Below are 60,948 nucleotides of genomic sequence, written 5' to 3'. Positions count from 1 at the left end.
TAGTGTCCCCTGACAGGAGAGGTCAAGAAGGGGACCCTTTCCACTGCACAAGGAATGCAGAAAGTGTAGGCAGCCCTACAGGGAGGCCCCAAGGGTCCTTGTGCCCATCACCTGTTACCGGGAACCACTGAAAAGAGTCTGTCTCCATCCTCTTTAAACCCACCCTTTAGATACTTGGCAACATTAATAAGGTCTCCCCTCGGCCTTCTCTTCTCCAGGCTAAAGAGTCCCAGCTCTCTCAGCCTTTCCTCATAAGGGAGATGCTCCAATGCCTCCATCGTCTTTGTTGCCCTACGCTGGACTCTCTCCAGCCGTTCCCTGTCTCTCTTGAACTGGGGAGCCCAGAACTGGACACAGTATTCCAGTTGTGGCCTCACCAGTGCAGAGTAGAGGGGGAGAATGACCTCCCTGGACCTGCTGGCCACACTCTTCCCTATGCAGCCCAGAATTCCGTTGGCCGCCTTGGCGACAAGGGCACATTGCTTGCTCATGGATAATTTACTGGTCTTCTTCCCTGTCTGCTCGTTTTCTGGGACTTGGGGATGGCCTTCTCCTGAGCTTTTAGGAGTTCCTCCTTGAAGTGAGACCAGCCTTCCTGGGCACCTTTGCCCTTCAGGACTGTCCCCCAAGGGACACTCTCAACCATGCTCCTAAGCAGGCCAAAGTTTGCCCTTCGGAAGTCTTCGGGAACCGCTCTCGGGAAACGTCTAAATTATCCCTGGCACCCTCAGAGACACCCCACTCCCACAAGGAGTCAGACAGCCGAAGGTGGGGGGGTTGAGGTAGGAGGCAGCTTTCAACCCGTTTTAAGCTGTGTTCCTGAAGCGGTGTTTGTGAAGATGGTTATGGGCTTGGAGGGGCTTGGTTTGTGGATTGTCCTGGTTCCGGTGGGGATAGGGTTAACTTTTCCTGGTATTCCATGCCATGTGAGCCACGCCCACCCTGAGCTGCCGGGGGAGGGGGCAGGAAGTTGCTGTTTAAAAGCGGGCTGGGGCGTCCTGGGTCCCGCTGGTCGGCGAGCGGCGGGGAGCGGCGGTTCCGTAATCGCGTTTGTATATTCCCCTGTCCGTGGTGGTGTTGTTGTTGTTTGCCTGTTCCCTTTGCTGTTCTGTTAAACTGCCTTTGTCCCAACCCAAGAGTCTTGCCTTTTCTTACGATCCTTCCTGTATTAGGAAGGCACGTGCGAGCGGCACGTGGTTCTTTGTTGCCATCTGAGGCTAAACCACGACATGGATACAGTTGGTTTGAAGGAAACAGTCCTTCTTGTACACCAAACCCAACCCCGTATTTGGAAGGGGCATTTCGGCTGCTGCAACGTGCGTTTTCTTCCCTGGGTGACACTCGGCCCCAAGCATACACAGCCTTTCACTTTGGCACATTCTTGTCCCCCTGGCTGAAAGATTCTGTATTTTCACGGGTTGAATGCGTCCTCAGCCCACCACAGGCCATAATGACTGTGCCTTTACAGACCACTTCCCTTGCTCACTGCTTTCAGATTTGAGCATCGAAGCCATGGAGGGAGCAGGAGAGCAGCAGCTGGGTGTAGAGCACAACCTGTTTAAGCAGCGGTGGGATAAAGGTGGCAATCGCGTGACTCCAGGGGCCGAGAGACACGGTAAGGCGCTCTTCTGCCTGTCTTGGGCGGATGCTCTGGTCGTCCTGCCATCACTGTGTGCCTGGTTTGGCTTTCACGGGAACAAGGGACAGCTGACGAGCATTTAAACCCCTTTAAGGTGTTTAAAACTGAAACACCTTAAGGTTGAACCTTAAACACGTTTAAGGCACGCAAGTCTATGAAACGTGCAGATCAGTCCGACTGCTTTGATACTGGCTACTTTTGCGGGGCAAATCTTTGCCTAGTCCCTCTGACATTATGACAAGGGCTCATGGATGCATTCAGGAATAAAGCTCCCAAGTTAATGGTCTTTGACGACTAGAAAGGAAGCAGCTGTTCTGGCCAAGCTTGGCTTTGGTTGTATCTTTAAATCACAGTGGGCTGACAAATGGGATGACCTGGTTAGAGGAAAGAGCCTCTCCCCAGGGAAGGTTCTGGCGACTCAAGCCTTTAAGCCTAAACTTGGCCCCTTACTGCAGGCACTTTGTGTGTGTTCATGCAGACCTGAGAAATATATTGTAGTTGACTTATCGGTTACAAGTTGTAGGAAGTGGCCCTTGGCTAACGTGACCCTCTCCTCTACCCTTTCTACCTGTTCTGACTCACCCTCGTTCTTCGATACAAACCAGAGAGGATTCTGGCAAAGTGTTGCAGTCTAACAGGAATACTGTCCTGACTTCTCCTTTCCAAAACGTGATCTCCTGACTACCTTTTCTGGGAGACAGTGTCATTCTGTGTGTCAGCATAAAGGGAATTTGTTGGTTTGCATCACTTGGATGTAACTTTCTGGTGTTGAAGCTGAAAGGCTAAACTAAGGCAAGAGCTGAATGATGGGGAGGTACGAGGATTTCTCCCGTTGTCGCGGGAGTGTGGTGATAGTGCTCTCGCTGCGGTGTCCCTTGGCAGCCTTTCTCTATTCCCAGGTTGTGGCATTGCAAACTTAATGCCTGGGGACAAGAAGTATTTAAAATGTTGCGTAACGGGTCCTGTATCAGTCACAACGTACTGACTGGGTCTACTTTAGACCCAGGATGCAGCAGCAGCCGGCCCACTCAGGCTTTTGTGCTTCCCGGGGTGACCCGGGGGACGCCCGCACCGTGATGGAAGGGGAAGGATGAGCACTCTCACTAGGGAACTAATTCTTTTTGTTTGCTTGCAAGTGCACGACTTAAGGGCTGTAAGTTATGGAAGCTCATGACTTGAGTGGCGAATCAGTGAATTCCCAGGAGAGACGAGGCCGGGGGGCAAAGGGGACTGAGCCCCGTTTGTCGTGTTTCCCCCCTGAGCCCATGAAATAGCGCTGTATTCCCGGGGTCCCTTGCCCTGGAACTCGGAAGCTTTCCCTCCCGCCCCGGCTTCCCCGTTGCCTGCTGGCGGCCCGGGCCCTTCGCGCCGCCCGTCGGGGAGGACAAGGTCCGGGAGCTCCCCCCGGGCACGTCGGCGTTTCGCCCCGGGCCGGGCCCCCCGCTCCCGCGGCAGCCCGGGCCGAAGCCGCAGCCTCCGGCAGAGGCTCCGGCGCTGCCGCCGCCTTCCCCGGGCGACGGCCCGTCCCCGCGGCCCCGGCTCTCGCCCGCCGTCTCGGGGCCCCCCCGACACGCGGCTCGCGGGGACCGTTTCCCCCCGCTCCCGCCCCCAGCGTCGGCCGGGGCCGGTAACGGTCTCCGAGCGGAGCCGGCCGGAGCGAACCGCGGCCGGAGCGGCCTCTTCCCCCGCGGCAGCCCCGCAGCCCGCAGGAAAGCGCCGCCGCAGAGCGGCCCCGAGCGAGCCCGTCCCTCCCGCCCCGCGGCTCCCGGCGGCGCCCGTCAGGCGGCGGAGCCCGGCCGGCGAGCGGGGGCATGGCGGCGCCGGGCCCGGCCTCCCTGCAGCGCCGGCTGCAGAGCTCGCAGGAGGCGCGGCACCGGCAAGCGGTGCTGGTGCGGAAGCTGCAGGCGAAGGTGAGGAGCGGGGGCGCCTGCCCGGGGGGAGCTCCCCGAGGCCGGGCCGGGGTGCCCGCGCCGTCCGCGGACGGGACTCGGCGGCGGAGCCCTCGGGGGGCGAAGGCGCGGCCCCGGCGGGGTCCTGCCCGGGCCCTGCCCTGCGCTGCCGCGGGCGGGACGGCGCCGAGCCCGGAGCTCGGGGGAGGGAGGGAGGCCCCGGGAGCCGCCCCGCCCCGTCCCGTCCCGTCGGCGGTCACCCCCGAGCCGCTCGCCGGGGCTTGGCCGGGCTCGGGGGAAGCGAAGCTTCCCGGTCCCGAAGGGACTCGGTGTCGGAGCGGCAGCGCCGTGGCGCGGGCTGAGCTCGGGCTGCAGAGAGCGAGAGAAAAGCCGGTGCCGGAGGAGCCGGGTCCGTCCCCGGCTGCAGTCGCTCATCTTCATGCCGTGTCTGCGCCCAGGTCCTGCAGTACCGGACCCGCTGCCGAGAGCTGGAGCAGCAGCTGGAAGCAGGAGCGGTGAGTGCGCAGGGCGCGAACTGAAGAGAGCGGCCGGAGCGTTCGGGAGCGAAAAAGCTCCCCGAGCCATGGCAGGGGAAAGCGAGATTGTGCTCCCGGAGGGTTTCAAGAAGCGCTGCGAGTTTGCCCGCCCCTGTTCTGCCCAGTTGCCGCTCTCAGAGCAGCCAGCAGTCCCAGAAATGCAGGATTGGAGTTGTGTGCGGGAGTGCTTTATTGGCGGGGAGCGTTTCGTCCTGGGTCTCGGGAGAGGGCTTTGCTGCCTGTTCTAGGGCTGTCTCTGAAATAGAATGGGTGGACAGACAGTGTTTTGGAAGGCGAGAATGCTGGCGTCGGGCAGAGAGAGCTGGCTCTGTGCTTTTCGTTCTGCTTGCCGGCTAAAGCAGAGCTAGGAAAGAAAGGGCGGGAGCGTAGGAGAGCATTCCTGGGCTTCAGGTGGAAGAATTGGACCAACCATTCGCTTTCTTCTTCAGGGATGCCTCCCAGGCAGGTGGGAAGGCACGGAGGCCCTGGAGAAAGCCCTGCTTGAGGTGAAAGAGGAGCAGCAAAGGTACAAGGAAGAAGCGTTCCCTCCTACTCGGTATCCTGGATGCTCACGGCAGGGAGGGAAAACCTGTTAGTGGTAGGCAGTCTCCGCAAGGGAAGTGTTGGGGCAAGCCCTTTGGAAAGGAGAGAGGTGCACAACCTGTTCTGTGGGGCAGTAATAGTGGTGTGTGCTGACCGCTTCTGTTTGGAGCGGGGCGTTCCTGCGGGTGAGCTCCAAGGGTCCCTTTCCAGCCTAAACGCTGCCCTGGTGCAGTAGGTGAGGGGCTGGGGGCAACGCTAGAGAAAGGTGATGCGTCCAGTGATGAGGCAGCACGAAGGGGAGGCAGCCGTCGATTGTGGGCATCGTCCGAGTTGCAGAGGAAGGGGAAACCCAGCCTGTAGGTGGAAACTGAAGGCTTAAAGCAAGGAGAAGCAAACGAGTTGGCCATGACCCAGAGATCTTAGTTCATCCTAGAAAGCGCTTTTCCTGCCTCTCAGTTTGAGAACAAAGTCAGTGTTGGGGGAGCCGGGAAATCCCGGGGATGCTGCTTGTGGATAGGGGTTGTTCAGTGACCTCATGGCTGTTCCTCCCTTTGCAAGGTGCGAGGATCTGGCCGAAGCGAACAGTCTGCTGCGGGAGCACCTGGAGAAAGCGAAAGAGGTGAATTCAGCCCTCAAAGAAGATGTTGGAAAGCTGACGGTGGATTGGATGAGGGCGCGGGAGGAGCTGGAAGCGAAGGAGCGCGAATGGCGCCAGGAACGTGAGGTGAGGCTCAGCTGCGGGAATGTCAGAGGTGGTGCCAGCGTGGCATGAGAACGCGTTTTGTTTCTGGCCCAGAGAACTTGCTGTGAGAAGGTTGTGGCTCTGTTGAGGATGTGTTGGTGTTGACGAGCAGAAGAGAGGGGTTGTCGCGGATGGAGCGATAGACTTCACTCCTAAGAGAGAAGCAGCAATATATTTATTGATATAAACCAATGATTTGACCAAGTCGATAGCAGATGCGACAGTTTTAAGAGGGTGCTGGGGGAGTGTCAGCAAATCGTGGTGACGGAAGAGGCCCACCTGCTGTGGCCGTGCTGCTGGGTCCTGAAGGCAAATGCTTGCTGCTGCTGGACGCTGTAGGGCAGCGACACAGGAGCGCTCGTCTTTTTGATGGTTCTTAAATCTCTGTCTAGAGCCGTGAGAGCAGAGAGGTCTGTGTGTTTTGAGATTCAGAGCAGCCAAGGGAAGAAGAAGACAGGCCTCCGTCACCGCTAGCAAATGGGACGGTGGTCTTGGAGGGGCTTGTCTTTGTCTTCCTCCACCAAGAGTGTGAGACAGCTCTGCAAGGCGAGGTGCTGACTCGGGGTCAGCTTGCTTTGCTGATGTCCCCTCCCGCAGGAGAAGGGTGGATGTTGCCTTCTTTGAAGGCAGGTGGCAGGTCTGCTGGGGCTGCTTCTGCGGTGCCTCTTCAGTCCTTGGTGCCCTGTCGGAATAGTTATTCAACGAGAGCTGGCGATGGTGGTTGTGCTCTCTGCCAGCGGAAAGACTCATACAGTGATGGCGGAGGCTGAACTGGCATTTCTTTTTGTCTTTGCATCTGTAGCTCTATGAGAACTACTTCAGGGGTGACCGTGACCGTCTGCTCGGGCTGTGGCATCAGATGGTCACCTTCCGCCGTCATTTCCTGGAAATGAAGACTGCCACGAACCGGTGAGTAGAAGTTGGGGCCCGATCTCTGGCAGAAAAGATGTACCTTCCCTTCACACCTCTCTGAGGTTCCTTTCTCACAGTTGCCTTCTACACAAACAAGAGCAGCGTAGCCGTGAGAGTGTCTGCTGCTGGTGTCAGCAGGCGACTTCAGACTCTGGGTTACTGTCAGCCATTTATCTTCCTGGATGATGAACCTTCCTTAATGCGTCGAGCGTGCCTTGGTTCTTGTGTTCTTTGTGCTTTTTCGTTACGCCGTTTTAGGCTTATTCTTCCTCCACCTTCCTGAAAAGTTTATTATGTGGCTGTTGTCGTGAGCCTCTGAGCAGTCGCTCGCCAAGGTGTGTCCTGACCCCAGAGTGTCAGGGGAATGATTTGTCCCCAGCCGAGATGTCATCTTTCCTGGCAGCTTTTCCTCTTTGCGCCATTACGTGCGTGAGAAGCGAGTCAGCTGATAGAGACGGTGGTGTGAACGTTGGCTCTTCCTTTGTTCTTCTGCAGAGATTTGTCAGAGCTGAAGGCAGAGCAAACGAGGCTTTCTGGGTCTGTAATGGCAAACTGCTCCCGTCTAAACTGCAGCGTGATGTCCTTCCAAGCCAAGGGGGAGCTGGAGAAGAAGGAGCTTCAGGACAGGTAAAGGTGTTTTAAACTTTGCTGTTAGCACCGTTCTCTTCTGGGGCTGCCTCTTGCATTCATAGATGGGCTGTGTTCACATTGCAAACACACCCGTTCTGCACGGCCTTGTTTCTGTCCCGAGTCAAACGGTTGCCTTCAACAGAAAGGACGGCAAAAATCGTCTGACTGCCAGAAGCTCCTCTGGGTAAGACCAGACTGGCAAAGAGGTGGCGTATTCCAGTGCTTTTGCTGTGAACTGGTTCTTGGTGAGCAAGCGAGAGCAGCCTAAAGAGAGCTCTGTCTCTGCTACAGCCCTTTTGCTCCCCGGGGCGGTGCTAGAGGAGTTGGCAGGAATTTGCCCAGCACCATCCTAAGCACTGTAGCACCTCTGTGCTGACAGTTCCTTGCGAGACTGAGTGCAGAAGGCCTTTGGGGCAAGAAGGGCCATTTTGCAACATGCAGCGTATTAACCGGGACCCTCCTGTGATCCCATGGTTATTGGATTGGACATTCATAGCCGTCTCCCCAGACAGCTTGCAGGGCCTTGGATTCATTCACTGCAGAAGGCAAAAGTAGTTGTGGGAGTCGTAGTCTGGACTTTCAAAGTCTGTTTTAGCCCAAGAAGAACTTGTGCAAGGCTTGTATTCAACGTATGAAAGAGGAGAGAGAGAACTAAGAGGCAGGAAGCTGTTGCCAGTACCTGAACGTTTTGGAAACGTTCTGTGATGTCTGGAAGCTTGATTTACTTTCTCAATGACGAACGTTTCATCCATGACAAAGAGCGATGCAGCTCTAGTCAGGAAATGCCAGTGGTGTTTAGGTGTAGGTCCAAAGCCGTTGGAAATCATTCCAACTGCCGTATCTGGGACACAGTATGTGCTCCTGGTTTTGGAAACGAGAATGTTTTTACATTGACAACTTGTTTGTCTTTCCCCTTCTCACAGACTGAAGGACTTAGTGGCACTCGAAGACAAACACTGCGTGTTACAGCATGAGTTGGTAGTTGCGAGAGAGGCGCTGGAGGAATCGCACCTTGAGAGGGATGTGCTGAAGGAAGAGAAGCGTGAGCTTAGAGTGGCCCTGGAGAAGGTATGGCCACCTTGTGATAGCAAGACCAGCACAGATGCTTTTTTCGTGTCAGTCTAGGCCAGGGAACGTGCTGTTCTCCTCCTTGGGAAATGGTGATGAGACCACGCAGGCTCCTTGGGGTAGTTTGTCGGCACGTGCTTATTGGGAGCGCTGACCTGGGAGTATGTCAGCGAGACGCAGGGGATGTGGAGTTGCTGCTCTCCTCTTCTTCAGAGTAAGTCTTGCTGTATTTAATTTCCTCTGTGCTTCTGTGATTGCAGCTGGAGCAAGAGAATGAGGCTCTGTTGTGTAAAGTGGATGAGACGGAGAGAGCAAAGATCTCTGCCCAGGAGAAGCTGAGCTTGTGTGAAAGAACAAAGAGCGAGCTCTGTGCAGAGAAAGGCCACCTGGAGCAGCTGCTGAAGAAAGCAGAGGAGCAACAAGAGGAGCTGCGGGTAGAGCTGGGCGTCCTGGCAGAGGAGAAGGAAGAAGCCCAAGAGAAACTCCTTGAGGTGAGACCAAAGACCTGGTGCTTCTGGGTGGGCATGTGGCTGCTTGGCTGGGTGAAGCTGTGCGTGTTGGCCTCCTTTTTGGCTTCTGGTAAGTTGCAGAGAGAGGACTGCATCCACGACTCTACTGTTCTCCCGTGTGGCAAAAGCAGCAAACTGTGTAGCTCTGGAGCCTTTGTCTGGGGCAAAAGCCAGGGCTGCACGCAAGGACTCTCACTGCCTTTTGTCCCGCTTCCAGGTTTCCCGCCAGCAAGAGTCGTCTCGCAGTGGCCTGGAGCAGTTGCGCCAGGAGTCCTCTCGCCAAGGGCACGCGCTGGCCGAGGTGTGCGCAGAGAAGGAGTTGCTGGTGCGGGAGAAGGCTGCCCTGGAGGTGCGACTGGCAGCCATGGAGCGGGAGAGACAAGGCCTTTCGGAGCAGCTGGCAGAGGCCAGGTAAGGGCAGGGAGGAGACCCTGGGCAGGACGTTCTTTAATGTCTGTAATGGTAAAGGTGACAGTGGTTCCACGGGGATCGATTGCATCCTGTGTGCTTTTCACATGTTTTCGCTTCCACGGACAGAAAATGGAAGAATTTCAAGCAAAAAAAAAGTCTACCTTGATTTGAAGGTTATTTTTCTGACAGCTGAAGCTGGCAAAGCTCTCCTGAGCGTTGGGCTCATGTTTATGCCCCCTTACGTGTTCCTCTGTGACGTCCACAGCAAGCCGAGTGGGCTCTGAACGGAGCCATAATTAAACCACGCAGACGTTTCACAGAACGTGAAGCTTCTCTCTGGTCTTGGATTCTTGTTCTGTGCATTTGAACATCGATCTCTCCTTGTAACGTAGTTTGAGGTGGGATCTTCAGAATTGACGGCTATTGCTTATGGAGGTTGTGAGCAGGACGCTGCCCTTCGGGAGAAGCCAGAGGCTCCTGCAGAAAATGTGGAGGGCCTTCTGTTTCTAAGCTAACTGGTGTTAGTGTGGTGCAGGAGCTAGAGCTGGTGACACCAGCGGCGGGGAACCCTCTCTTGAATTCTCGCCAGCCTTCAGGGGTTCGTGCCCATCACTGATGTCTGTTAAAATGGACATAGTTACTTTGGCCTGCCAGAGACTGGTGTAATCGGAACTGTGTGCTTGTTCTCCTTCTTGAAGATACGTCCTCCGTTGTCCATCCAAGTTTTGCTTGCTGGCACAGGCTTGGTGGGCGCAGCTACCCGTGTGTCGTGGATCAGACCCCAGCAAGTGAAGATTTGGCTATTGCAGTCCAATTCGGCTGGGCTTTCTGTGTGCTGCCAGGTGACAAGGGAAGCCTGGCCATCCCCTGGCAGGGGCCCGCATTGCTATTTGGAAGGGCAGAAATAGGCTCTCTGTGTAGGAGTTTCCACGCGAGCCTTTTTCCGTAGGCAGGGGTAGGGATCTTGCACCGCTTCTTCCTGGAACAACTCCCTGTGGGTGTCAGGAGCAAGCAGCTCCTTTCTCTCTGTATTCACGATTTGCAGGTCAGGGAAGGAGACCCTGGAATGCAGCCTGTTGGAGGCTCAGCAGCACTTGTCTGAGCTGGAGATCAGCAGGAGTCATCTCGAAACCCAGCTCCACGCGGTGGCGCAGGCCAAGGAGGTGATCCAAGGTGAGAGCCTCCCGTTTCTGGTGACCCCGTGCCTGGGGAAGGTGGTATGAAAGCAGCTCTCTGTCCGCAGTGCTTCTGAGGAGTGAAGGAGCTGGAGACAGACCCCTCCTCCACGGAAACTCAAAGGGCGTAAGGTCAGTAAAGTCAGAGCCGCTGTTTGTGCAGACTCTGACTCTTGCCATTTGTCGTGTTTGCAGGGGAAGTGAAGTGCCTTCAGTGGGAGCTGGAAGCGGAGAGGTCTCTCCTGAAGCGGGAACGGCAAAACATGGCGCAAGCGCTCCTGCAGAAAGAACAGCAGCATACCGACACCCTCAAAGTTCGGGAGGCCGACCACCAAGGGGAGATAAACAAGCTCCTGCAAGACGTGGTAGGAAACACTATGCTTCTGAATGCTTCAAGCCAGCTTTGTGGGCTGGCTTTAGGAGAAGAACAGCCTGAGCGTGGGAAATGGCAGCAATGGTCTGTCCCGGGCGACACGGTGCCGGGCCAGGCAGCAGAGCCAGTGGCTCGTCCTGGAAGGAGCGTGGAGACCCCAGGACTCTGGTGGGACAGTAAATGCAGGCACGGGTTGCGTGTGGGCGTAAGAGGAGTTCAACAGAAGGTTGGGTGGTCCCCAGCCAAAGCACGGCAGCAAAGGGCTGGGATCTTAGCAGCCTCCCGCCCGCCATGGAGTAGACTCCTAACGCTGCTGCCAGCTGCAGGCGGGGGAACTTTGTTCCTTCCTTTCTGTCCTTTGGCGGCTGACAGAGGTGTTGGAGCAGACGGAACAGGCCCCTTGTTCCTGGTACTGGCGTTCGCGGCCTGTCTTGTGAGGAGGGCACGAGGGTCTGGTCCCTTTCTGACCCTGCAGTCCGTCTGCACCTTTTCCTTGATGAAAAGGGAGCCGAGCTGTGACAATGGAGGCTGTGAGCCTACGCTGTTCTGAGGAGCTTGGCTGAGACTTCATCAAATGACTGAATGGTTTGGGTTGGAAGAGACCTTAAAGAGCTTCTAGTTCCTACCCCCATGCCAGTGGGACACCTCCCACCAGCCCAGGTTGCTCCAAGCCCCGTCCAACCTGGCCTTGAACCCCTCCAGGGATGGGGCAGCCACAGCTTCTCTGGGCAACCTGGGCCAGCGTCTCACCGCTCTCACAGCAAAGACTTTCTTCCTAATATCTCATCTCAGTCTCCCTTCTTTCAGTCTAAAACCGTTCCCCCTGAGCCCCTTTAGGGACTGGAAGGGGCTCTAAGGTCTCCCCGGGGCCTGCTCTTCTCCGGGCTGAACCCCCCCAACTCTCTCAGCATGTCCTGACAGCAGAGGGGCTCCAGGCCTCGCAGCATCTCTGTGGCCTCCTCTGTCCCCGCTCCAACAGGTCCGTGTGCTGATATTCATGGCCCCAGAGCTGGAGGCAGCACTGCAGGGGTTCTCCCCAGAGCAGAGCAGAGCAGAGCAGAGGGGCAGAATCCCCTCCCTCGCTCTGCTGGCCACGCTACTGGGGATGCAGCCCAGGATACGGGGGGCTTTCTGGGCTGCAAGTGCACGTTGCCGGCTCTCATCGACCATCACCCCCAAGTCCTTCTGCTCAGGGCTCTCTCAATCCATTCTCTGCCCAGCCTGTGTTTGTGCTTGGGCCGAGGAGAAAATGTTTGCTAGTAATTCACCATTCAGCTGCTCAAACGCTTTCCGTCAAGCCCAGAACTAATGAAAGAACTACGCAGCTTGCCGTTAAAATGAATGCGAGTCCAAGAGCTGTGCGTGGGTGATTGGTTCTCTCCTATCTAGGCAAGATGAAGCAATGTGTGGCGGTTGGGATTTGGCCTGGAAAGGGCACAGTTGACCAAGCGAATGTACTAAACGTAGTAGAATTTTGTAAGGATGGCTGAACAGCAGCGACACTGATGGTGCTTAGAGGAGGCTTTCAGAGATGGAGACTCCTGAGGTCCAGCTTTCCCAGGGTATTAGAGAGAATGGAAATGGTACCGTTGGCTGGTGAGGTTGAAGGCTTCATTGCGCTTTCAGGGTGTTCTTTTGGCGCAGGGATTTCTCCGAGGTGATGTGGAGGAGGGCCCCTGGGAAGGCAGAGTGTTGTTTTGGGCTGTGGGCCGGGAGGAGGAGGAGAAGGGACGTAGCACTGTCCTTTCCTCCATGGTCACTCTCCGCGATGTGTTGACTCTGGCCCTTCTCTCCTTTCTGTGGCACCACTCCCATCATCTGCTCTCTGAATGCCCAGCAGGCGATTGCAGAAGGGCAGCGGCTGTCCTGGCTCTCGGAGAAGAGACTCCTGTCGCAGCGGCTGGAACGTCTGCAGCGAGCAGTTGCAAGGCTGGACCGGGAGAAGACGGAGCTGAAGCAATACAGTGCTGAGCTCAGGAGGACTCTGGAGGAGGTAGACCAGGCTTTCGCTGCCTCTGCGCAGCATCACGGTCCTCTGGAAGACACCGCATTTCCAGAGGCAGCACTGTGGAGTCCTCGGCTTGTTTCCTTCCCTCTCCCACTGTCCCCTGTGGCCACACGCTTTTGTCTTTTCTCTCTCTTCTGGCACCCCGTTGCCTTCGCAAATGCACGTTCACTGCGGTACCAGCCTTCTTGCCCCAGTGTCCCCATACACACCCACTGGACACTCTTGTGTCAGGAACTCTTTCCTCCTGCTCGCTCTCTTCCGTGGGCTGCTTGGAGTGCTTTTTGGCCCCAGCGTTCTGTGGTGCAATTCACAGTCTGTGAGCAGCCATCTCCTTGCCAGGATGTCCAGAGGTCCTTTTGCTCCTTGTGTGGTGGCAGGTTTCTGTGACCCTTTCTCCTATCCAACGTGCAGGTGGAACGTGAACGGAGGAGGCTGAGGAGATATTGCAGAGGTCGGGCGCTGCCAGATGCAGGCGGATCTTCTCTCTCCGAGTCTGACCAGCACAAGATGCTGGCGTCTCAGCAGGTGAGACCAGGATCTTCCTTGGTGGGAGGAGGCTCTGGCCAGATGGAGGAACGATGGCAGCAGCCCCCCAGTATAGACCGGGTGAGGAGCAGGAAAGCTCTCATCCAGAGCCGCTGTGGCTGTGCTGATGGGCACAGCTCTGCACGATGCTGTGGCCCGAGTTTTGTTTGGCCATCAGGAAGGGAGGCCGGCAGGCGGTGGGAATACCCAGTCAGACGCGTCCCTTGGCCATGGCCAGACAGCATCGTTCCCCGAGGTCTGGTCTCTGTGGGTCAGGCAGGGTGGGAGAGGGATTGGAGGAAACTCAGAAAACGGAATGGATGGGAAATAGAGAATAGTCTAAGGACGTTCCCCTTGAGTCTTGCTCGTCTTGTTGAGCTTTCCCATTTTCCCTTTTCACGCGCTAGCTGTCACGTTTTCAAGGCAGATGAGAGCAGAAGAGTTCCTCAGTGCCTTGTGTAACCAGTAACTCTCCTGCTGAGGAAAAAGCCTGTGGCAGTAAGGTGGCAGTAGCCCCAGTCTCTCCCTTGGAAAGGGGAGTTGGGTGACTTAATCCTGTAGGAACCTCTCTCTCTCATATCCATGGGATGTCTCGGGGTTGTACGTGTGAATGGTGAGCCAGAGAGAAAGTCAACGTGTTGATAGTGTGAGGTGAGGCCAGGGTGACTCTGGGAGCCTGTGACTTCCATTCCCCGAAGAGCAAGTGTTTGTCGGGGCTGGCGTTAGAGGGTGCGTCTTCCCCGAGAGCCGGTACCGTGGAGCTAGGGCTGGTCCTACCAGCGTGGGCTTGTCTGAGCTCGGCCTTTGGCCTCTTTCAGGTGTCCCTTCCGCAGACGCAGCTGGCGCAAGACGGAAAATAGAAGCGGGACTGGATTGAGTGCTGTGCAAAGACCGGCCAGGAACTTGAAGACCTTGAAGGCCAAAGCTGCTGCTCCGGTGGCAGAGACTCGGGAGCTGCGCTGAACCTTGTCCTGCCGCGGAGCAGCTGCAGCATCGCGGGGTTCCCGTCTTGGGCCCTTCCCTGGACTGTGTTTGTTTTCCTGCGGGCAGGGGGGGTGCATTTGTTCTGTTTAGATTTTGCAGCATGTGCTAGTGATAGTGGGGGTTTATGTTTCTGTACTAAAAACCATTTTGTACTATTTCTGAAGGGAAAAGGGAGAGGGGTTTTTATGTTTTTGTAATAAAAGCCATTTTGTACTGTTTCTGAAGGAAAGAGAGAGTGGGGTTTTTACCTTTTTTGTAATAAAAGACATTTTGTACTGTTTCTGAAGGAAAAAGAGAGTGCTTGGTACATTCATGGGTCAGGAAAAGGTTAGAGTAGGGATGTCAAAAGAATATGGTTAAAAAGTTCCAGGAGCGCTCTGTATAGAATTGTAGTAGAACTTTGATGGAGCTTGAGCTGAACTCCTGAAATTAAACCTTAATTGGCCTAATTAGGGGGATCTCCCAAACCGTTCCAAACTTGGACTTGAATGCATGTGTCTGATGAGGGCTGGTAAGGGAACTGTAGCTCACCCATGGGCTGTATCTCATCACTGTGAACCTGGGACTGTCGGAAACGCGTGGTGTGCTGGCTGTTGTTAAACGCCCGGCCCCCGATTCTGCAGAACTGAAATAAAGCCAAATATCTCGACTCAGTGTGTTGATTGGTTTTTGCCCAGCGGGTGAAGAACCCTGATTTAGGGCCATCTCCTCCGGCCCTGGTTTTTCCCATTCCCTGCTTGCAGCTCCCTTTGGGTGAGCCCTGGCACCGGCTGCTCGAACCTGCTCCGCTGCACCGTTCTGGGCCTCCACAATAGAGCTGCCTCCCCGCTGCGCAGCGAGGAGACCCAAAGGCCATGTGGCAGAGCGGTCCCCAGGGGGAGACGCCAGCGTCCGTCCCCAGAGCGGCGGGAACAAGGGTTTTGTGCAGGGCTGCTTGCTCTGAGGAGAAAGAGCCCTGGAGAAAGGATCTCGACACAAGGACCGCCAGAACCCCGGCTCAGCAGAGCTGGAGCAGCCCCTCCGATAGCCCGGCCACAAAGCTTCCCAAAGGAGACAAAAGCTGGGTCTTCGCCTGACCCAGGCTGTGGGAGGGAGGAAGAAGAGGGAAAACATTGCAGGGAAGATGCTCAGACACAGTATGGCCTGGCCGGAAGGAAGGAAGGCACAAGCAAAGATGTGGGAGTAAACTCTTTATTGCAATACGAGGGGGTAAGGTCTGTGTCTGCTGCCCAGGGGCTCTACACCTCGCTTGCCGCACATCTCCTCCCTCGGCACTCTGCGTGGCTGCACGTCGCCTTCCTGCCCGTGCCCACCCCAGCACCCTGCGCAGGCTCAGCTCCGAGCCCCGTAGTCCTTTCCCCACCACAGCACCTGGCCCGAAACGGCAGATCGAACACTGAGGGTGATGAAATTCTATTCTTTAAAAAAGCAGTTCAACTTCCTCCCATTAATTTTCCACACCTTTATCTCCATATTGTTTTTTCTCCACTTTTCGGCTTTCCCGCCGCCCCCCCCCAAAAACCGCGGTCGGGTGGTTTTCTACCGAAAAAGGTCGCCATGGGGTGTTTTTGCGGGGAGCGATGGCGCACAGCAAGGAAGGAGCAGCAGGTCAAGGGAAAGGGAATCCTTGAGCGCTTGTTAGTTAACAGCAGTTCTCGTTATTTTCTTTCAGAGAGAAACAATTTGGATTGGAGTTGGGATGCGAAGGACTTGGAGGCCAGAAAATGCACCCCAGTCCCTCGCTGGTGCCCAGAAACCATCGCCGGAGGCCGCAGGAGATGGAAAGCGTCCCTCCAAAGCCGAGATGCCTTCAGGGGAACGTCGCGGTGGCTCTGCCGGCTGATTGCCTTCTCGGTACCGTCCACGAGAAGGAATTTGGCAGCAGGGAAGGAGGTGGGTGGCGATTTTAGTGATTTTTTTGAGTGTATTTAGAGAAAACTCCCTTGCTGGAATGGCTTCTGTGAGCCACTGGTCAGCAGTTCAGCAGCTCAGCTAATCCCCCCAATTCTATTCGACTAAGACGGCAGGAATGGGCTTGGTGGTAATGAACGCTAATGGTAACGGAGTTGGTAAAGGTTCCAGGGGCCTGTTGGTGGAATTTCTGGGAAACAGGTAACCTGTTAATCACTTTGGAGTTGCGATGTAGGTTCCTCCTAAAGCCGCGACCTGATTTGATTGTGCGAGTTTGGGGTAAAAACTGAAGGTAAGCATTAAAAACGCGCAATTCAAAAGAGTTGAGGATGGCGAGGAAGGCTAAAGGCTGGTCTTGTTGGAACAATTTTTCTCTCGGGCTTTTTTTTTTGCTACCTTCCAGGCAGAATTGCAAGGGGGTTTGGGTGTTTTGGCTGATGAAACAGTAAAATGGGCGCCCAGCCGTGGGAAGAAGAGCAGAGTGTGGGGAAAAGCGGGGACGAGGGAAGTGCCGTTGAGGAGTGGGCGTGTGGTTGGTGCAAGGCCCGGTGTGTGCAGGCCCTGGCAGTTGCCATTGGGCTTCTGCCGGTGGCTCGGCCAGTCGTCAAGGGCGGGTTTTTTGGGGCAAAGTTGGCCAGAAATGTGCGGAAATGCCCGGCCAAGCGCTGTCACGGAGCGTTGCCGGCCTCCTGCGTTCTACACAACATTCCGAAGCACTTGGTGCTCGGCGGTGGTGGCTCTTGCAGCTCGCTGCTCTTCTCAGAGCAAACCTGACCACTTGGGAGAGGTTTGAGGAGGAAGAAACCCCCAGTTTTCTTGCCCGATGGGGCCCAAGAGGACTCAGGAGGCAGAACGGTACCGTGGTGGTGCTGGAGAAGTTGTTAGAGGAGAGCGATTAGCGCTTTCCTGGGAAATAGGGGCCGTCTTTCTTACAGCTCCTCCCGTATGCGCGCGTTTCTCCTGCCGGAGCTGTTCCCCGCTCGCCTTCCTCACCTCCTCTTCCTCACGCTTTCAGGCGCATCAACATTGGAAGCCAATTCCAAGCGGAGCTTCCAGACCTCCAGGACCCAGCCCGTTTGGAAGAGGAGGAAGAGGGAGCGTCGCTGGTGTGGAAGCCCTGGGGCGACGTGGAAACCAACCCGGAGACGCAGGAGAAAGGTTTGGTTTTGTTTCCTACCGCTTTTCTTCCACTTTGACCCCAGCCAGGGATAGGAGGTGTTGAAAATGCCACCTTTTTGGGCATGTCTCCCTCCTTTTCTTGCCCGCGTTCCCATTGGAGGGAAGGAGATGGCTGGGTTTTGGTGGGAGAGGGACTAAAGACTAACGGGCGACGCTCTCGGCAGCGTCTTGCATGAAAAAGGGGCGTTTGGAGCCCTCCCAGCTCATGTGCGGTGCCCTCGGGAGAGGGGAGGTTTCTCTCCGAGCTTTTAAATAGAGCTCTTTGGGTACCGGACTTCTTTCTCTGCCTTTTCCTCGTCTGCGGTCTCTGCTGCGCTCGTCCTGTTTTCCCTCCCTCTCCTCTGGCCCCTTTTCTGGAGGAAAACATGACTTTTTGTGGGTTTTTGTTGCGTTTGTAGTTAGAAACCTGCTCCATTTGGCGTCTCCCAAGGGCGGGCCGGGGGGCCGGGTCAACACGGAGCTGGCTCTGCATTGCCTGCACGAGGCTCAAGGCGACGTGCTGGTAAGAAGCGGCAATTTCTAATGAAGAACGGACTTTGTTCCTGGTTTGAGCTGGGAGTCGCTCCGAGTTTCCTATTGCGCGGGTGGGAGTCTCTTTGCCGAAGGCTCAGGAGGTTCTTGGATGTTGCCTGTCGCGGCGTTAACGTCTCGTGGGCTTCCCGAGCCCTCTCCTGGTGCATCGCTAAGAGTTGGTTTTGATTCTGGGAGGATTTGGAGAATAGAATTACTCCCGAATGAAGGGATATTGGCTAAAACCCGAGGTGTGTCCTCGATGAGCCCCGAGCGGGTCTCCTTTGCTCCCCCTTCTTGGAAGAAGGATTTTAACACCCCTGGGGTGGGCGTCTGCTGGGGCGTGGCCAGGAGGAGGGAGAATTTCCCTTTTGGCTCCTCCTCCAGAGGAATTTAACTCTTTTTTCCCTATGAAATCTGGCAGGAGGCGGCAGAGATGCTGCGTGCTGGGCCGCCTCGGAGACCCGAGTCCCATCCCCTGGCTGATTATCATTACACAGGTAAAGGAGGAGAACAGCTCCCGCCGTTCCCTTTGCTCTGATTGAATTGAGGCTTCCAAATGTTCTTTTGGGGTGGGGCAAAGAGTAGTTCTAATCCCTTTCCGGGGCTTTTGGAGGCGGGGGATGCCTATTGTAATAGTTTGGCTGTCGCTGGTTAATTCCTAGGCTCGGATACTTGGACACCGGTGGAGGAGCAATTGTTTAAAGAGGCTTTTTACCTGCATAAGAAGAATTTTCGCCTCATACAGAAGCAGGTAAAGCCGTTAGAGGGAGGCGCAGCTCGTTAGCGTGGGCAATTTCAACCCAGAAAGTCGTACTTTGAGTTGCGTGTTGGAATGCTGTTCTTAGGACCCTTCTTCATGCTAAAAAACCACCGGTACGAGACAAGTTTTTGCCCTCATGTGTGATGGCAAGGGACTATTTAATCTCTCTGGGAGAAAATAGCAGAGATATTAAAAGAATAATGACAGTTTTTGTTGTGAAACGGAGAATTCTGCCCTGAAAACGCTTCTTGACGGCGTTTTTCAGCAGGTGAAGGTTTCTTTTCTGTCCGAGCTCCCCCGGACGTTGCGTTGCGAGAAGCGCAGGAGAGACTCCTGGTCGATCTCCCCTTGGGTATTTTACTGCTGCGTTTCCCTTATGAAATGGCTCCTGGTTTTCCTCCCGGCAGATCCAGACTAAAAGCGTGTCTCAGTGTGTTGAATATTATTATACCTGGAAGAAAAAAACCCGTTTTGGCTGCACTCGTCCTCGCCTGACGCAGAAGAAGCGCCCGAGACGCCCGGAGGAGGAGGAAGAGGTAGAAAAGCTGCTGGGGGAGGGATTTTTGTGCCAGCTTCCGCTCCTCCATGAAGCCATCTGGGAAAACATTCCTTAAAAACCAGCGGATTTGGTTCACAGAAATATTTGTAACTTTGTGGCGGTAGAAACGGGGTGACGGTGTCGCTTCGGTGCTTCGGAATTCCACGTTTTCAACCCGTTGGGATCGATTTTTGCGTCAGAAAGCGCTGTTCTGCTTCAAATAGAGAACTGATAGGGTTTTTCTTTCAAGGTCTGGTCCTCCCAGAGGAATTAAAGTGTTTTTTTTCGACTGTTTCTTGTTCAGAGTCCACCCGGGCAGGGTTGGGCTGATAAAACGCGGTACCTCCGGCGCAAAAAATCCAATTCCTTTGCCGCCCGCGGCTGTTTCAAGCTATTTTTTACCTGATTTACAGGCCCTTTGCAGTGCAAAGAAGAGGCAGCGCATCATCCCCAAGGAAAATCCAAAGCTGGGGAGTCAGGAAGAGAACCCCTGCAACGGCAGCAGCTCCTCCATCAATGCCGGTGCTTCCTGGTGCTGGGACGGCGGCGCCGGAGATCCGGGATTTTTCCCCTGCGGCGAGTGTGGAAGGTCAGCTCTTCCTTTTCCTTCTCAAAAGCGGCTGTTTTGGGGCTCAAAAAGCAGCCGTGGGGGCAGCGGGGGAGGGCAGCTGGAGGATTGCCCTTGCCCCGGGGCCGCTTGGCGGTTTTCATTGACTTTCAGCCCCCAAAAATGTGTGTTTTCGGAGTCGGGGAGACCCTCCACCGAGCCCTGAGGTTCAGAGCGGTGGCCCTCCCTTGCGCAAGAATCCCGGCGCTTCTCCTTTTTGACCAAAAAAGCCTCAAGTTCCGTGAGGATTTGGGGCCTGAGGCTTCCCCGCTCCACTCGCTCGCGCCGAGCAAAATGCCTCGCGTTTCAATTCAGCCTCATTTTAAGCGATGGCCCAATTAATTCTAATATTTTAATCGCCCACGATCTGTCCTGTTGAACCACCGACGTCGGAAACTCTGTCGTACCACGCAGCAAAGCGTAAGAGTTCCCAAAAGGAGGAATAACGGAGCTTGGTCTCACAAATTTACAAAAACGGCCAAAGACTTAAAAATGCCTTTCTTTTCTAACTTTCAGGGTGTTTGAGAAGATCCAGGGGAGAAACGCCCACATGAGATTCCATCGCCCAAACGCTGATGTTTAAAAGGGCCCCGGGAGCTCTTCTAAAGGGTGGCGAAGCCACAAAAGCCCCCGCATTCCGCTGACCTCCTCCCATAACACCTGGGAACTGACACCAAACCAACCCCGAGGCCAGTTTTTACCATTTTTCTTCAAACCCCCCAGCTTTTTCTCCGCATCCGGGCAGCGGCTGGGCTTTGAGGATTCAAGAAGACGCGGTCGCCCCCGCTCTAAAAAGAGAGGGAATGGGGGAAATGGCCCCAAAAGGGTCATCCTATTTAACAACGTGTTTCCCTGCTGGTGGTGCGCAGCGTTTAAGATCTGGACTGCAGCGCCCTTTTGGTAGAGATAAGGTTAGTTTTCGTGTGTGGATTTGTGTTGTAAATACTTGTCCACAGTTTGTTAATAGTTTTGGTGTTTGTTAATAGTTTTGTTGTTTGTTAATATTTTTGTTAGTTGTTCAGAGTTGTAAAGAGTTGTAAGAGTTGTTACTGGTTGTTAAGAGTTGTAGGTAGTTGTGTTGTTGTTAATAAAGAGTTGTGTTCCTGTTTTTCACACCCAAGCTCTGTGTGCATTTCTTGGGAGCCGCGGCCTTTGCAGAGTTGTGGTTCCAGTGTCTCGGGGATGGCGGCGCTGGAGGCGGCTGGGGGTGGTGGCACGTCCACCCTGGGGGTCCCTGTGCACAGATGGGATGTGGCTGATGGAGGGGACGTCCCTGGGCACCAGCGGGGTTCATGGGCTGCTGGGGAGTGGGGTCCCCAACAGCAAAGGGGTCCCCAGCCAAGCATGGACTCTGCCATGACCGACCCCTGCCATGATGCCATCAAAGCAGGCAGGAAACCTGCTGCGGCCTTGCTGCTGGAGGGAAAGGAAAGGGAGGGACGGGGCACAAGCCAGGATGGGGCTGCAGAGCTGCAAAATGCAAACTGATCAGCCGAGGGCCATGGCATCCTTGGGAATGGCTGGTACAAGGATGAGGGGAGAAGGTTTTGGAGCTGCAGGGGCTGATGTTTAATGGTGTGAACCTCCGATAATGGCAGCCCCTCCGATAGCCTGGCCACAAAGCTTCCCAAAGGAGACAAAAGCTGGGTCTTAGCCTGACCCAGGCTGTGGGAGGGAGGAAGAAGAGGGAGAACATTGCAGGGAAGATGCCCAGACAGACACAGTATGGCCTGGCCTGAAGGAAGGAAGGCACAAGGCACCCCCTGGGAGCAAAGGTTTTATTGTCCGCCTGGTGGAGCTGCGCGGGGGCTCTGTGCCCCAGGAGCCGCAAACCTCCTCAGGACCAAACGCAGCCCAAAGCTCCCCAACACGCTCGCCACAATCTCTCGAGCCTCCAGTCCAAATTCCTCCCATCGCTCCGCAGGAGAAGTGTCCAAAGGCTCTGCCTCTCTGGCACTGGCAAACAACCTCCCGCCGACCCCATGGGGAGCCCTCCTGAAGACATGGAGGGACTGATCCAGCGCCTTCCCCCATCCAGCACTTCCCCGACCACGGTCTCAGCCTCCTCTTTAAGCTCCTGCTCTTCGGCCAGCGTAGCCCGCAGCAGCGTAGGCTGGATGCTGTTGGGCACGTCTTCTCCGGCACGCTTCTGAGACTAAACTGAGGAGCAGCTTGGCATGAGGGGATGGTCAGGCATGAGGGGATGGTCAGGAAGAGCCGCTGAAGACAGGACTGAAGTGTAATGTGTTGGGATTCTTAACTTTGGGGGGTAGTGTATGTATTCAGCTGCACCACCTTTAAGGGGGCTCGTCCCCATCCCCACTGCGCTCCCGTTGCCATGGCCCGTGTTCCATCTGTAACTGCCAGTCCCTGGCGACGGGCACAACGCATCCCCTCTGCCCTGTGCCCGACAGCCCTTCTCTCCTGCTCCCCACACAGCCCTGCTCTCCTGCTCCTCACAGCTCCGACCCTCCACCCAGCCCTTCCCTTCCCATCCCGCCTGATCCCAATTTCTTTCCCCTAGCGTTGTGATAATGAAGGCGATGAAGAAGAATCCATGTGTGCTGGCAGAGGTACATCCCTGCCCCCTGGAGGTGGGCAGCCCGCCGTAGTCGTGGTGCCAGGAGCTTGTCTCGCCCTCTCCCCCCACCCCTGCAAGGCCAGGGGCTGGCAGAAGCCCTTCTGGGCTGCTCATGCCCTGCTGGGATGCAGCATCCCTGCACGGGGGGACACGTCCCCACACACAGCCCAGGCTGCCCCAGGCTGGTGCCGCAGGGATGCTCGGCGGGAGCAGGCGGGTGCTGGCCGGAGCCTGAGCCGGTGCCTGCGCTGCCCCTTTCCAGGCTGGAGCCGTGGGAGCTGAGCCCTGCCAGCGGAGCAGCACCGAGCCCAAAGGCCATCTGCACCGAGTAAGGAGCTTCTGGGCGCCCAGGCACACCACGCGTGGGCCGGGATCTGTGTGTGGGGGCCCCGGGGTTTGTGCTCGTGGCCCCACATTGCAGGGAGCAGGGCTGCTCACCCCTGCCCTCTCTGCACCATCAGATCCAGAAGACCATGCGAAACACCAAAATAATGAAGATGCAGAAGCAAAGGAGCCTCCAGCTGCAGGCACTGGGGCGTCAGCTCTGGTGGGTGCTGGTGGCCAAGGAGCCACTCAGGTCCAGCCAGTTCCTGCTGGAGCCCCATGGCCCCACTGCTCTCCCTGGCCGGCGAGAGGGGCAGGGGTGCAGAGACCCCCGTCCCACAGGTCCACTGGGCTGGCCCGGGCAGGACCAATGCCCTTTTCTGCTTGCCTTTCGGCTTAGGATGTGCCAGACTGCGCTGGAGGCTGCAGAGGCGGCTGCCAGGAGTGTGGGGACGGAGGAAGAGATGGCGATGGAGGTGGATGTGGCTGAGGAGGAGGAGATGGAGGTGGATGTGGAGGAGGAGGAGGCGATGGATGTGGACCCGCCATCAGGAGGACAGGCACGTGCTCGCCATGCGCTGCCCGCAGGGAGGGAGGGTCTCCTGCCACCGGGATGGGGCTGGGGCTGGGGCTGGGCTGGGTGGTCCCCGCTGCAGGGACACGGCGCCCGCTGCCCTCGTGCTGGCGGCACAATGGCCCCCACCGCGCTGCCCTGAGCCCCCGTCCGGTTTGGGCCGGGAGCGATTCCTTAGGGCCGGGACAGGCAAGTGTAAGCCCAAGCCCAGGCGGGGCTCAGCGCTGGCGGCAGAGTCCCGCTGTCCCCAGCGTGTCCCAGGGCTGTGGCCATGGAACGCCCGTCGGGGCAAAGCCCGACCCGAAGCAGCTGCTGCCGCTGAGCCGGCTCGGGAAGCCCCAGCTCTGCTGGGTGAGGCGCTGCTCGTTAGCCAAACGGCCTTGCCGCTGGCTTTTCTTCCAGGGGCAGCAGGCGTGCGGAGGCCAGACCAAGAGCAGATCAAGGAAGAGGAAGTGTTGTAAATACTTGTCTACAGTTTGTTAATAGTTTTGTTGTTTGTTAATAGTTTTGTTGTTTGTTAATAGTTTTGTTAGTTGTTCAGAGTTGTAAAGAGTTGTAAGAGTTGTTACTGGTTGTTAAGAGTTGTAGGTAGTTGTGTTGTTGTTAATAAAGAGTTGTGTTCCTGTTTTTCACACCCAAGCTCTGTGTGCATTTCTTGGGAGCCGCGGCCTTTGCAGAGTTGTGGTTCCAGTGTCTCGGGGATGGCGGCGCTGGAGGCGGCTGGGGGTGGTGGCACGGCCACGCCAGGGGTCCCTGTGCACAGATGGGATGCGGCTGATGAAAGGGACGTCCCTGGGCACCAGCGGGGTTCATGGGCTGCTGGGGAGTGGGGTCCCCAACAGCAAAGGGGTCCCCAGCCAAGCACGGACTCTGCCATGACCGACCCCTGCCATGATGCCATCAAAGCAGGCAGGAAACCTGCTGCTGCCTTGCTGCTGGAGGGAAAGGAAAGGGAGGGACGGGGCACAAGCCAGGATGGGGCTGCAGAGCTGCAAAATGCAAACTGATCAGCCGAGGGCCATGACATCCTTGGGAATGGCTGGTACAAGGATGAGGGGAGAAGGTTTTGGAGCTGCAGGGGCTGATGTTTAATGGTGTGAACCTCCCCACGCTCAGGTCTTTGCTTCTGGTCCTGCCGTGCTTTACCCGGGGCCGTGCCCAGAGCCGAAGCCCGGAGCAAAGCCCTCCTTGCCCTCCGGCATTCCTGCTGCCGGCAGCGGCCCCGGGCCCTGGTCCCCACTCGGGGCGAGCCGTGGAGGGGGCAGCGCAGGCTGCGGGGGGCTTTGGGGAGAGGGAGCTGGTGCAGGGGTGCGGTGGGCGCAGGGTGTCGGGGTGCGGGGAGCCGTGGGTGCCGGCAGAGTGGCGAGGGGGGGCGATGCCGTGCGGGCCGGGGGTGCGGGATGCGGGGAGCCGCGGGGGGCCGGGGCTGCGGGCACGGGGCTGCCCCCGGCCGCTCGGGAGCCGCGGCCCCGCCCGCCCCCTCATTACCCGCGCCTCATTAGCGCCTCATTAGCGGCGGCCGGGGCGTGGTGCCCTCCCCGCGGAGGCGGTCGGGGAGCGCTGCCGGCCATGGGGGTTGCGGGCGGCGGCGCCCCGCCGTGCTGCTCCTGTCCCTGGGGGAGGCTGCCCGGGCGGGGGTCGGGCTGTGGGGGCCGGGCTGCGGAGGGGCCGCTGCCTGGGGTGCGGAGTCGGGGGGCGATGCGGGGTCCCCTCTCTCCGTGTGGCTGGGTCGGGGCTGTGTGTGTGTGTCCGGTGGGTGTCGGCTGGCGGAGCCGAGCTGTCCGTGCCCCCCCGGCTGTCAAGGCTCCCCTGGACACAGGGGCTTCAGCCAGGGACTCGCAGGTGTCCGGGCTGTCCCAGGGTCAGGCGCTGCAGGGAGCAGCCTGCACCCGGTCTCCACTCGGATCCTGCTGCCCAAAGCCATCCTTCTCCCTTCCCCCCCGCATGCTGAGACCCTTCCTGCGAGAGCTTTCCTCCTTGTGGCTTGAGTTGAGCTCCCCCCTGGTGTTGGTGAGTTTGTAGCGAGTGCCCCAAGATGATGGTGTTGGGAGGGCATTAACTTCAGCAGAGCTGTAATAATCCCAGATGAGCTGGGTAAGGAGGGTGGTGTTGGGCGGGTTTGGGGAAAGGTCTGCTTAAAGAGCAATCGAGCAGAAGGGGCAAGGTGGGGGGCAAGTGGGAAGTCAGCAATAAAATGTTTGCGGGGATGACTGGGGGCATCTTTTTGTGCCCGGCAGTGAGTTGTGGGGAGCGCAAAGGAGTTTCAAGGAACTGCAGGGAGCGATGAAGGGAAAGCCCCGGTGCCTTGGCTCGGAGGAAAGGTGCCAGGGCAAGGCGGGGGCCGAGTGCCCGGTGGGTCAGGCTTCTCAAGCTGCTGCCGAGCCCCCCGTGGGCTGGGAGGGGAAGGCATCGCCCTCAGCGGTGGGGTGGAGGCTGTGGGACGCGCTCCTTGGTGCCAGCCCCGCTGGCTGGCATGTGTCAGGGCTGAGGCGGGCGGGGGACAACCGGGATGGGGCGGGGGGTGGCGGCAGGGGGGGGTCTCAACAAGCCGGGACGAGGTGCCAGTGCCGCTGCCGAGGCAAGCGGAGGGTCCTCAGCCCTGCCGCCTGCCCCAGCCAAAATATGGAACTTTGGTTGTTGCCAGAAGGGGAAAACACTTCAGCAAAACTCTTTTGCTCAAGGAGAATGGAAAACATAGTACTGCTCGTTTTTTGAAAATGTCTTTATTTGGTGCTTGCATTCTTCTGCCAGCAAAATGCCGATGGGAGGTTGTCTGTGACCTGCTCTTTATTGCCCCTTCTCCACGGGACAGGCTGGCTCGGGATGAAAATTCTCTCTGGGCTGAGGCCCCGGAGATGCAGAATCCCCCCCAGGCTGGTGTCGGGAGTGGGGTTGCTGCCCACTGGCGGAAAGGAGGAGGTGAGGGGGGAGGAGGAGGGATGAGCACTCTCACCGTTGGCTGGGGAAAGGACTTGTTTATTTTTTGCTCACAGGTGCAGGAATGAAGAGTTTTGGTGCCCCCGCAGCAGCCCTGGCCGGCAAAGGGCTGAGATAAGGGGCCTGTGTGCCTGGTTTGGCTTTCACGGGAACAAGGGACAGCTGACCAGCATTTAAACACCTTTAAGGTGTTTAAAACTGAAACACCTTAAGGTTGAACCTTAAACACGTTTAAGGCACGCAAGTCTATGAAACGTGCAGATCAGTCCGACTGCTTTGATACTGGCTACTTTTGCGGGGCAAATCTTTGCCCAGTCCCTCTGACATTATGACAATAACGGCTTCCCCGTTCCCTGCTGGCGGCCCGGGCCCTTCGCGCCGCCCGTCGGGGAGGACAAGGTCCGGGAGCTCCCCCCGGGCACGTCGGCGTTTCGCCCCGGGCCGGGCCCCCCGCTCCCGCGGCAGCCCGGGCCGAAGCCGCAGCCTCCGGCAGAGGCTCCGGCGCTGCCGCCGCCTTCCCCGGGCGACGGCCCGTCCCCGCGGCCCCGGCTCTCGCCCGCCGTCTCGGGGCCCCCCCGACACGCGGCTCGCGGGGACCGTTTCCCCCCGCTCCCGCCCCCAGCGTCGGCCGGGGCCGGTAACGGTCTCCGAGCGGAGCCGGCCGGAGCGAACCGCGGCCGGAGCGGCCTCTTCCCCCGCGGCAGCCCCGCAGCCCGCAGGAAAGCGCCGCCGCAGAGCGGCCCCGAGCGAGCCCGTCCCTCCCGCCCCGCGGCTCCCGGCGGCGCCCGTCAGGCGGCGGAGCCCGGCCGGCGAGCGGGGGCATGGCGGCGCCGGGCCCGGCCTCCCTGCAGCGCCGGCTGCAGAGCTCGCAGGAGGCGCGGCACCGGCAAGCGGTGCTGGTGCGGAAGCTGCAGGCGAAGGTGAGGAGCGGGGGCGCCTGCCCGGGGGGAGCTCCCCGAGGCCGGGCCGGGGTGCCCGCGCCGTCCGCGGACGGGACTCGGCGGCGGAGCCCTCGGGGGGCGAAGGCGCGGCCCCGGCGGGGTCCTGCCCGGGCCCTGCCCTGCGCTGCCGCGGGCGGGACGGCGCCGAGCCCGGAGCTCGGGGGAGGGAGGGAGGGAGGCCCCGGGAGCCGCCCCGTCCCGCCCCGTCCCGTCCCGTCCCGTCCCGTCCCGTCGGCGGTCACCCCCGAGCCGCTCGCCGGGGCTTGGCCGGGCTCGGGGGAAGCGAAGCTTCCCGGTCCCGAAGGGACTCGGTGTCGGAGCGGCAGCGCCGTGGCGCGGGCTGAGCTCGGGCTGCAGAGAGCGAGAGAAAAGCCGGTGCCGGAGGAGCCGGGTCCGTCCCCGGCTGCAGTCGCTCATCTTCATGCCGTGTCTGCGCCCAGGTCCTGCAGTACCGGACCCGCTGCCGAGAGCTGGAGCAGCAGCTGGAAGCAGGAGCGGTGAGTGCGCAGGGCGCGAACTGAAGAGAGCGGCCGGAGCGTTCGGGAGCGAAAAAGCTCCCCGAGCCATGGCAGGGGAAAGCGAGATTGTGCTCCCGGAGGGTTTCAAGAAGCGCTGCGAGTTTGCCCGCCCCTGTTCTGCCCAGTTGCCGCTCTCAGAGCAGCCAGCAGTCCCAGAAATGCAGGATTGGAGTTGTGTGCGGGAGTGCTTTATTGGCGGGGAACGTTTCGTCCTGGGTCTCGGGAGAGGGCTTTGCTGCCTGTTCTAGGGCTGTCTCCGAAATAGAATGGGTGGACAGACAGTGTTTTGGAAGGCGAGAATGCTGGCGTCGGGCAGAGAGAGCTGGCTCTGTGCTTTTCGTTCTGCTTGCCGGCTAAAGCAGATCTAGGAAAGAAAGGGCGGGAGCGTAGGAGAGCATTCCTGGGCTTCAGGTGGAAGAATTGGACCAACCATTCGCTTTCTTCTTCAGGGATGCCTCCCAGGCAGGTGGGAAGGCACGGAGGCCCTGGAGAAAGCCCTGCTTGAGGTGAAAGAGGAGCAGCAAAGGTACGAGGAAGAAGCGTTCCCTCCTACTCGGTATCCTGGATGCTCACGGCAGGGAGGGAAAACCTGTCAGTGGTAGGCAGTCTCCGCAAGGGAAGTGTTGGGGCAAGCCCTTTGGAAAGGAGAGAGGTGCACAACCTGTTCTGTGGGGCAGTAATAGTGGTGTGTGCTGACCGCTTCTGTTTGGAGCGGGGCGTTCCTGCGGGTGAGCTCCAAGGGTCCCTTTCCAGCCTAAACGCTGCCCTGGTGCAGTAGGTGAGGGGCTGGGGGCAACGCTAGAGAAAGGTGATGCGTCCAGTGATGAGGCAGCACGAAGGGGAGGCAGCCGTCGACTGTGGGCATCGTCCGAGTTGCAGAGGAAGGGGAAACCCAGCCTGTAGGTGGAAATGGAAGGCTTAAAGCAAGGAGAAGCAAACGAGTTGGCCATCAGCGAGAGATCTTAGTTCATCCTAGAAAGTGCTTTTCCTGCCTCTCAGTTTGAGAACAAAGTCAGTGTTGGGGGAGCCGGGAAATCCCGGGGATGCTGCTTGTGGATCGGGGTTGTTCAGTGACCTCATGGCTGTTCCTCCCTTTGCAAGGTGTGAGGATCTGGCCGAAGCGAACAGTCTGCTGCGGGAGCACCTGGAGAAAGCGAAAGAGGTGAATTCAGCCCTCAAAGAAGATGTTGGAAAGCTGACGGTGGATTGGATGAGGGCGCGGGAGGAGCTGGAAGCGAAGGAGCGCGAATGGCGCCAGGAACGTGAGGTGAGGCTCAGCTGCGGGAATGTCAGAGGTGGTGCCAGCGTGGCATGAGAACGCGTTTTGTTTCTGGCCCAGAGAACTTGCTGTGAGAAGGTTGTGGCTCGGTTGAGGATGTGTTGGTGTTGACGAGCAGAAGAGAGGGGTTGTCGCGGATGGAGCGATAGACTTCACTCCTAAGAGAGAAGCAGCAATATATTTATTGATATAAACCAATGATTTGACCAAGTCGATAGTAGACGCGACAGTTTTAAGGGGGTGCTATAGCAAGGTCCACTTGGTTTTTTACTGCTCGTACAGTGATGGCGGAGGCTGAACTGGCATTTCTTTTTGTCTTTGCATCTGTAGCTCTATGAGAACTACTTCAGGGGTGACCGTGACCGTCTGCTCGGTCTGTGGCATCAGATGGTCACCTTCCGCCGTCATTTCCTGGAAATGAAGGCTGCCACGAACCGGTGAGTAGAAGTTGAGGCCCGATCTCTGGCAGAAAAGATGTACCTTCCCTTCACACCTCTCTGAGGTTCCTTTCTCACAGTTGCCTTCTACACAAACAAGAGCAGCGTAGCCGTGAGAGTGTCTGCTGCTGGTGTCAGCAGGCGACTTCAGACTCTGGGTTACTGTCAGCCATTTATCTTCCTGGATGATGAACCTTCCTTAATGCGTCGAGCGTGCCTTGGTTCTTGTGTTCTTTGTGCTTTTTTGTTACGCCGTTTTAGGCTTATTCTTCCTCCACCTTCCTGAAAAGTTTATTATGTGGCTGTTGTCGTGAGCCTCTGAGCAGTCGCTCGCCAAGGTGTGTCCTGACCCCAGAGTGTCAGGGGAATGATTTGTCCCCAGCCGAGATGTCATCTTTCCTGGCAGCTTTTCCTCTTTGCGCCATTACGTGCGTGAGAAGCGAGTCAGCTGATAGAGACGGTGGTGTGAACGTTGGCTCTTCCTTTGTTCTTCTGCAGAGATTTGTCAGAGCTGAAGGCAGAGCAAACGAGGCTTTCTGGGTCTGTAATGGCAAAGTGCTCCCGTCTAAACTGCAGCGTGATGTCCTTCCAAGCCAAGGGGGAGCTGGAGAAGAAGGAGCTTCAGGACAGGTAAAGGTGTTTTAAACTTTGCTGTTAGCACCGTTCTCTTCTGGGGCTGCCTCTTGCATTCATAGATGGGCTGTGTTCACATTGCAAACACACCCGTTCTGCACGGCCTTGTTTCCGTCCCGAGTCAAACGGTTGCCTTCAACAGAAAGGACGGCAAAAATCGTCTGACTGCCAGAAGCTCCTCTGGGTAAGACCAGACTGGCAAAGAGGTGGCGTATTCCAGTGCTTTTGCTGTGAACTGGTTCTTGGTGAGCAAGCGAGAGCAGCCTAAAGAGAGCTCTGTCTCTGGTACAGCCCTTTTGCTCCCCGGGGCGGTGCTAGAGGAGTTGGCAGGAATTTGCCCAGCACCATCCTAAGCACTGTAGCACCTCTGTGCTGACAGTTCCTTGCGAGACTGAGTGCAGAAGGCCTTTGGGGCAAGAAGGGCCATTTTGCAACATGCAGCGTATTAACCGGGACCCTCCTGTGATCCCATGGTTATTGGATTGGACATTCATAGCCGTCTCCCCAGACAGCTTGCAGGGCCTTGGATTCAATCACTGCAGAAGGCAAAAGTAATTGTGGGAGTCGTAGTCTGGACTTTCAAAGTCTGTTTTTGCCCAAGAAGAACTTGTGCAAGGCTTGTATCCAACGTATGAAAGAGGAGAGAGAGAACTAAGAGGCAGGAAGCTGTTGCCAGTACCTGAACGTTTTGGAAACGTTCTGTGATGTCTGGAAGCTTGATTTACTTTCTCAATGAGGAACGTTTCATCCATGACAAAGAGCGATGCAGCTCTACTCAGGAAAAGCCGGTGGCGTTTAGGTGTAGGTCCAAAGCCGTTGGAAATCATTCCAACTGCCGTATCTGGGACACAGTATGTGCTCCTGGTTTTGGAAACGAGAATGTTTTTACATTGACAACTTGTTTGTCTTTCCCCTTCTCACAGACTGAAGGACTTAGTGGCACTCGAAGACAAACACTGCGTGTTAGAGCATGAGTTGGTAGTTGCGAGAGAGGCGCTGGAGGAATCGCACCTTGAGAGGGATGTGCTGAAGGAAGAGAAGCGTGAGCTTAGAGTGGCCCTGGAGAAGGTATGGCCACCTTGTGATAGCAAGACCAGCACAGATGCTTTTTTCGTGTCAGTAGAGGCCAGGGAACGTGCTGTTCTCCTCCTTGGGAAATGGTGATGAGACCACGCAGGCTCCTTGGGGTAGTTTGTCGGCACGTGCTTATTGGGAGCGCTGACCTGGGAGTATGTCAGCGAGACGCAGGGGATGTGGAGTTGCTGCTCTCCTCTTCTTCAGAGTAAGTCTTGCTGTATTTGATTTCCTCTGTGCTTCTGTGATTGCAGCTGGAGCAAGAGAATGAGGCTCTGTTGTGTAAAGTGGATGAGACGGAGAGAGCAAAGATCTCTGCCCAGGAGAAGCTGAGCTTGTGTGAAAGAACAAAGAGCGAGCTCTGTGCAGAGAAAGGCCACCTGGAGCAGCTGCTGAAGAAAGCAGAGGAGCAACAAGAGGAGCTGCGGGTAGAGCTGGGCATCCTGGCAGAGGAGAAGGAAGAAGCCCAAGAGAAACTCCTTGAGGTGAGACCAAAGACCTGGTGCTTCTGGGTGGGCATGTGGCTGCTTGGCTGGGTGAAGCTGTGCGTGTTGGCCTCCTTTTTGGCTTCTGGTAAGTTGCAGAGAGAGGACTGCATCCACGACTCTACTGTTCTCCCGTGTGGCAAAAGCTGCAAACTGTGTAGCTCTGGAGCCTTTGTCTGGGGCAAAAGCCAGGGCTGCACGCAAGGACTCTCACTGCATTTTGTCCCGCTTCCAGGTTTCCCGCCAGCAAGAGTCGTCTCGCAGTGGCCTGGAGCAGTTGCGCCAGGAGTCCTCTCGCCAAGGGCACGCGCTGGCCGAGGTGTGCGCAGAGAAGGAATTGCTGGTGCGGGAGAAGGCTGCCCTGGAGGTGCGACTGGCAGCCCTGGAGCGGGAGAGACAAGGCCTTTTGGAGCAGCTGGCAGAGGCCAGGTAAGGGCAGGGAGGAGACCCTGGGCAGGACGTTCTTTAATGTCTGTAATGGTAAAGGTGACAGTGGTTCCACGGGGATCGATTGCATCCTGTGTGCTTTTCACATGTTTTCGCTTCCATGGACAGAAAATGGAAGAATTCCAATTCAAGCAAAAAAAAAAAAAGTCTACCTTGATTTGAAGGTTATTTTTCTGACAGCTGAAGCTGGCAAAGCTCTCCTGAGCGTTGGGCTCATGTTTATGCCCCCTTACGTGTTCCTCTGTGACGTCCACAGCAAGCCGAGTGGGCTCTGAACGGAGCCATAATTAAACCACGCAGACGTTTCCCAGAACGTGAAGTTTCTCTCTGGTCTTGGATTCTTGTTCTGTGCATTTGAACATCGATCTTTCCTTGTCACGTAGTTTGAGGTGGGATCTTCAGAATTGACGGCTATTGCTTATGGAGGTTGTGAGCAGGACGCTGCCCTTCAGGAGAAGCCAGAGGCTCCTGCAGAAAATGTGGAGGGCCTTCTGTTTCTAAGCTAACTGGTGTTAGTGTGGTGCAGGAGCTAGAGCTGGTGACACCAGCAGCGGGGAACCCTCTCTTGAATTCTCGCCAGCCTTCAGGGGTTCCTGCCCATCACTGATGTCTGTTAAAATGGACATAGTTACTTTGGCCTGCCAGAGACTGGTGTAATCGGAACTGTGTGCTTGTTCTCCTTCTTGAAGATACGTCCTCCGTTGTCCATCCAAGTTTTGCTTGCTGGCACAGGCTTGGTGGGCGCAGCTACCCGTGTGTCGTGGATCAGACCCCAGCAAGTGAAGATTTGGCTATTGCAGTCCAATTCGGCTGGGCTTTCTGTGTGCTGCCAGGTGACAAGGGAAGCCTGGCCATCCCCTGGCAGGGGCCCGCATTGCTATTTGGAAGGGCAGGAATAGGCTCTCTGTGTAGGAGTTTCCACGCGAGCCTTTTTCCGTAGGCAGGGGTAGGGATCTTGCACCGCTTCTTCCTGGAACAACTCCCTGTGGGTGTCAGGAGCAAGCAGCTCCTTTCTCTCTGTATTCACGATTTGCAGGTCAGGGAAGGAGACCCTGGAATGCAGCCTGTTGGAGGCTCAGCAGCACTTGTCTGAGCTGGAGATCACCAGGAGTCATCTCGAAACCCAGCTCCACGCGGTGGCGCAGGCCAAGGAGGTGATCCAAGGTGAGAGCCTCCCGTTTCTGGTGACCCCGTGCCTGGGGAAGGTGGTATGAAAGCAGCTCTCTGTCCGCAGTGCTTCTGAGGAGTGAAGGAGCTGGAGACAGACCCCTCCTCCACGGAAACTCAAAGGGCGTAAGGTCAGTAAAGTCAGAGCCGCTGTTTGTGCAGACTCTGACTCTTGCCATTTGTCGTGTTTGCAGGGGAAGTGAAGTGCCTTCAGTGGGAGCTGGAAGCGGAGAGGTCTCTCCTGAAGCGGGAACGGCAAAACATGGCGCAAGAGCTCCTGCAGAAAGAAGAGCAGCATACCGACACCCTCAAAGTTCGGGAGGCCGACCACCAAGGGGAGATAAACAAGCTCCTGCAAGACGTGGTAGGAAACACTATGCTTCTGAATGCTTCAAGCCAGCTTTGTGGGCTGGCTTTAGGAGAAGAACAGCCTGAGCGTGGGAAATGGCAGCAATGGTCCGTCCCGGGCGACACGGTGCCGGGCCAGGCAGCAGAGCCAGTGGCTCGTCCTCGAAGGAGCGTGGAGACCCCCAGGACTCTGGTGGGACAGTAAATGCAGGCACGGGTTGCGTGTGGGCGTAAGAGGAGTTCAACAGAAGGTTGGGTGGTCCCCAGCCAAAGCACGGCAGCAAAGGGCTGGGATCTTAGCAGCCTCCCGCCCGCCATGGAGTAGACTCCTAACGCTGCTGCCAGCTGCAGGCGGGGGAACTTTGTTCCTTCCTTTCTGTCCTTTGGCGGCTGACGGAGGTTTTGGAGCAGACGGAACAGGCCCCTTGTTCCTGGTACTGGCGTTCGCGGCCTGTCTTGTGAGGAGGGCACGAGGGTCTGGTCCCTTTCTGACCCTGCAGTCCGTCTGCACCTTTTCCTTGATGAAAAGGGAGCCGAGCTGTGACAATGGAGGCTGTGAGCCTACGCTGTTCTGAGGAGCTTGGCTGAGACTTCATCAAATGACTGAATGGTTTGGGTTGGAAGAGACCTTAAAGATCTTCTAGTTCCTACCCCCATGCCAGTGGGACACCTCCCACCAGCCCAGGTTGCTCCAAGCCCCGTCCAACCTGGCCTTGAGCACCTCCAGGGATGGGCCAGCCACAGCTTCTCTGGGCAACCTGGGCCAGTGTCTCACCACTCTCACAGCAAAGACTTTCTTCCTAATATCTCATCTCAGTCTCCCTTCTTTCAGTCTAAAACCGTTCCCCCTGAGCCCCTTTAGGGACTGGAAGGGGCTCTAAGGTCTCCCCGGGGCCTGCTCTTCTCCGGGCTGAACCCCCCCAACTCTCTCAGCCTGTCCTCACAGCAGAGGGGCTCCAGCCCTCCCAGCATCTCTGTGGCCTCCTCTGTTCCTGCTCCAACAGGTCCGTGTGCTGATATTCATGGCCCCAGAGCTGGAGGCAGCACTGCAGGGGTTCTCCCCAGAGCAGAGCAGAGCAGAGGGGCAGAATCCCCTCCCTCGCTCTGCTGGCCACGCTACTGGGGATGCAGCCCAGGATACGGGGGGCTTTCTGGGCTGCAAGTGCACGTTGCCGGCTCTCATGGACCATCACCCCCAAGTCCTTCTGCTCAGGGCTCTCTCAATCCATTCTCTGCCCAGCCTGTGTTTGTGCTTGGGCCGAGAAGAAAATGTTTGCTAGTAATTCACCATTCAGCTGCTCAAACGCTTTCCGTCAAGCCCAGAACTAATGAAAGAACTACGCAGCTTGCCGTTAAAATGAATGCGAGTCCAAGAGCTGTGCGTGGGTGATTGGTTCCCTCCTATCTAGGCAAGATGAAGCAATGTGTGGCGGTTGGGATTTGGCCTGGAAAGGGCACAGTTGACCAAGCGAATGTACTAAACGTAGTAGAATTTTGTAAGGATGGCTGAACAGCAGCGACACTGATGGTGCTTAGAGGAGGCTTTCAGAGGTGGAGACTCCTGAGGTCCAGCTTTTCCAGGGTATTAGAGAGAATGGAAATGGTACCGTTGGCTGGTGAGGTTGAAGGCTTCATTGCGCTTTCAGGGTGTTCTTTTGGCGCAGGGATTTCTCCGAGGTGATGTGGAGGAGGGCCCCTGGGAAGGGAGAGTGTTGTTTTGGGCTGTGGGCCGGGAGGAGGAGGAGAAGGGACGTAGCACTGTCCTTTCCTCCATGGTCACTCTCCGCGATGTGTTGACTCTGGCCCTTCTCTCCTTTCTGTGGCACCACTCCCATCATCTGCTCTCTGAATGCCCAGCAGGCGATTGCAGAAGGGCAGCGGCTGTCCTGGCTCTCGGAGAAGAGACTCCTGTCGCAGCGGCTGGAACGTCTGCAGCGAGCAGTTGCAAGGCTGGACCAGGAGAAGACGGAGCTGAAGCAATACAGTGCTGAGCTCAGGAGGACTCTGGAGGAGGTAGACCAGGCTTTCGCTGCCTCTGCGCAGCATCACGGTCCTCTGGAAGGCACCGCATTTCCAGAGGCAGCACTGTGGAGTCCTCGGCTTGTTTCCTTCCCTCTCCCACTGTCCCCTGTGGCCACACGCTTTTGTCTTTTCTCTCTCTTCTGGCACCCCGTTGCCTTCGCAAATGCACATTCACTGCGGTACCAGCCTTCTTGCCCCAGTGTCCCCATACACACCCACTGGACACTCTTGTGTCAGGAACTCTTTCCTCCTGCTCGCTCTCTTCCGTGGGCTGCTTGGAGTGCTTTTTGGCCCCAGCGTTCTGTGGTGCAATTCACAGTCTCTGAGCAGCCATCTCCTTGCCAGGATGTCCAGAGGTCCTTTTGCTCCTTGTGTGGTGGCAGGTTTCTGTGACCCTTTCTCCTATCCAACGTGCAGGTGGAACGTGAACGGAGGAGGCTGAGGAGATGTTGCAGAGGTCGGGCGCTGCCAGATGCAGGCGGATCTTCTCTCTCCGAGTCTGACCAGCACAAGATGCTGGCGTCTCAGCAGGTGAGACCAGGATCTTACTTGGTGGGAGGAGGCTCTGGCCAGATGGAGGAACGATGGCAGCAGCCCCCCAGTATAGACCGGGTGAGGAGCAGGAAAGCTCTCATCCAGAGCCGCTGTGGCTGTGCTGATGGGCACAGCTCTGCACGATGCTGTGGCCCGAGTTTTGTTTGGCCATCAGGAAGGGAGGCCGGCAGGCGGTGGGAATACCCAGTCAGACGCGTCCCTTGGCCATGGCCAGACAGCATCGTTCCCCGAGGTCTGGTCTCTGTGGGTCAGGCAGGGTGGGAGAGGGATTGGAGGAAACTCAGAAAACGGAATGGATGGGAAATAGAGAATAGTCTAAGGATGTTCCCCTTGAGTCTTGCTCGTCTTGTTGAGCTTTCCCATTTTCCCTTTTCACGCGCTAGCTGTCACGTTTTCAAGGCAGATGAGAGCAGAAGAGTTCCTCAGTGCCTTGTGTAACCAGTAACTCTCCTGCTGAGGAAAAAGCCTGTGGCAGTAAGGTGGCAGTAGCCCCAGTCTCTCCCTTGGAAAGGAGAGTTGGTTGACTTAATCCTGTAGGAATCTCTCTCTCTCATATCCATGGGATGTCTCGGGGTTGTACGTGTGAATGGTGAGCCAGAGAGAAAGTCAACTTGTTGATAGTATGAGGTGAGACCAGGGTGACTCTGGGAGCCTGTGACTTCCATTCCCCGAAGAGCAAGTGTTTGTCGGGGCTGGCGTTAGAGGGTGCGTCTTCCCCGAGAGCCGGTACCGTGGAGCTAGGGCTGGTCCTACCAGCATGGGCTTGTCTGAGCTCGGCCTTTGGCCTCTTTCAGGTGTCCCTTCCGCAGACGCAGCTGGCGCAAGACGGGAAATAGAAGCGGGACTGGATTGAGTGCTGTGCAAAGACCGGCCAGGAACTTGAAGACCTTGAAGGCCAAAGCTGCTGCTCCGGTGGCAGAGACTCGGGAGCTGCGCTGAACCTTGTCCTGCCGCGGAGCAGCTGCAGCATCGCGGGGTTCCCGTCTTGGGCCCTTCCCTGGACTGTGTTTGTTTTCCTGCGGGCAAGGGGGGTGCATTTGTTCTGTGTAGATTTTGCAGCATGTGCTAGTGATAGTGGGGGTTTCTGTTTCTGTACTAAAAACCATTTTGTACTATTTTTGAAGGGAAAAGGGAGAGGGGTTTTTATGTTTTTGTAATAAAAGCCATTTTGTACTGTTTCTGAAGGAAAAAGAGAGTGCTTGGTACATTCATGGGTCAGGAAAAGGTTAGAGTAGGGATGTCAAAAGAATATGGTTAAAAAGTTCCAGGAGCGCTTTGTATAGAATTGTAGTAGAACTTTGATGGAGCTTGAGCTGAACTCCTGAAATTAATCCTTAATTGGCCTAATTAGGGGGATCTCCCAAACCGTTCCAAACTTGGACTTGAATGCATGTGTCTGATGAGGGCTGGTAAGGGAACTGTAGCTCACCCATGGGCTGTATCTCATCACTGTGAACCTGGGACTGTCGGAAACGTGTGGTGTGCTGGCTGTTGTTAAACGCCCGGCACCCGATTCTGCAGAACTGAAATAAAGCCAAATATCTCGACTCAGTGTGTTGATTGGTTTTTGCCCAGCGGGTGAAGAACCCTGATTTAGGGCCGTCTCCTCCGGCCCTGGTTTTTCCCATTCCCTGCTTGCAGCTCTCTTTGGGTGAGCCCTGGCACCGGCTGCTCGAACCTGCTCCGCTGCACCGTTCTGGGCCTCCACAATAGAGCTGCCTCCCCGCTGCGCAGCGAGGAGACCCAAAGGCCATGTGGCAGAGCGGTCCCCAGGGGGAGACGCCACCGTCCGTCCCCAGAGCGGCGGGAACGAGGGTTTTGTGCAGGGCTGCTTGCTCTGAGGAGAAAGAGCCCTGGAGAAAGGATCTCGACACAAGGACCGCCAGAACCCCGGCTCAGCAGAGCTGGAGCAGCCCCTCCGATAGCCCGGCCACAAAGCTTCCCAAAGGAGACAAAAGCTGAGTCTTCGCCTGACCCAGGCTGTGGGAGGGAGGAAGAAGAGGGAGAACATTGCAGGGAAGATGCTCAGACACAGTATGGCCTGGCCTGAAGGAAGGAAGGCACAAGGCACCCCCTGGGAGCAAAGGTTTTATTGTCCGCCTGGTGGAGCTGCGCGGGGGCTCTGTGCCCCAGGAGCCGCAAACCTCCTCAGGACCAAACGCAGCCCAAAGCTCCCCAACACGCTCGCCACAATCTCTCGAGCCTCCAGTCCAAATTCCTCCCATCGCTCCGCAGGAGAAGTGTCCAAAGGCTCTGCCTCTCTGGCACTGGCAAACAACCTCCCGCCGACCCCATGGGGAGCCCTCCTGAAGACATGGAGGGACTGATCCAGCGCCTTCCCCCATCCAGCACTTCCCCGACCACGGTCTCAGCCTCCTCTTTAAGCTCCTGCTCTTCGGCCAGCGTAGCCCGCAGCAGCGTAGGCTGGATGCTGTTGGGCACGTCTTCTCCGGCACGCTTCTGAGACTAAACTGAGGAGCAGCTTGGCATGAGGGGATGGTCAGGCATGAGGGGATGGTCAGGAAGAGCCGCTGAAGACAGGACTGAAGTGTAATGTGTTGGGATTCTTAACTTTGGGGGGTAGTGTATGTATTCAGCTGCACCACCTTTAAGGGGGCTCGTCCCCATCCCCACTGCGCTCCCGTTGCCATGGCCCGTGTTCCATCTGTAACTGCCAGTCCCTGGCGACGGGCACAACGCATCCCCTCTGCCCTGTGCCCGACAGCCCTTCTCTCCTGCTCCCCACACAGCCCTGCTCTCCTGCTCCTCACAGCTCCGACCCTCCACCCAGCCCTTCCCTTCCCATCCCGCCTGATCCCAATTTCTTTCCCCTAGCGTTGTGATAATGAAGGCGATGAAGAAGAATCCATGTGTGCTGGCAGAGGTACATCCCTGCCCCCTGGAGGTGGGCAGCCCGCCGTAGTCGTGGTGCCAGGAGCTTGTCTCGCCCTCTCCCCCCACCCCTGCAAGGCCAGGGGCTGGCAGAAGCCCTTCTGGGCTGCTCATGCCCTGCTGGGATGCAGCATCCCTGCACGGGGGGACACGTCCCCACACACAGCCCAGGCTGCCCCAGGCTGGTGCCGCAGGGATGCTCGGCGGGAGCAGGCGGGTGCTGGCCGGAGCCTGAGCCGGTGCCTGCGCTGCCCCTTTCCAGGCTGGAGCCGTGGGAGCTGAGCCCTGCCAGCGGAGCAGCACCGAGCCCAAAGGCCATCTGCACCGAGTAAGGAGCTTCTGGGCGCCCAGGCACACCACGCGTGGGCCGGGATCTGTGTGTGGGGGCCCCGGGGTTTGTGCTCGTGGCCCCACATTGCAGGGAGCAGGGCTGCTCACCCCTGCCCTCTCTGCACCATCAGATCCAGAAGACCATGCGAAACACCAAAATAATGAAGATGCAGAAGCAAAGGAGCCTCCAGCTGCAGGCACTGGGGCGTCAGCTCTGGTGGGTGCTGGTGGCCAAGGAGCCACTCAGGTCCAGCCAGTTCCTGCTGGAGCCCCATGGCCCCACTGCTCTCCCTGGCCGGCGAGAGGGGCAGGGGTGCAGAGACCCCCGTCCCACAGGTCCACTGGGCTGGCCCGGGCAGGACCAATGCCCTTTTCTGCTTGCCTTTCGGCTTAGGATGTGCCAGACTGCGCTGGAGGCTGCAGAGGCGGCTGCCAGGAGTGTGGGGACGGAGGAAGAGATGGCGATGGAGGTGGATGTGGCTGAGGAGGAGGAGATGGAGGTGGATGTGGAGGAGGAGGAGGCGATGGATGTGGACCCACCATCAGGAGGACAGGCACGTGCTCCCCATGCGCTGCCCGCAGGGAGGGAGGGTCTCCTGCCACCGGGACGGGGCTGGGGCTGGGGCTGGGCTGGGTGGTCCCCGCTACAGGGACACGGCGCCCGCTGCCCTCGTGCTGGCGGCACAACGGCCCCCACCGCGCTGCCCTGAGCCCCCGTCCGCTTTGGGCCAGGAGCGATTCCTTAGGGCCGGGACAGGCAAGTGTAAGCCCGAGCCCAGGCGGGGCTCAGCGCTGGCGGCAGAGTCCCGCTGTCCCCAGCGTGTCCCAGGGCTGTGGCCATGGAACGCCCGTCGGGGCAAAGCCCGACCCGAAGCAGCTGCTGCCGCTGAGCCGGCTCGGGAAGCCCCAGCTCTGCTGGGTGAGGCGCTGCTCGTTAGCCAAACGGCCGTGCCGCTGGCTTTTCTTCCAGGGGCAGCAGGCGTGCGGAGGCCAGACCAAGAGCAGATCAAGGAAGAGGAAGTGTTGTAAATACTTGTCTACAGTTTGTTAATAGTTTTGGTGTTTGTTAATAGTTTTGTTAGTTGTTAATATTTTTGTTAGTTGTTCAGAGTTGTTAAGAGTTGTAAGAGTTGTTACTGGTTGTTAAGAGTTGTAGGTAGTTGTGTTGTTGTTAATAAAGAGTTGTGTTCCTGTTTTTCACACCCAAGCTCTGTGTGCATTTCTTGGGAGCCGCGGCCTTTGCAGAGTTGTGGTTCCAGTGTCTCGGGGATGGCGGCGCTGGAGGCGGCTGGGGGTGGTGGCACGGCCACGCCGGGGGTCCCTGTGCACAGATGGGATGCGGCTGATGAAAGGGACGGCCCTGGGCACCAGCGGGGTTCATGGGCTGCTGGGGAGTGGGGTCCCCAACAGCAAAGGGGTCCCCAGCCAAGCATGGACTCTGCCATGACCGACCCCTGCCATGATGCCATCAAAGCAGGCAGGAAACCTGCTGCTGCCTTGCTGCTGGAGGGAAAGGAAAGGGAGGGACGGGGCACAAGCCAGGATGGGGCTGCAGAGCTGCAAAATGCAAACTGATCAGCCGAGGGCCATGACATCCTTGGGAATGGCTGGTACAAGGATGAGGGGAGAAGGTTTTGGAGCTGCAGGGGCTGATGTTTAATGGTGTGAACCTCCCCACGCTCAGGTCTTTGCTTCTGGTCCTGCCGTGCTTTACCCGGGGCCGTGCCCAGAGCCGAAGCCCGGAGCAAAGCCCTCCTTGCCCTCCGGCATTCCTGCTGCTGGCAGCGGCCCCGGGCCCTGGTCCCCACTCGGGGCGAGCCGTGGAGGGGGCAGCGCAGGCTGCGGGGGGCTTTGGGGAGAGGGAGCTGGTGCAGGGGTGCGGTGGGCGCAGGGTGTCGGGGTGCGGGGAGCCGTGGGTGCCGGCAGAGTGGCGAGGGGGGGCGATGCCGTGCGGGCCGGGGGTGCGGGATGCGGGGAGCCGCGGGGGGCCGGGGCTGCGGGCACGGGGCTGCCCCCGGCCGCTCGGGAGCCGCGGCCCCGCCCGCCCCCTCATTACCCGCGCCTCATTAGCGCCTCATTAGCGGCGGCCGGGGCGTGGTGCCCTCCCCGCGGAGGCGGTCGGGGAGCGCTGCCGGCCATGGGGGTTGCGGGCGGCGGCGCCCCGCCGTGCTGCTCCTGTCCCTGGGGGAGGCTGCCCGGGCGGGGGTCGGGCTGTGGGGGCCGGGCTGCGGAGGGGCCGCTGCCTGGGGTGCGGAGTCGGGGGGCGATGCGGGGTCCCCTCTCTCCGTGTGGCTGGGTCGGGGCTGTGTGTGTGTGTCCGGTGGGTGTCGGCTGGCGGAGCCGAGCTGTCCGTGCCCCCCCGGCTGTCAAGGCTCCCCTGGACACAGGGGCTTCAGCCAGGGACTCGCAGGTGTCCGGGCTGTCCCAGGGTCAGGCGCTGCAGGGAGCAGCCTGCACCCGGTCTCCACTCGGATCCTGCTGCCCAAAGCCATCCTTCTCCCTCCCCCCCCGCATGCTGAGACCCTTCCTGCGAGAGCTTTCCTCCTTGTGGCTTGAGTTGAGCTCCCCCCTGGTGTTGGTGAGTTTGTAGCGAGTGCCCCAAGATGATGGTGTTGGGAGGGCATTAACTTCAGCAGAGCTGTAATAATCCCAGATGAGCTGGGTAAGGAGGGTGGTGTTGGGCGGGTTTGGGGAAAGGTCTGCTTAAAGAGCAATCGAGCAGAAGGGGCAAGGTGGGGGGCAAGTGGGAAGTCAGCAATAAAATGTTTGCGGGGATGACTGGGAGCATCTTTTTGTGCCCGGCAGTGAGTTGTGGGGAGCGCAAAGGAGTTTCAAGGAACTGCAGGGAGCGATGAAGGGAAAGCCCCGGTGCCTTGGCTCGGAAGAAAGGTGCCAGGGCAAGGCGGGGGCCGAGTGCCCGGTGGGTCAGGCTTCCCAAGCTGCTGCCGAGCCACCTGTGGGCTGGGAGGGGAAGGCATCGCCCTCAGCGGTGGGGTGGAGGCTGCGGGACGCGCTCCTTGGTGCCAGCCCCGCTGGCTGGCATGTGTCAGGGCTGAAGCGGGCGGGGGGCAGCAAACTGTTTCTTTTGCCAGCAAAATGCCGATGGGAGGTTGTCTGTGACCTGCTCTTTATTGCCCCTTCTCCACGGGACAGGCTGGCTCGGGATGAAAATTCTCTCTGGGCTGAGGCCCCAGAGATGCAGAATCCCCCCCAGGTTGGTGTCGGGAGTGGGGTTGCTGCCCACTGGCGAAAGGAGGAGGTGAGGGGGGAGGAGGAGGGATGAGCACTCTCACCGTTGGCTGGGGAAATGGTTTGTTTATTTTTTGCTCACAGGTGCAGGAATGAAGAGTTTTGGTGCCCCCGCAGCAGCCCTGGCCGGCAAAGGGCTGAGATAAGGGGCAGAGCCCCGACTGCGCTGCAGAGCCGGGGGTCCCAGGCTCATCCACCAGCGCAGCAGGAGCTTTGCTTTGCCAGGTCCAGTTCTCCCGACCCTGCTCTGCACGGGCTGCTCGCCCCCACGGGCTGCTCAGGGGAGGGGTTTAAGGCTGCAGAAGGTGGGTTCGCTCCGAGTCCTGCCAAACGGCAGAGAGCTGCTGATTCCTGGGTGTAGTGTCCCCTGACAGGAGAGGTCAAGAAGGAGACCCTTTCCACTGCACAAGGAATGCAGAAAGTGTAGGCAGCCCTACAGGGAGGCCCCAAGGGTCCTTGTGCCCATCACCTGTTACTGGGAACCACTGAAAAGAGTCTGTCTCCATCCTCTTTAAACCCACCCTTTAGATACTTGGCAACATTAATAAGGTCTCCCCTCGGCCTTCTCTTCTCCAGGCTAAAGAGTCCCAGCTCTCTCAGCCTTTCCTCATAAGGGAGATGCTCCAATGCCTCCGTCGTCTTTCTTGCCCTACGCTGGACTCTCTCCGGCAGTTCCCTGTCTCTCTTGAACTGGGGAGCCCAGAACTGGACACAGTATTCCAGTTGTGGCCTCACCAGTGCAGAGTAGAGGGGGAGAATGACCTCCCTGGACCTGCTGGCCACACTCTTCCCTATGCAGCCCAGAATTCCGTTGGCTGCCTTGGCGGCAAGGGCACATTGCTTGCTCATGGATAATTTACTGGTCTTCCTCCCTGTCTGCTCGTTTTCTGGGACTTGGGGATGGCCTTCTCCTGAGCTTTTAGGAGTTCCTCCTTGAAGTGAGACCAGCCTTCCTGGGCACCTTTGCCCTTCAGGACTGTCCCCCAAGGGACACTCTCAACCATGCTCCTAAGCAGGCCAAAGTTTGCCCTTCAGAAATCTTCGGGAACCGCTCTCGGGAAACGTCTAAATTATCCCTGGCACCCTCAGAGACACCCCACTCCCCCAAGGAGTCAGACAAGGAGTCAGACAGCCGAAGGTGGGGGGGTTGAGGTAGGAGGCAGCTTTCAACCCGTTTTAAGCTGTGCTCCTGAAGCGGTGTTTGTGAAGATGGTTATGGGCTTGGAGGGGCTTGGTTTGTGGATTTGTTTGGCCTTAAGTGTATTACCCTTCAGGGTAACGCTTTCTGTGGCAGCTGGAAACAGTCCTTCTTGTACACCAAACCCAACCCCGTATTTGGAAGGGGCATTTCGGCTGCTGCAACGTGCGTTTTCTTCCCTGGGTGACACTCGGCCCCAAGCATACACAGCCTTTCACTTTGGCACATTCTTGTCCCCCTGGCTGGAAGATTCTGTATTTTCACGGGTTGAATGCTTCCTCAGCCCACCACAGGCCATAATGACTGTGCCTTTACAGACCACTTCCCTTGCTCACTGCTTTCAGATTTGAGCATCGAAGCCATGGAGGGAGCAGGAGAGCAGCAGCTGGGTGTAGAGCACAACCTGTTTAAGCAGCGGTGGGATAAAGGTGGCAATCGCGTGACTCCAGGGGCCGAGAGACACGGTAAGGCGCTCTTCTGCCTGTCTTGGGCGGATGCTCTGGTCGTCCTGCCATCACTGTGTGCCTGGTTTGGCTTTCACGGGAACAAGGGACAGCTGACGAGCATTTAAACCCCTTTAAGGTGTTTAAAACTGAAACACCTTAAGGTTGAACCTTAAACACGTTTAAGGCACGCAAGTCTATGAAACGTGCAGATCAGTCCGACTGCTTTGATACTGGCTACTTTTGCGGGGCAAATCTTTGCCTAGTCCCTCTGACATTATGACAAGGGCTCATGGATGCATTCAGGAATAAAGCTCCCAAGTTAATGGTCTTTGACGACTAGAAAGGAAGCAGCTGTTCTGGCCAAGCTTGGCTTTGGTTGTATCTTTAAATCACAGTGGGCTGACAAATGGGATGACCTGGTTAGAGGAAAGAGCCTCTCCCCAGGGAAGGTTCTGGCGACTCAAGCCTTGAAGCCTAACCTTGCCCCTTACTGCAGGTACTTTGTGTGTGTTCGTGCAGACCTGAGAAATATATTGTAGTTGACTTATCGGTTACAAGTTGTAGGAAGTGGCCCTTGGCTACGTGACCCTCTCCTCTACCCTTTCTACCTGTTCTGACTCACCCTCGTTCTTCGATACAAACCAGAGAGGATTCTGGCAAAGTGTTGCAGTCTAACAGGAATACTGTCCTGACTTCTCCTTTCCAAAACGTGATCTCCTGACTACCTTTTCTGGGAGACAGCGTCATTCTGTGTGTCAGCATAAAGGGAATTTGTTGGTTTGCATCACTTGGATGTAACTTTCTGGTGTTGAAGCTGAAAGGCTAAACTAAGGCAAGAGCTGAATGATGGGGAGGTACGAGGATTTCTCCCGTTGTCGCGGGAGTGTGGTGATAGTGCTCTCGCTGCGGTGTCCCTTGGCAGCCTTTCTCTATTCCCAGGTTGTGGCATTGCAAATTTAATGCCTGGGGACAAGAAGTATTTAAAATGTTGCGTAACGGGTCCTGTATCAGTCACAACGTACTGACTGGGTCTACTTTAGACCCAGGATGCAGCAGCAGCCGGCCCACTCAGGCTTTCGTGCTTCCCGGGGTGACCCGGGGGATGCCCGCACCGTGATGGAAGGGGAAGGATGAGCGCTCTCACTAGGGAACTAATTCTTTTTTGTTTGCTTGCAAGTGCACGACTTAAGGGCTGTAAGTTATGCAAACTCATGACTTGAGCGGAGAATCAGTGAATTCCCAGGACAGACGAGGCCGGGGGGCAAAGGGGACTGAGCCCCGTTTGTCGTGTTTCCCCCCTCAGCCCATGAAATAGCGCTGTATTCCCGGAGCCCGTTGCCCTGGAACTCGGAAGCTTTCCCTCCCGCCCCGGCTTCCCCGTTCCCTGCTGGCGGCCCGGGCCCTTCGCGCCGCCCGTCGGGGAGGACAAGGTCCGGGAGCTCCCCCCGGGCACGTCGGCGTTTCGCCCCGGGCCGGGCCCCCCGCTCCCGCGGCAGCCCGGGCCGAAGCCGCAGCCTCCGGCAGAGGCTCCGGCGCTGCCGCCGCCTTCCCCGGGCGACGGCCCGTCCCCGCGGCCCCGGCTCTCGCCCGCCGTCTCGGGGCCCCCCCGACACGCGGCTCGCGGGGACCGTTTCCCCCCGCTCCCGCCCCCAGCGTCGGCCGGGGCCGGTAACGGTCTCCGAGCGGAGCCGGCCGGAGCGAACCGCGGCCGGAGCGGCCTCTTCCCCCGCGGCAGCCCCGCAGCCCGCAGGAAAGCGCCGCCGCAGAGCGGCCCCGAGCGAGCCCGTCCCTCCCGCCCCGCGGCTCCCGGCGGCGCCCGTCAGGCGGCGGAGCCCGGCCGGCGAGCGGGGGCATGGCGGCGCCGGGCCCGGCCTCCCTGCAGCGCCGGCTGCAGAGCTCGCAGGAGGCGCGGCACCGGCAAGCGGTGCTGGTGCGGAAGCTGCAGGCGAAGGTGAGGAGCGGGGGCGCCTGCCCGGGGGGAGCTCCCCGAGGCCGGGCCGGGGTGCCCGCGCCGTCCGCGGACGGGACTCGGCGGCGGAGCCCTCGGGGGGCGAAGGCGCGGCCCCGGCGGGGTCCTGCCCGGGCCCTGCCCTGCGCTGCCGCGGGCGGGACGGCGCCGAGCCCGGAGCTCGGGGGAGGGAGGGAGGCCCCGGGAGCCGTCCCGTCCCGTCCCGTCCCGTCCCGTCGGCGGTCACCCCCGAGCCGCTCGCCGGGGCTTGGCCGGGCTCGGGGGAAGCGAAGCTTCCCGGTCCCGAAGGGACTCGGTGTCGGAGCGGCAGCGCCGTGGCGCGGGCTGAGCTCGGGCTGCAGAGAGCGAGAGAAAAGCCGGTGCCGGAGGAGCCGGGTCCGTCCCCGGCTGCAGTCGCTCATCTTCATGCCGTGTCTGCGCCCAGGTCCTGCAGTACCGGACCCGCTGCCGAGAGCTGGAGCAGCAGCTGGAAGCAGGAGCGGTGAGTGCGCAGGGCGCGAACTGAAGAGAGCGGCCGGAGCGTTCGGGAGCGAAAAAGCTCCCCGAGCCATGGCAGGGGAAAGCGAGATTGTGCTCCCGGAGGGTTTCAAGAAGCGCTGCGAGTTTGCCCGCCCCTGTTCTGCCCAGTTGCCGCTCTCAGAGCAGCCAGCAGTCCCAGAAATGCAGGATTGGAGTTGTGTGCGGGAGTGCTTTATTGGCGGGGAGCGTTTCGTCCTGGGTCTCGGGAGAGGGCTTTGCTGCCTGTTCTAGGGCTGTCTCTGAAATAGAATGGGTGGACAGACAGTGTTTTGGAAGGCGAGAATGCTGGCGTCGGGCAGAGAGAGCTGGCTCTGTGCTTTTCGTTCTGCTTGCCGGCTAAAGCAGAGCTAGGAAAGAAAGGGCGGGAGCGTAGGAGAGCATTCCTGGGCTTCAGGTGGAAGAATTGGACCAACCATTCGCTTTCTTCTTCAGGGATGCCTCCCAGGCAGGTGGGAAGGCACGGAGGCCCTGGAGAAAGCCCTGCTTGAGGTGAAAGAGGAGCAGCAAAGGTACAAGGAAGAAGCGTTCCCTCCTACTCGGTATCCTGGATGCTCACGGCAGGGAGGGAAAACCTGTCAGTGGTAGGCAGTCTCCGCAAGGGAAGTGTTGGGGCAAGCCCTTTGGAAAGGAGAGAGGTGCACAACCTGTTCTGTGGGGCAGTAATAGTGGTGTGTGCTGACCGCTTCTGTTTGGAGCGGGGCGTTCCTGCGGGTGAGCTCCAAGGGTCCCTTTCCAGCCTAAACGCTGCCCTGGTGCAGTAGGTGAGGGACTGGGGGCAACGCTAGAGAAAGGTGATGCGTCCAGTGATGAGGCAGCACGAAGGGGAGGCAGCCGTCAACTGTGGGCATCGTCCGAGTTGCAGAGGAAGGGGAAACCCAACCTGTAGGTGGAAATGGAAGGCTTAAAGCAAGGAGAAGCACATGAGTTGGCCATGACCCAGAGATCTTAGTTCATCCTAGAAAGCGCTTTTCCTGCCTCTCAGTTTGAGAACAAAGTCAGTGTTGGGGGAGCCGGGAAATCCCGGGGGTGCTGCTTGTGGATAGGGGTTGTTCAGAGACCTCATGGCTGTTCCTCCCTTTGCAAGGTGCGAGGATCTGGCCGAAGCGAACAGTCTGCTGCGGGAGCACCTGGAGAAAGCGAAAGAGGTGAATTCAGCCCTCAAAGAAGATGTTGGAAAGCTGACGGTGGATTGGATGAGGGTGCGGGAGGAGCTGGAAGCGAAGGAGCGCGAATGGCGCCAGGAACGTGAGGTGAGGCTCAGCTGCGGGAATGTCAGAGGTGGTGCCAGCGTGGCATGAGAACGCGTTTTGTTTCTGGCCCAGAGAACTTGCTGTGAGAAGGTTGTGGCTCTGTTGAGGATGTGTTGGTGTTGACGAGCAGAAGAGAGGGGTTGTCGCGGATGGAGCGATAGACTTCACTCCTAAGAGAGAAGCAGCAATATATTTATTGATATAAACCAATGATTTGACCAAGTCGATAGTAGACGCGACAGTTTTAAGGGGGTGCTATAGCAAGGTCCACTTGGTTTTTTACTGCACAGAGGACGGGGTCAGAGAGAGCTGTCAGGGAGACCCTCCCGTTGAGTCAAGGTTCAGAAAGGACCCCCGGCTTTCTAAAGGCCTTCTGAGAGAGGAGTCTGGGTGTGGCTGGACCCAATCCTAGTTGCAGACTTGGTCAATGGTTTATGGCTAAAGGATTATATGTGCACAAGCAATGCTTTCTATCACAGAATGTCAAAGTTCAGCATGCTATAAACCAATTTAGCGAGGATCTGTTGCAGCCCGGAATCTCTTAACCTGGAGGAGTAATCCTGAGCAGCGTCCCTGCTCACGGGGAGATCCCGGCCGCAGCCCGCTGCCGAGCAGGAGAGCTCCAAATGCCCTTGGGCTCTTGACTATTTATGGGGGGAAGATGACGACTTCCAGTCGTATTTGCACGTTGACCACAGTACCAGCATCGCGGTGAGGTGGGCGCATTGCTCGCGTCACCCCTTGGCTGTTGTGGTGTTATGCGTCTCCCTGAGACCCCCTGTGAGCCCCGGATGCCGCCATCACGACAAGATGCGCCCATGCTGACCTCCAGGGGTGGTTATCGCTTGGGCAGGGTTATGGGAGACAAAGATCAAGTTGGTGCGTGGGAGGGGGAGCTCAGCGTGGCAGGGGTGGGAGATGGAGGAGTGTCAGCAAATCGTGGTGACGGAAGAGGCCCACCTGCTGTGGCCGTGCTGCTGGGTCCTGAAGGCAAATGCTTGCTGCTGCTGGACGCTGTAGGGCAGCGACACAGGAGCGCTCGTCTTTTTGATGGTTCTTAAATCTCCGTCTAGAGCCGTGAGAGCAGAGAGGTCTGTGTGTTTTGAGATTCAGAGCAGCCAAGGGAAGAAGAAGACAGGCCTCCGTCACCGCTAGCAAATGGGACGGTGGTCTTGGAGGGGCTTGACTTTGTCTTCCTCCACCAAGAGTGTGAGACAGCTCTGCAAGGCGAGGTGCTGACTCGGGGTCAGCTTGCTTTGCTGATGTCCCCTCCCGCAGGAGAAGGGTGGATGTTGCCTTCTTTGAAGGCAGGTGGCAGGTCTGCTGGGGCTGCTTCTGCGGTGCCTCTTCAGTCCTTGGTGCCCTGTTGGAATAGTTATTCAAGGAGAGCTGGCGATGGTGGTTGTGCTCTCTGCCAGCTGAAAGACTCGTACAGTGATGGCGGAGACTGAACTGGCATTTCTTTTTGTCTTTGCATCTTTAGCTCTATGAGAACTACTTCAGGGGTGACCGTGACCGTCTGCTCGGGCTGTGGCATCAGATGGTCACCTTCCGCCGTCATTTCCTGGAAATGAAGACTGCCACGAACCGGTGAGTAGAAGTTGAGGCCCAATCTCTGGCAGAAAAGATGTACCTTCCCTTCACACCTCTCTGAGGTTCCTTTCTCACAGTTGCCTTCTACACAAACAAGAGCAGCGTAGCCGTGAGAGTGTCTGCTGCTGGTGTCAGCAGGCGACTTCAGACTCTGGGTTACTGTCAGCCATTTATCTTCCTGGATGATGAACCTTCCTTAATGCGTCGAGCGTGCCTTGGTTCTTGAGTTCTTTGTGCTTTTTCGTTACACCGTTTTAGGCTTATTCTTCCTCCACCTTCCTGAAAAGTTTATTATGTGGCTGTTGTCGTGAGCCTCTGAGCAGTCGCTCGCCAAGGTGTGTCCTGACCCCAGAGTGTCAGGGGAATGATTTGTCCCCAGCCGAGATGTCATCTTTCCTGGCAGCTTTTCCTCTTTGCGCCATTACGTGCGTGAGAAGCGAGTCAGCTGATAGAGCTGGTGGTGTGAACGTTGGCTCTTCCTTTGTTCTTCTGCAGAGATTTGTCAGAGCTGAAGGCAGAGCAAACGAGGCTTTCTGGGTCTGTAATGGCAAACTGCTCCCGTCTAAACTGCAGCGTGATGTCCTTCCAAGCCAAGGGGGAGCTGGAGAAGAAGGAGCTTCAGGAGAGGTAAAGGTGTTTTAAACTTTGCTGTTAGCACCGTTCTCTTCTGGGGCTGCCTCTTGCATTCATAGATGGGCTGTGTTCACATTGCAAACACACCCGTTCTGCACGGCCTTGTTTCCGTCCCGAGTCAAACGGTTGCCTTCAACAGAAAGGACGGCAAAAATCGTCTGACTGCCAGAAGCTCCTCTGGGTAAGACCAGACTGGCAAAGAGGTGGCGTATTCCAGTGCTTTTGCTGTGAACTGGTTCTTGGTGAGCAAGCGAGAGCAGCCTAAAGAGAGCTCTGTCTCTGGTACAGCCCTTTTGCTCCCCGGGGCGGTGCTAGAGGAGTTGGCAGGAATTTGCCCAGCACCATCCTAAGCACTGTAGCACCTCTGTGCTGACAGTTCCTTGCGAGACTGAGTGCAGAAGGCCTTTGGGGCAAGAAGGGCCATTTTGCAACATGCAGCGTATTAACCGGGACCCTCCTCTGATCCCATGATCATTGGATTGGACATTCATAGCCGTCTGGCCGCTCATGACAAAGAGCGATGCAGCTCTAGTCAGGAAATGCCGGTGGTGTTTAGGTGTAGGTCCAAAGCCGTTGGAAATCATTCCAACTGCCGTATCTGGGACACAGTATGTGCTCCTGGTTTTGGAAACGAGAATGTTTTTACATTGACAACTTGTTTGTCTTTCCCCTTCTCACAGACTGAAGGACTTAGTGGCACTCGTAGACAAACACTGCGTGTTACAACATGAGTTGGTAGTTGTGAGAGAGGCGCTGGAGGAATCGCACCTTGAGAGGGATGTGCTGAAGGAAGAGAAGCATGAGCTTAGAGTGGCCCTGGAGAAGGTATGGCCACCTTGTGATAGCAAGACCAGCACAGATGCTTTTTTCGTGTCAGTAGATGCCAGGGAACGTGCTGTTCTCCTCCTTGGGAAATGGTGATGAGACCACGCAGGCTCCTTGGGGTAGTTTGTCCGCACGTGCTTATTGGGAGCGCTGACCTGGGAGTATGTCAGCGAGACGCAGGGGATGTGGAGTTGCTGCTCTCCTCTTCTTCAGAGTAAGTCTTGCTGTATTTGATTTCCTCTGTGCTTCTGTGATTGCAGCTGGAGCAAGAGAATGAGGCTCTGTTGTGTAAAGTGGATGAGACGGAGAGAGCAAAGATCTCTGCCCAGGAGAAGCTGAGCTTGTGTGAAAGAACAAAGAGCGAGCTCTGTGCAGAGAAAGGCCACCTGGAGCAGCTGCTGAAGAAAGCAGAGGAGCAACAAGAGGAGCTGCGGGTAGAGCTGGGGGTCCTGGCAGAGGAGAAGGAAGAAGCCCAAGAGAAACTCCTTGAGGTGAGACCAAAGACCTGGTGCTTCTGGGTGGGCATGTGGCTGCTTGGCTGGGTGAAGCTGTGCGTGTTGGCCTCCTTTTTGGCTTCTGGTAAGTTGCAGAGAAAGGACTGCATCCACGACTCTACTGTTCTCCCGTGTGGCAAAAGCTGCAAACTGTGTAGCTCTGGAGCCTTTGTCTGGGGCAAAAGCCAGGGCTGCACGCAAGGACTCTCACTGCATTTTGTCCCGCTTCCAGGTTTCCCGCCAGCAAGAGTCGTCTCGCAGTGGCCTGGAGCAGTTGCGCCAGGAGTCCTCTCGCCAAGGGCACGCGCTGGCCGAGGTGTGCGCAGAGAAGGAGTTGCTGGTGCGGGAGAAGGCTGCCCTGGAGGTGCGACTGGCAGCCCTGGAGCGGGAGAGACAAGGCCTTTCGGAGCAGCTGGCAGAGGCCAGGTAAGGGCAGGGAGGAGACCCTGGGCAGGACGTTCTTTAATGTCTGTAATGGTAAAGGTGACAGTGGTTCCACGGGGATCGATTGCATCCTGTGTGCTTTTCACATGTTTTCGCTTCCATGGAGAGAAAATGGAAGAATTTCAATTCAAGCAAAAAAAAAAAAGTCTACCTTGATTTGAAGGTTATTTTTCTGACAGCTGAAGCTGGCAAAGCTCTCCTGAGCGTGGGGCTCATGTTTATGCCCCCTTACGTGTTCCTCTGTGACGTCCACAGCAAGCCGAGTGGGCTCTGAACGGAGCCATAATTAAACCACGCAGACGTTTCCCAGAACGTGAAGCTTCTCTCTGGTCTTGGATTCTTGTTCTGTGCATTTGAACATCGATCTTTCCTTGTCACGTAGTTTGAGGTGGGATCTTCAGAATTCACGGCTATTGCTTATGGAGGTTGTGAGCAGGACGCTGCCCTTCGGGAGAAGCCAGAGGCTCCTGCAGAAAATGTGGAGGGCCTTCTGTTTCTAAGCTAACTGGTGTTAGTGTGGTGCAGGAGCTAGAGCTGGTGACACCAGCAGCAGGGAAACCTCTCTTGAATTCTCGCCAGCCTTCAGGGGTTCCTGCCCATCACTGATGTCTGTTAAAATGGACATAGTTACTTTGGCCTGCCAGAGACTGGTGTAATCGGAACTGTGTGCTTGTTCTCCTTCTTGAAGATACGTCCTCCGTTGTCCATCCAAGTTTTGCTTGCTGGCACAGGCTTGGTGGGCGCAGCTACCCGTGTGTCGTGGATCAGACCCCAGCAAGTGAAGATTTGGCTATTGCAGTCCAATTCGGCTGGGCTTTCTGTGTGCTGCCAGGTGACAAGGGAAGCCTGGCCATCCCCTGGCAGGGGCCCGCATTGCTATTTGGAAGGGCAGAAATAGGCTCTCTGTGTAGGAGTTTCCACGCGAGCCTTTTTCCGTAGGCAGGGGTAGGGATCTTGCACCGCTTCTTCCTGGAACAACTCCCTGTGGGTGTCAGGAGCAAGCAGCTCCTTTCTCTCTGTATTCACGATTTGCAGGTCAGGGAAGGAGACCCTGGAATGCAGCCTGTTGGAGGCTCAGCAGCACTTGTCTGAGCTGGAGATCAGCAGGAGTCATCTCGAAACCCAGCTCCACGCGGTGGCGCAGGCCAAGGAGGTGATCCAAGGTGAGAGCCTCCTGTTTCTGGTGACCCCGTGCCTGGGGAAGGTGGTATGAAAGCAGCTCTCTGTCCGCAGTGTTTCTGAGGAGTGAAGGAGCTGGAGACAGACCCCTCCTCCACGGAAACTCAAAGGGCGTAAGGTCAGTAAAGTCAGAGCCGCTGTTTGTGCAGACTCTGACTCTTGCCATTTGTCGTGTTTGCAGGGGAAGTGAAGTGCCTTCAGTGGGAGCTGGAAGCGGAGAGGTCTCTCCTGAAGCGGGAACGGCAAAACATGGCGCAAGAGCTCCTGCAGAAAGAAGAGCAGCATACCGACACCCTCAAAGTTCGGGAGGCCGACCACCAAGGGGAGATAAACAAGCTCCTGCAAGACGTGGTAGGAAACACTATGCTTCTGAATGCTTCAAGCCAGCTTTGTGGGCTGGCTTTAGGAGAAGAACAGCCTGAGCGTGGGAAATGGCAGCAATGGTCTGTCCCGGGCGACACGGTGCCGGGCCAGGCAGCAGAGCCAGTGGCTCGTCCTGGAAGGAGCGTGGAGACCCCCAGGACTCTGGTGGGACAGTAAATGCAGGCACGGGTTGCGTGTGGGCGTAAGAGGAGTTCAACAGAAGGTTGGGTGGTCCCCAGCCAAAGCACGGCAGCAAAGGGCTGGGATCTTAGCAGCCTCCCGCCCGCCATGGAGTAGACTCCTAACGCTGCTGCCAGCTGCAGGCGGGGGAACTTTGTTCCTTCCTTTCTGTCCTTTGGCGGCTGACAGAGGTGTTGGAGCAGACGGAACAGGCCCCTTGTTCCTGGTACTGGCGTTCGCGGCCTGTCTTGTGAGGAGGGCACGAGGGTCTGGTCCCTTTCTGACCCTGCAGTCCGTCTGCACCTTTTCCTTGATGAAAAGGGAGCCGAGCTGTGACAATGGAGGCTGTGAGCCTACGCTGTTCTGAGGAGCTTGGCTGAGACTTCATCAAATGACTGAATGGTTTGGGTTGGAAGAGACCTTAAAGAGCTTCTAGTTCCTACCCCTATGCCAGTGGGACACCTCCCACTGGACCAGGTTGCTCCAAGCCCCGTCCAACCTGGCCTTGAACCCCTCCAGGGATGGGGCAGCCACAGCTTCTCCGGGCAACCTGGGCCAGCGTCTCACCGCTCTCACAGCAAAGACTTTCTTCCTAATATCTCATCTCAGTCTCCCTTCTTTCAGTCTAAAACCGTTCCCCCTGAGCCCCTTTAGGGACTGGAAGGGGCTCTAAGGTCTCCCCGGGGCCTGCTCTTCTCCGGGCTGAACCCCCCCAGCTCTCTCAGCCTGTCCTCACAGCAGAGGGGCTCCAGCCCTCCCAGCATCTCTGTGGCCTCCTCTGTTCCTGCTCCAACAGGTCCGTGTGCTGATATTCATGGCCCCAGAGCTGGAGGCAGCACTGCAGGGGTTCTCCCCAGAGCAGAGCAGAGCAGAGGGGCAGAATCCCCTCCCTCGCTCTGCTGGCCACGCTACTGGGGATGCAGCCCAGGATACGGGGGGCTTTCTGGGCTGCAAGTGCACGTTGCCGGCTCTCATGGACCATCACCCCCAAGTCCTTCTGCTCAGGGCTCTCTCAATCCATTCTCTGCCCAGCCTGTGTTTGTGCTTGGGCCGAGAAGAAAATGTTTGCTAGTAATTCACCATTCAGCTGCTCAAACGCTTTCCGTCAAGCCCAGAACTAATGAAAGAACTACGCAGCTTGCCGTTAAAATGAATGCGAGTCCAAGAGCTGTGCGTGGGTGATTGGTTCTCTCCTATCTAGGCAAGATGAAGCAATGTGTGGCGGTTGGGATTTGGCCTGGAAAGGGCACAGTTGACCAAGCGAATGTACTAAACGTAGTAGAATTTTGTAAGGATGGCTGAACAGCAGCGACACTGATGGTGCTTAGAGGATGCTTTCAGAGATGGAGACTCCTGAGGTCCAGCTTTCCCAGGGTATTAGAGAGAATGGAAATGGTACCGTTGGCTGGTGAGGTTGAAGGCTTCATTGCGCTTTCAGGGTGTTCTTTTGGCGCAGGGATTTCTCCGAGGTGATGTGGAGGAGGGCCCCTGGGAAGGGAGAGTGTTGTTTTGGGCTGTGGGCCGGGAGGAGGAGGAGAAGGGACGTAGCACTGTCCTTTCCTCCATGGTCACTCTCCGCGATGTGTTGACTCTGGCCCTTCTCTCCTTTCTGTGGCACCACTCCCATCATCTGCTCTCTGAATGCCCAGCAGGCGATTGCAGAAGGGCAGCGGCTGTCCTGGCTCTCGGAGAAGAGACTCCTGTCGCAGCGGCTGGAACGTCTGCAGCGAGCAGTTGCAAGGCTGGACCGGGAGAAGACGGAGCTGAAGCAATACAGTGCTGAGCTCAGGAGGACTCTGGAGGAGGTAGACCAGGCTTTCGCTGCCTCTGCGCAGCATCACGGTCCTCTGGAAGACACCGCATTTCCAGAGGCAGCACTGTGGAGTCCTGGGTCTTGTTTCCTTCCCTCTCCCACTGTCCCCCGTGGCCACACGCTTTTGTCTTTTCTCTCTCTTCTGGCACCCCGTTGCCTTCGCAAATGCACGTTCACTGCGGTACCAGCCTTCTTGCCCCAGTGTCCCCATACACACCCACTGGACACTCTTGTGTCAGGAACTCTTTCCTCCTGCTCGCTCTCTTCCGTGGGCTGCTTGGAGTGCTTTTTGGCCCCAGCGTTCTGTGGTGCAATTCACAGTCTCTGAGCAGCCATCTCCTTGCCAGGATGTCCAGAGGTCCTTTTGCTCCTTGTGTGGTGGCAGGTTTCTGTGACCCTTTCTCCTATCCAACGTGCAGGTGGAACGTGAACGGAGGAGGCTGAGGAGATGTTGCAGAGGTCGGGCGCTGCCAGATGCAGGCGGATCTTCTCTCTCCGAGTCTGACCAGCACAAGATGCTGGCGTCTCAGCAGGTGAGACCAGGATCTTCCTTGGTGGGAGGAGGCTCTGGCCAGATGGAGGAACGATGGCAGCAGCCCCCCAGTATAGACCGGGTGAGGAGCAGGAAAGCTCTCATCCAGAGCCGCTGTGGCTGTGCTGATGGGCACAGCTCTGCACGATGCTGTGGCCCGAGTTTTGTTTGGCCATCAGGAAGGGAGGCCGGCAGGCGGTGGGAATACCCAGTCAGACGCGTCCCTTGGCCATGGCCAGACAGCATCGTTCCCCGAGGTCTGGTCTCTGTGGGTCAGGCAGGGTGGGAGAGGGATTGGAGGAAACTCAGAAAACGGAATGGATGGGAAATAGAGAATAGTCTAAGGACGTTCCCCTTGAGTCTTGCTCGTCTTGTTGAGCTTTCCCATTTTCCCTTTTCACGCACTAGCTGTCACGTTTTCAAGGCAGATGAGAGCAGAAGAGTTCCTCAGTGCCTTGTGTAACCAGTAACTCGCCTGCTGAGGAAAAAGCCTGTGGCAGTAAGGTGGCAGTAGCCCCAGTCTCTCCCTTGGAAAGGGGAGTTGGGTGACTTAATCCTGTAGGAACCTCTCTCTCTCATATCCATGGGATGTCTCGGGGTTGTACGTGTGAATGGTAAGCCAGAGAGAAAGTCAACGTGTTGATAGTGTGAGGTGAGGCCAGGGTGACTCTGGGAGCCTGTGACTTCCATTCCCTGAATCATAGAATCATAGAGTCATAGGGTTGGAATGGACCTCTGGAGATCATCTAGTCCAACCCCCCTGCCAGAGCAGGGTCACCTAGAGCAGGTTACACAGGAACATGTCCAGGCGGGTTTTGAATGTCTCCAGAGACGGAGACTCCACCACCTCTCTGGGCAGCCTGTTCCAGTGCTCTGTCACCCTCAGGGTAAAGAAGTTCCTCCTCATGTTTAGGTGGAACTTCCTATGTTCAAGTTTGTGCCCATTGCCTCTTGTCCTGTCCCCGGCCACCACTGAGAAGAGCCTGGCCCCATCCTCCTGACACCCACCCTTTAAGTATTTATAAGCGTTGATAAGGTCACCCCTCAGCCGTCTTTTTTCCAGACTGAAGAGACCCAAATCCCTCAGCCTTTCCTCATAAGAGAGGTGTTCCAGTCCCCCAATCATCTTTGTAGCCCTCTGCTGCACCCTTTCCAGCAGTTCCCTGTCCCTCTTGAACCGGGGAGCCCAGAACTGGACACAGTACTCCAGGTGCGGCCTCACCAAGGCAGAGTAGAGGGGGAGGATGACCTCCCTCGACCTGCTGGCCACGCTCTTCTTGATGCATCCCAGGATGCCATTGGCCTTCTTGGCCACAAGGGCACATTGCTGACTCATGGTCATCCTGTTGTCCACCAGGACTCCCAGGTCTCTTTCCACAGAGCTGCTCTCCAGCAGGTCAGCACCCAGCCTGTACTGGTGCATGGGGTTGTTCCTTCCCAGGTGCAGCACCCTGCACTTGCCCTTGTTGAACTTCATAAGGTTTCTCTCTGCCCAGATCTCCAACCTGTCCAGGTCTCTCTGTATGGCGGCACAGCCTTCCGGTGTGTCAGCCACCCCACCCAGCTTGGTGTCATCAGCAAACTTGCTGAGGGCGCTCTCTATCCCCTCATCCAGGTCATTGATGAATATGTTGAAGAGGACTGGACCCAGTACTGACCCCTGGGGAACACCACTCGTCACTGGTCTCCAACTAGACTCTGTGCCCCTAATCACAACCCTCTGAGCTCTATCTTTCAACCAGTTTTCTATCCACCCCACTGTCCATTCATCTAACCCACACTTCCTAAGCTTCCCTATGAGGATGCTGTGGGAGACCGTGTCAAACGCCTTGCTTAAGTCAAGGTAGACCACATCTACCGCCCTCCCCTCATCTATCCATCTAGTCATGCCATCGTAGAAGGCTATCAGATTAGTCAGACATGATTTCCCCTTGGTGAATCCATGCTGAGTACTTCTGATAGCTTTCCTTTCCTCCACGTGCCTTGAGATGACACCCAGAACGAGCTGTTCCATCATCTTTCCAGGGATGGAGGTGAGGCTGACCGGCCTGTAGTTCCCCGGCTCCTCCTTCTTGCCTTTCTTGAAGACTGGAGTGACATTGGCTTTCCTCCAGTCCCCAGGCACCTCGCCTGTTCTCCAGGACTTTTCAAAGATGATGGAGAGCGGCCCAGCAATGACTTCTGCCAGCTCCCTCAGCACTCTCGGGTGCATCCCATCAGGGCCCATGGACTTGTGAATATCTAGATGATCTAATTGGTCCCTCACTCGCTCCTCCTCAACCCAAGGGAAGTCGTCTTCTTTCCCTGTTACTTTATTCAATGCCTGGGACTCCTGAGGGCTGGGCCGAGCAGAAAAGACCGAAGCAAAGAAGGCATTCAGTAACTCTGCCTTCTCCACATCCTCCGTCACCATGACTCCTGCCTCATTCAGCAGTGGGCCTACAACTTCTCTGGTCTTCCTTTTGCTTCCAATATACTTGTAGAAGCTCTTTTTGTTGTGCTTGATGTCCCTAGCCAGGTCTAATTCCAAGGCGGCCTTGGCTTTCCTTGTTTCATCCCTGCACTCTCTGGTGGCATTCTTGTAATCCTCCCAAGGGGTCAGTCCCTTCTTCCACTTATTATAAACTTCCTTCTTCCACTTGAGCTTTTTCTGAAGCTCCCTGCTCAACCATGCAGGTCTCCTGCGTCCCTTGGCCGATTTCTTTCTCTTAGGGATGCACCGATCCTGAGCTTGGAGGAAGTGGTCTTTGAATATCAACCAGCTTTCTTGAGCCCCTTTGCCTTCCAGAGCCCTAGCCCACGGGATCTCTCCAAGCAGTTTCTTGAAGAGGTCGAAGTTAGCCCTCCTGAAATCCAAGGTTGTAATTTTACTTCTTGTTGTTGTTTTGTGGATAGTACCCATGATCCTGAACTCAATCATTTCATGATCACTACAACCTAGGGTGCCCCCAACCTTAATGTCCTCCACCAATCCCTCTGTGTTTGTCAGTACCAGGTCTGGAAGTGCTCCTCTCCTTGTTGGCTCCTGTACCACCTGTGTCAAAAAGTTGTCATCAATGCACTGGAGGAGCCTCCTGGACTGTGCATGCCTGGCTGTGTGGTCTTCCCAGCAGATATCGGGGTGATTGAAGTCCCCCATGAGAACCAGGGCCTGCGCTTGCGAGGCTACCTTCAGTTGTCTGTAGAAAGCCTCATCAGTCTCCCCATCCTGATCAGGTGGCCTGTAATAAACACCCACAACAGTGTCCCTCATATTTGCCTGTCCCTTAATCCTCACCCATAAGCTCTCGACCCGCTCTTCATCCGCCCCTAGTGAGAGCTCGATGCATTCCAAATGCTCTCTCACATAGAGTGCGATTCCACCACCACGCCTTGCTGGTCTGTCTTTCCTGAAAAGGACATAGCCATCTGTGACAGCATTCCAGTCATGCGAGTTGTCCCACCACGTCTCAGTAATTGCAATGAGATCATGGCCCCGCAACCGCACACAGACCTCCAGCTCTTCCTGCTTATTCCCCATGCTGCGTGCATTGGTGTATAAGCATTTCAGAGAGGGAGTTGTGTGTGTAGTTCTGACCCTTGAGATGTGCTGTGCCTTCTGGCTTTCAGAAATACTGGCACACTGGCCCACGAGCGCTGAGCAACTACACCCTGGCACCTCACCAGCAAGCCCAGTACCATCCCCACCCCCCTTCAGATCTAGTGTAAAGCCCTCTCAATGAGCCCCGATAACTCTTGTCCTAGAACCCTTTTTCCCCTGGAGGTCAAGGTATTCCTGCCTGTTACCAGCAGGCCAGGCGTTTTGTAGATCAGGCCATGATCAAAGAACCCAAAGTCCTGCCGGCAGCACCAAGCTCGAAGCCAGGCATTGATCTGCTGGGTCCTTCTATTTAGCCCCTCATCATTCCCCGCAACTGGGGGAATAGACGAGAACACAACTTGCGCTCCCGATCCCTTGACCAGGCGTCCCAGGGTCTTGAAATCTTTCTTCATTGCCCTTGGACTTCTTCTTGTTACCTCGTCGCTGCCTACCTGAAAGAGCAAAAGTGGATAGTAGTCTGAGGGCCGTACCAGGGAAGGAAGCATCCTCTTCACGTCCTTGACCCGGGCCCCAGGGAGGCAGCAGACCTCCCTATGTACCGGGTCTGGCCTGCATATTGGGCCTTCTGTTCCTTTCAGTAATGAGTCACCTATGACAAGGACCCGTCTTTTCTTCTTTACCGCAGAGGTTTTGATGCAGGGGGAGGTCTGCCTAGACCTTGCTGACGGCTCCAGGGTAGGAGAAATAGGAGAAATATTGTGCTCGTCATCATCCAGGTTCCTCTGTAGAGCACTGTACCTGTTAAGTAATGGCACCTGGGAAGATGGGGTAGTCATCGGGCAGTCTGGAGTGCAGCGCCTGTTGCGCCGCGCAGGAACTTCCTGCCATTGCCCCCTGTCCTCCAGGTTACCGCCTTCAGTTGAGGTGAGAGAGGATATGGAGCTCTCTGTTGCAGGGGTTTTATCTGCCTGCTGGGTTTCTGTCATGGGATGCAGGATTCTGCTCCAGGAATCTATCTCCCTCTCGCATTCCCTGATGCTCCTCAACCTACTTACCTCCTCCCTGAGCTCCATGACTAATTGCAGAAGATCCTCTACCTGAGCACATCTCCTACAGGTATGCCCATCATTGCCATCCGACACTGGCGTAAGAGCAGGGCATACCCTACAGCCCGATGTCTGTGTGGTAGCATGTTCCCACAAGAGCTCCGTCTGAGAGGCGGCATCAGACCTGGTGGTTGTGGAGCTCATGGACGCCACAGTCATCTTGCGAGTAGTTACCATCACTACCTAGCCGGGTTAGGAGTCTTTCAGCTCTGTCCTGCACGAACTGCTGTGCAGACCGCTGTGATTGGACTGGTGTGTCACACCCTGCTTGGCCACCCCCTTCTCCAGCCCAGGAAGTACACTCTCATTGTGGTGCACCTGGGTGATACCTCGGGTCACACCCAGGGAACGCCCACTTGCAGCTCGCTTGCTCAGTGTTTGCTCAGTGCACAGCGACCTGGTCGCTGCGCTCCCAAAGGGGTTCTTTTATGAGGGGGGAGAGTGGTCCCACCCTCTGCTCGTTAACACCTGCCGCCGGGGGTGGTGGCTCCGCCCTCGGCTCCTCAGCTGTCCCCGCCCCCCAGAAGGGCCGGGTACCGGCTCGGGCTGGCCCCTTTTCCTGGCTTTAAAAGCCTCAAAAACGAGCCCCTGGCCGTTTCTTTGCCGCGATTTCCTTCC

The 60,948-nt window shown here is 57.2% G+C and overlaps 5 protein-coding genes across 9 annotated transcripts in view; all 5 read left to right on the top strand.

Annotated features, from left to right (window-relative positions):
• The first annotated feature begins 3,300 nt into the window (after window positions 1–3,300).
• Window positions 3,301–14,591, top strand: LOC141750407 (uncharacterized). Of its 3 annotated transcripts, XR_012589658.1 has the most exons (15): window positions 3,301–3,549; window positions 3,987–4,043; window positions 4,514–4,590; window positions 5,166–5,331; window positions 6,152–6,258; window positions 6,757–6,888; window positions 7,815–7,959; window positions 8,220–8,450; window positions 8,686–8,879; window positions 9,925–10,052; window positions 10,123–10,419; window positions 12,268–12,420; window positions 12,847–12,960; window positions 13,779–14,179; window positions 14,241–14,591. XR_012589658.1 is itself a non-coding variant. In XM_074605420.1 (14 exons), the coding sequence occupies exons 1-14, from the start codon at window positions 3,451–3,453 to the stop codon at window positions 13,818–13,820; spliced, it is 1,815 nt and encodes a 604-aa protein (XP_074461521.1). In that variant the 5' UTR covers window positions 3,301–3,450; the 3' UTR covers window positions 13,821–14,591. The 3 variants fall into 3 exon arrangements, 2 of the variants coding, with proteins under 2 accessions (XP_074461521.1, XP_074461520.1); XM_074605420.1 differs by having other exon boundaries at window positions 10,250–10,419; window positions 13,779–14,591; XM_074605419.1 differs by having other exon boundaries at window positions 10,250–10,419; window positions 12,265–12,420; window positions 13,779–14,591.
• A 980-nt stretch (window positions 14,592–15,571) lies between these two features.
• LOC141750258 (zinc finger protein 541-like) lies at window positions 15,572–20,570 on the top strand. Its single transcript, XM_074605037.1, has 7 exons — window positions 15,572–15,837; window positions 16,871–17,013; window positions 17,969–18,044; window positions 18,210–18,298; window positions 18,715–18,843; window positions 19,259–19,434; window positions 19,969–20,570. The coding sequence occupies exons 1-7, from the start codon at window positions 15,669–15,671 to the stop codon at window positions 20,033–20,035; spliced, it is 849 nt and encodes a 282-aa protein (XP_074461138.1). The 5' UTR covers window positions 15,572–15,668; the 3' UTR covers window positions 20,036–20,570.
• A 6,235-nt stretch (window positions 20,571–26,805) lies between these two features.
• Window positions 26,806–32,903, top strand: LOC141750211 (uncharacterized). Its single transcript, XM_074604933.1, has 9 exons — window positions 26,806–27,306; window positions 27,777–27,853; window positions 28,429–28,594; window positions 28,937–29,043; window positions 29,542–29,673; window positions 30,600–30,744; window positions 31,005–31,235; window positions 31,471–31,664; window positions 32,719–32,903. The coding sequence occupies exons 3-9, from the start codon at window positions 28,538–28,540 to the stop codon at window positions 32,894–32,896; spliced, it is 1,044 nt and encodes a 347-aa protein (XP_074461034.1). The 5' UTR covers window positions 26,806–27,306; window positions 27,777–27,853; window positions 28,429–28,537; the 3' UTR covers window positions 32,897–32,903.
• Window positions 32,904–33,078: 175 nt separating this feature from the next.
• LOC141750212 (centrosome-associated protein CEP250-like) lies at window positions 33,079–37,315 on the top strand. Of its 2 annotated transcripts, none has more exons than XM_074604935.1 (4): window positions 33,079–33,213; window positions 35,058–35,210; window positions 35,637–35,750; window positions 36,569–37,315. In XM_074604935.1, exons 1-4 carry the CDS (start codon window positions 33,112–33,114, stop codon window positions 36,608–36,610), a joined length of 411 nt encoding a protein of 136 aa, XP_074461036.1. In that variant the 5' UTR covers window positions 33,079–33,111; the 3' UTR covers window positions 36,611–37,315. The 2 variants fall into 2 exon arrangements, with proteins under 2 accessions (XP_074461036.1, XP_074461035.1); XM_074604934.1 differs by having other exon boundaries at window positions 33,082–33,213; window positions 35,055–35,210.
• Window positions 37,316–45,248: 7,933 nt separating this feature from the next.
• The window catches only part of LOC141750445 (uncharacterized), a 19,844-nt gene continuing 4,144 nt past the window's right edge, over window positions 45,249–60,948 (top strand). Inside the window, exons 1-13 of one of the 2 annotated variants that reach the window (XM_074605500.1) lie at window positions 45,249–45,840; window positions 46,283–46,339; window positions 46,810–46,886; window positions 47,462–47,627; window positions 49,111–49,217; window positions 49,716–49,847; window positions 50,534–50,678; window positions 50,939–51,169; window positions 51,405–51,598; window positions 52,652–52,779; window positions 52,977–53,146; window positions 54,988–55,143; window positions 55,571–55,684. In XM_074605500.1, coding sequence (XP_074461601.1) covers window positions 45,742–45,840; window positions 46,283–46,339; window positions 46,810–46,886; window positions 47,462–47,627; window positions 49,111–49,217; window positions 49,716–49,847; window positions 50,534–50,678; window positions 50,939–51,169; window positions 51,405–51,598; window positions 52,652–52,779; window positions 52,977–53,146; window positions 54,988–55,143; window positions 55,571–55,684 — 1,776 coding nt within the window. In that variant the 5' untranslated portion in view covers window positions 45,249–45,741. The remainder of the gene's footprint in view (window positions 45,841–46,282; window positions 46,340–46,809; window positions 46,887–47,461; window positions 47,628–49,110; window positions 49,218–49,715; window positions 49,848–50,533; window positions 50,679–50,938; window positions 51,170–51,404; window positions 51,599–52,651; window positions 52,780–52,976; window positions 53,147–54,987; window positions 55,144–55,570; window positions 55,685–60,948) is intronic. The other variant, XR_012589671.1, reaches the window with a different exon arrangement.

This window comes from Larus michahellis, chromosome 12 (genome assembly GCF_964199755.1).
Source record: "Larus michahellis chromosome 12, bLarMic1.1, whole genome shotgun sequence".
Classification (NCBI taxonomy): domain Eukaryota; kingdom Metazoa; phylum Chordata; class Aves; order Charadriiformes; family Laridae; genus Larus; species Larus michahellis.
The sequence above is the reverse complement of the archived record's forward strand: the minus strand, read 5'-3'. Positions and strand labels throughout refer to the sequence as shown.

Bases quoted from the DNA above. Each gene is read 5' to 3' on its own strand.
- LOC141750407 (XM_074605419.1), top strand. From the start codon at position 3,451: ATGGCGGCGCCGGGCCCGGCCTCCCTGCAGCGCCGGCTGCAGAGCTCG. The intron at 4,044-4,513 runs GTGAGTGCGCAG...TTTCTTCTTCAG, and splicing joins AGCAGCTGGAAGCAGGAGCG to GGATGCCTCCCAGGCAGGTG. The intron at 8,880-9,924 runs GTAAGGGCAGGG...CACGATTTGCAG, and splicing joins GAGCAGCTGGCAGAGGCCAG to GTCAGGGAAGGAGACCCTGG.
- LOC141750212 (XM_074604934.1), top strand. From the start codon at position 33,112: ATGGCGCAAGAGCTCCTGCAGAAAGAAGAGCAGCATACCGACACCCTC. The intron at 33,214-35,054 runs GTAGGAAACACT...CTGAATGCCCAG, and splicing joins ACAAGCTCCTGCAAGACGTG to CAGGCGATTGCAGAAGGGCA. The intron at 35,751-36,568 runs GTGAGACCAGGA...GGCCTCTTTCAG, and splicing joins AGATGCTGGCGTCTCAGCAG to GTGTCCCTTCCGCAGACGCA.
- LOC141750211 (XM_074604933.1), top strand. From the start codon at position 28,538: ATGAGGGCGCGGGAGGAGCTGGAAGCGAAGGAGCGCGAATGGCGCCAG. The intron at 28,595-28,936 runs GTGAGGCTCAGC...TTGCATCTGTAG, and splicing joins AATGGCGCCAGGAACGTGAG to CTCTATGAGAACTACTTCAG. The intron at 30,745-31,004 runs GTATGGCCACCT...CTGTGATTGCAG, and splicing joins TTAGAGTGGCCCTGGAGAAG to CTGGAGCAAGAGAATGAGGC.
- LOC141750258 (XM_074605037.1), top strand. From the start codon at position 15,669: ATGCACCCCAGTCCCTCGCTGGTGCCCAGAAACCATCGCCGGAGGCCG. The intron at 15,838-16,870 runs GTGGGTGGCGAT...TCACGCTTTCAG, and splicing joins ATTTGGCAGCAGGGAAGGAG to GCGCATCAACATTGGAAGCC. The intron at 17,014-17,968 runs GTTTGGTTTTGT...GAAATCTGGCAG, and splicing joins CCCGGAGACGCAGGAGAAAG to GAGGCGGCAGAGATGCTGCG.